At 47.1% G+C, this 72,089-nt stretch overlaps 1 protein-coding gene across 1 annotated transcript; it reads left to right on the forward strand.

Annotated features, from left to right (window-relative positions):
• The first annotated feature begins 22,144 nt into the window (after positions 1 to 22,144).
• On the forward strand, positions 22,145 to 56,194 carry LOC138489426 (zinc finger protein 383-like). The gene is made up of 2 exons (XM_069617143.1): positions 22,145 to 22,304; positions 54,098 to 56,194. Exons 1-2 carry the CDS (start codon positions 22,281 to 22,283, stop codon positions 54,716 to 54,718), a joined length of 645 nt encoding a protein of 214 aa, XP_069473244.1. The 5' UTR covers positions 22,145 to 22,280; the 3' UTR covers positions 54,719 to 56,194.
• The last annotated feature ends 15,895 nt before the right edge of the window (positions 56,195 to 72,089 follow it).

Consider the following 72,089-nt stretch of genomic DNA (forward strand, 5'->3'; position numbering starts at 1 on the left):
GCTTTAAGGGCAGAAATGGCGGTATTACGTCAGGAGAATCTCAATCTCCGCCAGATGGTTATGCAAGGAAACCCTGTGGAGACACCCATGGCTACCACCGCATCCATGAAGTTTGATGGTGATCCTAGGCGTGTGGCGGAATTCTGCAACCATTGCAGGATACATTTTCTGTTCCGGGCATCACATTTCACACAAGAAAAGGCTAAGATTGGCTACATATTGGGAAACCTAACTGGAAGTGCCTTGGCTTGGGCTTCTCCCTTGGTATCAGCTAACAGCCCCATTCTCAACGATTTCGTGGCATTTGAGAAAGCGTTTTTGGAGGTATTCCAATCTCCCAATTTGGCAGTTACGGCACAGAATCAGTTGATGGATTTAAAACAAGGATCCAGTGATATCATCACATATATAAGTCGGTTTCGTCAATTGGCTACGGACTCTCAATGGCCCGAAGTAACGCAGAAGACCCTGTTCAGACGTGGCCTAAGAGAAGAATACAAAGACGAGCTACTTCACATACCCGAACCTGAGACTCTGCCGTTGCTCCAGGAACAGGTCCTGCGTATTGATCATCGCCTGGCCGAACGAAGAGGCGAAAGACGTCGGTTAGAGAGGTTCCTTCCCCGACCTCTTCCTCAGGCTGGAAGTGCACCCGTCAGTTCAGAGATGGGTCTAGAACCCATGCAGCTAGGAGCACTCAGAGGACCATTATCGGAGGCTGAGAAAAGACGCAGGAGAAGTCTCCGTCTTTGTTTGTATTGTGGTACAGCTGGACATTTTCTCAGCGCTTGTCCGTTGCGACCAAACAAGAAGGTGGGAAACTAGGAGGCCTGTCGCGACAGAGGAAGGCAGTGACAGGCCCTTCGATCTCTTCAGTCCTTCCCATTCCTGTGACGACCCATCCACCCATGACTCCGGTGGCTCTTATGGCTCTTCAGATCCGGGTTACCTGGCAGAGTAAATCAGTGATCGTAATGGGTCTTCTGGATTGTGGAGCCTCAGGTAATTATGTGGACTTTGAATTTTCCAAGAAGAACGGGATACCGTTGCTTGACAAGGATTGTGTTACCTTGGTGGAGGTAATTGATGGAACCCCGTTGGCCTCCGGTCCAGTTCGTCAACATACCGGAATTCTACAACTCCAGATAGCCGAACACCACGAACTGATTTCTCTTGACGTGATTAAATCACCCTCATACCCGATAATACTGGGGTTACCGTGGCTATTACATCATAATCCCATTATTGATTGGGTTTCCCGTACCCTGACCTTTGCTTCCAATCGATGTAGTCAGGAGTGTAACACCTTCGGACCTAGCACCGGATCTTCCACGATTGCTACTCAGACAGAAGGATCAGGACCACTTCAAGTATGTACCTTGTCTTCGGTACCTTCCGACTACAACGATTACCATGAGGTATTTTCTGAACCTGGTACCATACCTCTGCCACCACACAGAGACTTTGATTGTGCCATAGATCTACTACCCGATGCAGTAATTCCTCATGGCAAATTGTATTCTCTATCACCCCACGAGAGGGAGGTCCTGCAGGAATACTTGGATGACTGTCTTCGGAAAGGTTATATAACACCTTCTAAGTCACCTGCGGGATTCCCTTTGTTCTTTGTGAAAAAGAAGGAGGGCACTTTACGGCCTTGTGTGGACTATAGGCAATTAAATGACATCACACGAAAGGATCGATATCCATTGCCCCTGATACGCAACATTATGGAGTCTTTACGGGATGCCCGTATATTTTCTAAATTGGATCTCCGAGGGGCATACCATCTAGTACGTATCAAGCCGGGCGATGAGTGGAAAACGGCTTTTAAGACCACAGCAGGGCATTTCGAGTATCGTGTAATGCCGTTTGGTCTGTGCAACGCTCCAGCCGTTTTTCAACGGCTGATGGATGACATTTTCTCGGATTTGATTGGTGTGTCCGTATGGGTCTATCTCGATGATATCTTGATATTCTCCAAAGAGAAAGAGGAACATCTACGTCATGTGAAGGAGGTCCTTGGTCGGTTACATCACAATCATTTATACGCCAAAGCGGAGAAATGTCTCTTTCATCAGAGGACTATCGAATTTCTTGGATATGTTATTAGTGAATCCGGAATACACATGGATCCTGCCAAGGTAAGGGCGATTCAGGAATGGAGACAACCTTACGATCTGAAATCTCTTCAGCGTTTCTTAGGATTCGCCAATTTTTACCGGCGTTTCATACCTGCCTATTCGGAAGTAGCCGCGCCTTTGTCTGATTTGACCAGCAACAAGACTCCGTTCAGATGGACTACAGCAGCAACCAATGCTTTCAAGAGACTGAAGGAGGCATACAGTTCTTCCCCAATTTTACATCATCCGGATGAGAACAGGCCATTCATCGTGGAGGCGGATGCTTCCGATTTTGCGGTTGGGGCTGTTCTTCTTCAAGACGATCCTCAGATAGGATTGGAGGTTCCTGTTGCCTATTATTCCCGGAAGCTAACATCCAGCGAACGGAATTATGCAATCATTGAAAAGGAGTTATTGGCCATAAAGATTGCATTCGAGGAATGGCGTCACCATCTTCTGGGAGGAAGATTCTCTGTGGAAGTACGTACTGATCACCGGAACCTACAGTATCTACGTTCCTTACAGTGTCGTACTTCTCGTTTGGCTCGTTGGGCCTTGTTCTTCTCCCAGTTTGATTTCACGATTTCCTACATCCCTCAGTCACGTAATTTGAAGGCTGACGCTCTCTCCCGCTCCTTGGAAAACAACGTTGAGCCAGATCATCGAACTCAACAATTACTTCCTTCCAAACACTTTTTGTTGGTCATAACTCAATGCTTGGATACCATTCTACGGGACACTCAAAAGGACCCCAAGTATTCCTTATTTCTTCAACACCCTTCTATTAGGGAGAACGGTGGTCTACTTTTCTTTCACACTCGGTTATACCTCCCCACTGAAGTACTTCGGACCGCCGTCCTGCAAGCATTACACGACTCTAAGATCGGGGGACATCGCGGCATTCGATCCACTCAGGAACTGGTTTCTCGTCAATTTTGGTGGCCAGGATGGGCCAGGCAGACAAGAGAATATGTGGAATGTTGCCCAGTGTGTGCCCAGGTCAAGATTCCACGAAAGAAACCCATAGGACTTCTCCAACCCACCGAGAGAGCACCTTATCCTTGGCATACTATTGCCACCGATTTCATCGTGGACCTCCCTCCCTCGGAAGAAAATACATGCATCATGGTAGTCATCGATAGTTTTTCTAAACTAGCCCATTTCATTCCATTCCGGAAGGTACCTTCAGCCGGTAGTATGGCTCAGGCCTTTTTACATTCTGTTTATCGCTTACATGGACTTCCTGAGAAGATTATTTCAGACCGTGGATCACAGTTCATTTCTGCCTTTTGGAAACAACTCTGCCGTCACTTGGGTGTCCAGCGTGCTCTCAGTTCCGGCTATCATCCACAAACCAATGGCCTGACTGAGCGGACAAATCAGACTTTGGAGCAATACTTACGCTGTTTTTCCAATGCTTCTCAATCCAACTGGGCAAAACATCTGGATCTAGCTGAGGTGGCTTATAACAATTCCAAACACTCGGCCACTGGAATGAGTCCTTTCTATTGTTCCTCAGGTCTACATCCCAAATTGATTCCGTTTCATCCTGTTCCTTCCAGTACGGTTCCCTCCGCTGATCAAATGGTTGCTGTCATCCAGAAGATTCAGACACAGGCCACAGGAGCTCTCGCCAAGGCGTGTGCGAGTATGAAGGCACAGGCTGATAGAGGTAGGAGTAGTGAACCAGCTTTTCTGGTTGGGGACATGGTATGGCTCTCCTCTAGAAACTTACCAGTACGCAATCTCCCAACTAAATTAGCACCCCGTTTTCTGGGACCTTTTCGGGTAGTTAGACGGATCTCTTCTGTAGCTTTCAAATTGGATTTGCCGCAGTCTTGGCGGATTCACCCCGTCTTCCATGTGTCTCTCCTCAAGCCGTTTCGGTCTGATCCGTACGGTCGTTCACATTCTCGGCCTGCGGCCATTGATGTGGGGGGCACTCCGGAATTCGAGGTACAAGAGATTTGTGACTCCCGTTTCTTCCGGGGTAGGCTTCAGTTCTTGGTGGACTGGAAGGGTTACCCTGCTTGTGATCGGACTTGGGAACCCTGTGTGAACATTCATGCCCCCCGTCTGCTACGGGAATTTTTTCGTAGGAATCCTTGGAAGCCGGGTGCTCCGGGTCTTTCTGGTGGGGAGCATAGTGTTAGGACACCTACCTGTGCTGGGCGGCGGGGCCCTGGGGGGCGTACTGGTTCCTGGCGTTTGTACCCACGTCTTAGATTGTGGGGAAGACGCGTCGCTCCGGGCACAGTTTCCCGGCGGATTTGCTCTGTCCTGGCCCGTGTGGGGCACGGTTGTCGTTCGCGCATCGGTTCGAACGGGTTTGCGTTCCAAACCTCGTTCGCGCGGCGACGCCTACTCGCGCATGCGCATTGCCACGCGATTCAAGCCTCGTTCTCACACAGGACCGCTATTTAAGCAATCCGAATTGGTATTCCCATCGCGTCTCAACGCGGTTGGTTCCCTTCCGCCACGCTCCCTGGTTCCGTGATCCGTTGGTCCTGATCCAGTGCCTGGGCCTTGTCCTTTCTTGCCCCAACTCCCCTCTCTGGCCTTTCCTTCCCCTTCCTGTCCTCTTGTGTACTCCTGTCTCCTTCCTGGGGGCCTTCCCTGCTTCCATCCTTGCCTGTATTGCCCGCCTCCTGCTGAGTCTCCTGTGGCCCTGGACTGCCTCTCCAGCTCCCCGTCTTGTTACCTTGGACCCCGGCTTACCTGCACCTGTATCTTAGACTCTTTGCTTACCGGCATTGATTCCTTGGACTCTCAGCTTGCCGGTATAAGCTACCTTATACCATCCTGGATAACTGCTTGGGATACTTTGCCGATACCTGCCAACAACATCTACGACCTTCCCAGTCAGTGCTTGCACTGTTCTGACGCCACGTTAATCTTGGGAAGCGTCATCCGTGGCGTCAGGAGCGGGCCCCAGTTCAATCCTGTATTACAGGACGGATCCGGGGTTGGTTCTTTACGTTACTACTCTTCAGTTGCGAAGACTTCATCAGCTACGAGTCTACCTCTACCACGACCTGGCTACCTCAGCACGCAAGACTTCTGGTGATACAGGTACGCCCCGTCCTCGGGATACGCAACTTAACAACTTTAACGATGTAATAGATTTGAACAGTCTCAAGACATTTGCCCTATTCAAGATTAAATCATCTTTTATGCGTAACACTCTCTGCAGCAGGAATCGATACACACTGTTCAAGTTCTCCACTCCAGATTGTTTTGTCTTCACACTGGATTTCCTTCTAATATTATACTGTTCATCTACCAAGTTTATCTCGTTCTTATCTTCTTTCCAATGTTTAATCACCAAGCTCTTTAATCTCACTTCTAAAGTTTTAAAAGGAGGTGCTTTATTCATGGATGCTTTTGGGTTAGATTTACGTCTTACCAGTCGACAGGGGGTTTCTTTTACGCCTCTTTCAACAGCGCTAGATCTTGCTTGTTGGCTTCTAGTGTCAACCATCATTTTTGGTATTTCTTCATTTTCATTCCACGAGTCATATTCATCGTCGCTACCTGAAGTGTATCCTTCTGATGAGCTGTCTTGTTCTACTTCATCTCTTTCTTCACTCCCTGTAGGGAGTTCAAGCGTCGAGTTGGCAAGCAGATTTTCAATGTTTCTCTCTGGATCCTCATCTGAGATTGGATATGTCAACAGATTCATCAAATCCTCACAGTCCGATTCTTCCAGGTCAATTGTCAAGGATCTAGAGGTGTAGCTTCAGTTACTTACAGAATTTGGTGATATAAACTCTGCTTCTGGGATTTTATTTCTGTACTGGGTTTCAACTTGTGAGACTACTTTGCTTCGGCCATAACAAGGCTCTTTAAGTATGTTTTCTTTGTTTCTCTAATCTTGCTTGGGCCAGCAATTGGTCTGGCTGCATTACCAGTGTGAACATTTTAGCCCTCTAGTGGGCCATTCTTCTTTGTCCTCACAAGTTTTAATTGAATCCCCTGATTTTTTGGGGGGATTTGTACACTTTTTTAGAGGTAAGATTGGGGCTGCAGCTACCGTAGCACCTTCTTAAATGCTAAACTGTTCAGCCCTGTTCGCCAAAAGCTCTAGTTGGAGGGTTGACTCAACATCCAGCCCTGGGCCTTCAGTACTTCAATTAGTACTTCTCCATTTGTTAGTCCATGAAAGCCAGTTCTAATAGACTCGGGCATGACCCCTGGAACTTCCCTGGTAACTAGATTATCAACAGAAGTTGTTTCTATATTCTCAATTACCAAGGGTATCCCAGGAGCCGAGCTGATTTCGTTTAAAGTATAGGCGTCTTTATTAAGACCTGGCCTCGTGTTCACCTGGACTTCAAAGTGTCTGGCCTGCAACCGTGATTTCTTACTTTAGGAGGTCCGTCTTCTAATAGAAACGTATCCTGAATGCTGTTTACTCGTTCCAATCTTCGTTTGGAGCATTCTATAACAATAGGATCTATAATTGAGTGCAGCATCTCAGTTATTTGCACAGTATTTTTGTCCAGGTTTGATTGCAAAGCCATTACAAATCCCTCAACAAATAACATTTTTGTGTGCAGCATCGCCAAGACAGTTGTTTGATCTTCCAGTGCTTCCTGCAGGGATTTGTAGAGCTTTATAAATGGGGACATAGTGATTGTTAGTGCCGCCATCTTACTTGCGTCGATGCCAGGCTGAGCCGACGAGCCATTACCTGGGTTGACAACCAGAGTCTCTCTGTTTCTATTGATAGCTGATTTATTTCCAGGTAGTGCCTCGACTTGTGTCGCCACCAAATCCCGGAGTAAGTATTCACCCAATAAAATACTCCCTTTTAGTGATTTATAGGATTTTTCCCAGACTCCCCACGTCAGTTGCAAGCTCTAGACCAGTCCCTTTTACTCTTTACCTTTCGTGTAAGGAGTTCTGGGTTTACTGATCGGGCTCTCTTTCTTGAATCCAGATCTTTTGCCCAGGCTTACAAGGCAGGAGGGGTAGAAGAAGATTTCGCTGGCTCTGTACTGCCAAGAGCCCGTTCTCCCCTAAAAGGATACGTGCCTGCCTTGGGTGCCTCATTCAACCGTTGCTTTGTCAGAGGAGTGCTGCTGCCAGCTATTTCTGGGTGTTCCTGATCCTGATTCAGAGCTGATTCTGAGATAGCTACCCTTTTGAATACAGCCAATTTTTAGGCTGCAGAAGAGGTAATCGAATCAGATTTTATAAATTTTTGTTGCTCCTGCTTCTTGTAGAAGTACCTTTGTTTAGCGAATGGAGCAATAGATAACCCACTCGGCTGCCACGCACTTTTTGGTGATATCTTCCATTAATTATTTGGTAGGTGTGAATTATTAGTTCCTCAATGATCGAATGTAAAAACTTGAGGTTTATGTAAATCTGTTGCCCCATCTACCTGGCCCTGGACCTTCAGAGCATCTAGACTGCAGTTCAACTGGGGCGCAATATCCTGCAGATCTAGTAAGCCATTATCCGGTATCCTAGATGTGCACTCTGATTCAGTGCATTTATTATTAACCATGCTTGTTTCTGACGGCTCTCCTTCAGAGTGGAAAGAGAGGGAAAGGGGAGGAACTCCCTTACCCTCTTTCAGATGTTCAAGAGAAAGCAGATTGTCAGAGGTGGATATGAATGATCCAATCTATAGAGAAACCTCTAAGGGACACATCAACCTTTCCCTTTCAAACTCCCCACCCCCAAAATATATGGAGTTCTGCTTGACTAATCTGCAACCTTTCCACACTCTGAGACGTCACTGAATGTTCCATGGAATCACTCTCTTCGGTCCCTTGTTGCTCCATTATACCTTCTGTACGATAAATGAGGCACATAACTTTAAATAGTAAAAAGAACTGGGCCCAGTCGGGTCAAAGGGTATGTACCCCGCAGGCCCCCAGTGCACCCTGTCCACAAGGAAACAAATGAAATTTCAGTCAAAAAGGCTCACTCCCCGATTTACACATGCATATTCATAAAATATAACACACCCCAATGAGACTAAGTGAACAGGTTGCAAGAGTTTAGTAAATGTATATAGAGTTGGCATCCAGACAACTCTGCTGCCTCGAGAGTGCTCTGGCAAACATTACAATTACATGAACATATGAAGGCAAAAATCGTCATCAGTGACATCATCATATATGGGACTACATGGACACAGGATTGGATCAAATTTAAGCAACATAAGTGTAGGTGCTGCTCCCTCCGGATTGGCTGTTTGGTTGGCGGGAGGGTGAGCGTCACATGGTCCATCTGTCTGTGTCCAGGCGGGTTGAGGGTCAGGTCGCGGTGAGTTCGTGGTGAGGTCGCGGTGGACACTAATTAAGCTGACATTAAAAACTATCACTAGACACACCAAAAACAGTAATCATTCCTATATCTGTGAATACATCATTATAAACCTATACATTGCATGCATATAATTACTACATCACTCATTAGGACTTATATGGAGGACAAGGCTTTGGGGTCTTGATCCGTGTGATAACATCGGTCATAGGGCGGGCCTGTGCACATCAAAGCAAGCGTGGGGCATGCTGACATTTGTTAGTTCTAGGGTGCAATATACTGTGACAGAGGACTGATTTTAGTAGGGGGCACTCTGAGGTGGGCTTCACAACAGGGTCACACGTCTGGTACTTCAAGAGAATACCTTAGGAGGGCACAGGGTTATTGTGGCAGTAATTTTCCAACAGCAGGGGTAAGAGGGCACAGGAGGGTTTGTAGAGATGGACGAGCTACAAGTCATGGTTTGGCCTAGTTCACACACAGTACAGTGATCTCAGAGGAAGAGTGAGATGTTACTGTTGTGAAGTGCTTGATGCAAGTGTGTTTGGTAAGGAGGGAGATGTGTTGTGAAGTGCTTGGTTAGTCTGATGTGGTTTGTCATGTGCAGTAAACATCAGGACCAGGAGAAGAAAAAGACAACACCGCTCCCAAGTAAGCAAACCCATCACCCAGGGCGGATAAGGGAGGAGGAGGTTATATGTGTCCACACCAGAGTAAATAAGCAGCCCATACTTTTGGGAGTGCTGTGCTGTGGAATTGAAGCTGGAAGTGGTCCAATAGTGAAGGGTGCCCCTGGTATCACCTGTAGTATCAACTGCTCTGAAAAATTTGGGAAGGCTGTGTCAGGGGTTTCCATCACTCAAGGTGGATAAGGGAGGAGGTTCAATGTACCACTATTAATAGGATTAGCAGCCCGTTTCTCATTGGGAGTGCTGCATCCCAGGACGTGAGAAGTATGGATGTGAGTCATGAGTTTAAGTGCCCTTAGCGGACATTGACCAGCAGCTCATCGACCTTTGGGAGTGCTGTGTCAGGGCTCATTAGGGTCCCCAAGACTATCCCAAGTGGATTGTGATTTGTTCTTAAGGCGGATGCGTCCGAAATGCAAGGTGGAGTAAGGGAGACCTCGGTGAAATTCAGACGCATCTCATGTTTCCCTCGAGGTCCACATGGGCATTGGAACAATGTTTTGCGTCCGCTTATTATGTTTTCCGAGTATTGTGAAGTGTTTTGGCGTTATTTTGACGGTGCCTTTGGAGAGCGCAATTCACAGGACAGTGCAGGGGCCAAATGGACTGTTGGTCATTTAGCAGTGCAGGAGTTCTGCAGCCTTTGACTGCCAGTTTGAAAATGATGACGTCATCATCAAACAGAGGGAGCTGGCGGTGGAATCGAATGTGTCTTCAACGCGTTCTTCACAAAGAACTGTAGAAGGGACAGGTCCAGTTTCAGAGTAAAGGACCTTACTGTTGGCACACAATGTCACGTTTGAGGGAACCGTAAGACATTGTTTAATGAGGAAGACGACCTATGGACAGCTGGAGGCAGCGAACCCACTGCGTTTACCACATAGAGTCAATAGCGCCGTAATGACCGCGGTGCAGCAGAGCCGTCATGTGTCTAAGTAAGCTGCTCTGGCTTTCTCAGGACTTGAGCGATCAGCCAACGATGGCGGAGCACGTTGGAGGCGACCGTCTGGGCATCATCCGATGAAGTGGATGTGCACAGCATGTGCATGCACGGCCTCATTGGGATAGAGGCTGCATGCAGTAAATGCCGCTACGCCCCAATAGCGAGGCATCATGTAGCGGCCATCGTTCTGGTAAACATAGGTTTGTGATATCACAGGATACTGAAAGTTGAAGAAGTTTTTATCATATTTTGTTAAGAAGTCTTTAAATGATATTTAGTTACTCTTGACAAAAGAAACGTGTGCTCAGTAATGCACTATGTAGTTGTCTATTGGAGGACATTGAAGTTAAGTCCAAACATGCAGTGTGAATCTCTTTTAATTGTCACGTGTGTGAAGATTGGCACTATGCACGCGCGTTCTGGGTGTATGAGAGAGCGTTATTTGTTTTGAACAGAAACTTAATATACTTTGAGCATTTGCAGGTTTATGGACTTTCATGGATATTATTATTATCAGATGCTCATATTTATATGCAAAGTAATAAGATAGGTGGGCAATGCTTTTTCGTATGAAGCTTATGTGGACTGTATGTGGGTGAAGGAGAGTTAGTCTAACACCTTGAGGATTTTTAGGTGTTAAGTCGTTATACAACGACATGGGGCCTCATTACGACCCTGGCGGTAAGGGGTTAGCGCCAGCGTTAGCTGCGCCGACCCCTTACCGCCAATTACGAGTTCCCTTTCCGCCATGGCGGTTTTTACACCTGCTTTTAGCGGGTGTAAAAAACCATGGCGGTAAGGGAACTTGGTGTTAATTACGCCACCGTAATTTACGGTGGCGTAATTAACGCCTTCCCCACTACCATTATGCCCTATGGGGCAAAAATGGGAATGGGGAAGGGTAAATGGGGATTGGGGATTTACCGCCCCGCCAAGGTCGGAATGGGGCGGTAAATCCCCTTACCGCCATGGCGTTAACGTAGTTAGCACCATGGCGGTAAAGTCACGGCCCTGGCGGTAACTTACCGCCAGGGTCGTAATGAGGCCCATGGACTTTTAGGCATTTAGGTTTAGTATAGGCCATGGACAAGGAAATAAACTGTGCTGGAGAGGAATTTCAGTTCAAAGTTTTAAAATTGTAAAAGGAGAAGAAAAGAAATGTCACATGTATATTCTATGAGTCAATAAGTGTGGAAGTCAAGGAGAGAGTGAAGTGTGGTGACTAATGTAAGAAGAGAAATTTTAGTATGTGAGTTAGTAAAAAGGTCACATGTATTTATTTATCTAAAAAGAATGTAATTCGAGAATTGAATGAACGGTGGTGGCATTCGTTTTAAATATGGACTACAGAAATTAGGGAGGTAGCGCCTCTGTTTAAGGTCAGGAATAGCTCTTCCGTGTTTATTGTTAGCTTTGTAAGGCGGTAGTGCCCCATATTAGTGTCTTCCATTGTGTTTAGGTTTTAGTGTGGAATGCACTATTAAGTTATGAAAGTATGTGTATTGGTTGATTAACTATTGTGAGGTAGTGCCTCTTTTAGTTTTATTACAGTACGGTGATCCTGGGGGTGGCATCCCTTGTCAGGAATTTAAGTGAGTGGTAAGTAAGAATTGCACTAAGGTGAATGGGAATTCTTAGTCGAGCAGTTTTGTTATGGCAGTGGTGCACTGTTGGTAGAAGCAGATTCTTATCTTTTAGGACAGTAGTTTAGTTGTATGAAGTGTGTTGCTGGTAGGGGACGCCCTCTAGTAATTACAATGGGGAAAGTTAAAGTAGCTGTTCAAGATGAAGAGTCGCATGGTGTTTTGTTTATCTTTATGTGTTATGTGTTAATCCTGGCTATTGTTATCTGGTCAGGGTTTGATTATGGGACTGGATAGTACTGCCAGTGAGAAGAGTGATAGAGTCAACAATATGTTTATGTAGATGGTCTTGGAGTTGACTGGCCAGCATCTCCGAGTTGTTTTAGGAGCTTTACACCTTGGTATGGTTAGGTTTGTTCCATTGGCTTGGTCCATCTGTATATCTCTGTTTCTGAGGCATGCATGTTGCTGGTTTTGTGTTAGTGAGCTGTGGAGTTTTATTGAATCTCTTATCTGACTATGGTGATTTCGTGTCATCTTGGATGACTAGTATTGTGTCGGGATGACAAGTGGTGCTTCAGGGTGGCAGCCTGAAGGCTCGCCTGTGGCAGGGGCGAGCAGAAGGACACAAGTTTTTTTTGTGTTGGTTATGGTATTGTTGGTTAGGTATAGCCTTGGATCTGGGCTGGTTTGTGTCTAGAGCGGGAGTCTAGAGTCTGCCCGTGGCAGGGGTGGACGGGAGGTGATTAGTGTGGTTATTGATGGTGTTTTAAGAATGATAGGCAGAGTTCTGGAATTGCATAGTTGTGGGTTTTTCATGTGAAATATCCTTTGCTCTCTGGTTTGGATGTGATGTGTGTTGTTTTGTGAAAATGTTTGGTAAGGAGAGAGATGTGTTGTGAAGTGCTTGTTGCAAGTGTGTTTGGTAAGGAGGGAGATGTGTTGTGAAGTGCTTGGTTAGTCTGATGTGGTTTTTCATGTGATTTATGATGTCACTTGAGTGCCTGTGGAATGTTGATATATGATTGGGAGAATGCTGTGGTGAGTGTTCTATGTTGTTTCAGTTGAGCCCTCCCTCCCTGGGTGATGGGTGCCGGTGTCTTTATTGCTTATGTCTTATTCCTGATGTCTTAATCCTGTAATATGTAACTAAAGAAACTGAAGTAAACTCATAAAGAAGTAACCTAAAGCTGCCTGGACTGTGCTTTATAACAGTTACATTAGTTTATTTGTTTCGATTAACCTTGACGCATCCGTGAAAAATGGAGCTGTGAAGCTATCAGACAGAGTGAGAAAAGGTGGGGGCCATGAGCGTGGTGTGCACAGTGCTACAGAGGGGAGAGAAGCCTTTTCATATTATCGCAGTGAGGCCTTGTCCAAAGATGGCGTCGAGGGCTCACAAAATGGAAGCCATGTGTCCCTCACAACAGCCCTGCATCTGCTACTGTTAGCATGCATGCAAGCGATGGAGGCGTCCCCCGCTATTGTACAAGCAAGTGGCTTACATTGTGCTGAATGTATGAGGGGGCCTAAATGACCCCTCACTCCTACACATTCCCCCTTTCGTTACATCTAAAGTAACACACTGATCCTTTTTATTATTCTCCCTCCGATAATACTCTGCTTCTTGTACTGCCTCATCCCATGCCGGTGTACCTTTTATCGGCATCCAAGCCCTACATACACCTCCTAGGCTCTGCCCTCTCCTTGCGTATTCATCAGGGGTGCATGTCATGTATATACCCCCATCCCCATCTAGATCCACCCACACCTCCCTGTACCATTGCAACTCCTGTGGTTCTTTAATTGTGGTGTGGTATAAGTTGTCCTCCCTGTCCCCATGCTGGCGATACACAGCTGTCAAGCAATATTTTGGTGGGTTTGACTCCCCAGTCTGTATTTGTGCGTCTATCATGATTGCTACCACTGTCTGTTTGCCTATTGTTACCATCATCATTGTTGAACTAAGCATAGATTTTGCACAACAACGTATATCTAACTGGCACACCCAGAAAAGTAGCAAAAGAAAAATGACGACTGCAATTTATTTTTCATCAAGACACTGAACCATGCGGGTATCCAGTTAAACATGTTGGGCCTCATTACGACCCTGGCGGAATGGGTTAAACGGCGCCGTAAAAGGCTGCGGCGCCGTTCAACCCGTTCCGCCACATTACGAGGTCCCCTCGCAGGACACGTTAAGCACACCTGGGAAAACCAGGCGTGCATACCGGGTCCCGCGAGGGGAAGAGGGAGCAAACAATGGGCCATCTCGTAATGGCCCGTTGTTTACTCCCTCTCCCATTCCCATTCAGCCCTATGGGGGCTGAATGGGAATGGGGATGAACCGTGTCCGTGAGTGAGGAATTACCGGGCCATCCGAACTCGTAACTTTCCGAGGACACGGACACGGATGCTGTTTTGCCGGCAGCCATGCCGCCAATAGCGGCATGGCTACCGGCATACCTCGTAATGAGGCCTGTTGTCGAACCAGTTTGCTTGGCTCTATTCCTCCTTCCTTTTGAATTCTTTCCCCCAGGCTGTGTACTGCCGAGATGATGTGGGAGAGGGTCCCGTTACCCGCATCTTCAGAAGGTACAAATGTACAGCATGCGCTCCCAATTTTTCAGCAAACATCGCCGTCCATTGCTGTGAGAAGGTCTAGGACGTACCGGTTCTGCATTGTCATTAGGCGCAAGGCGCCGAGTTCAACTTTGATCACATTGAATCCCTCTGCAGTGTCATTAGCCAGTTGGATCAGTTCCCAGCGGACGATTTGCAGCCATTTGGCGTTTGTTCGTGCCTGAAGTCCTGGCGTTAGGAGGGAGGCAAAGAAGGTTTCTGCTGAATTGAACAATTTGTATTTAGCAGGAATCTCAGCGAGAAGATTGGATGATACGCTGGAGATATAGTTTGATGACCTCCTTTTACGGGACACTCTGTCTAGTAGCTCTTTTTCAGACAGAATGTCGTATGTGGAATGCTCTGTTGTTGCTGGTTGGAGCGCTGCCGACGTGCCAGCCAAATCTCCTGCTGCCGATATGCCAGCCGAATTCCTTGCTGCCGATATGCCAGCCAAATCCCTCCCCCCTTGGATATGACTTTCTGGAATTACCATTAGTGCTGAGTGCAGGGTGGCCAGGGTGCAAGTACCCTTCCATGATGCCGATAGATGCAGGTAGGTTTGCTTGCTACACACCCAATACATGTCCATGAGCGCTGCTGTTCCTTTTTTCATATCTGGAATGATGATTGTTTTGTTGCATTGCTTATTGGCACCCATTTGTACCTTTCCTTCTCCATGAAAACAAAGTTTGTACGGAATTTCCTTCTGTGTTTTGATGGGTTTCTCAAGTGCAGTAACACACGTGAGCTTTGCAACGTGCTGGGACCAGACGGGAATACACATTTCTTTGACCCGTTGAAAGTTCTCTTCAGTTAGTCCTCGCAATGCCTCTGCTTTACATGTGATTGTTTCGTCATGCCACTTGTTGTCTGTGAACCTTGTCCCTTTGATAACAAAAAATAGTTCTTTGATGCAAATCACTCCTTGCGGCTTGCTCGTGCAGGTTTTCTCATTCTGCAGCATTTCTATTGTAACTGTGTGTGACTGGAAGCTGCTCCGAATCCTACATGATGCGCGATGAATTAAACATTGGGCATCTGACAAGGGCACTTCTTGAGGTACAAGTAATTTAGGTGTGCCTGAAGCATGCGGTATAAGAGAGCAGACATAGCAGGTCTCATTTGTGGCTTGTTTTGCTTTTGCACTCATGTCTGAGTACCACTTGTTTGACTGATCTGGGAGGCGGGGCTCTTCAGTTTCATCTAAACCCAGGCCATTGTAAACATCATATCTTTTCCCTCCCACCCCCCTTTTCAATCTCCTCCTCCCCCTTCCCTGTTATTTATCATTTTCACTCTCCGGTAATTTATGGGAAAGACATCTGCCCATGTTGCGTCACTGAATTTACTAGCAGCTTGCCAGGACTGTGATGTTGGAGTGTCTTGTATAATTGTAGTATCAGGATTAAAGTGCCTTGTGAGGTAGGTTCTGTGGTTGCATGTACAGTAGTGTTGATTAGCTCAGGCCCACCGAACCAGGAATAATCACTGTCATACTCATTGGTTTCATTATCATTACCCAGACCTATAGCAGCAAGTGAAAAAACAGGGGCTTTGGCAGTTCAGTTTTTATGCAACGTGGTAAGATTGTTATTTACAGAGCCATTATGTCTCCAAATTGTTGTAACTCCGGCCCATATGAGACTTGAGGCTTCCTGTATTAGGTTTACTCCACTCCACCATCTTTCATATCCCCAGTTATGAAAGTGAATGTCCAGTACCAGGCCGCAAAAAATAACATTACAGAAAATAATATTGCTGCAAATTTCAGTCCACATTCAAAGTTATACCAAACATTTATTCTACCATCTACTCTATCACTATCTACATTTGTGTCGTCGTTAGTGAGGGCCCTCCTTTCCAACATATTTCCACCGGAAGGAGTGATATAACATTGTTAAGTACAATGCATACATATTTTTCATCATTTCTTACATAACTTTCTTTTCCATTTATTATCACATTAATTTCTTACTTTTTCTGTTACTTAAATCTATATACTGCTAAATTGTACAACCCTATTCTATTCTATTAACTTTCTCCTCAAAGGAAGAAAAATAAACTCATTTGTGAACCATAAAAAAACATTAGTAGTGACAGCAATTTTTCATACATTAAAGTGAAGTAAGAGATAGTGAGAGAGAGAGAGAGAGCTGTATGCTATTTCTAATATATACAATTGTTTATATTCTTTTTCCTTATCATGCAAATTTACTGGTACATTTTCTTTTCAATTTGCTAGTTTTAATTCGTTGTCATTTGCACACCTTTATTTTAGCCACTTGCAACTTCGTTGCTCTCGTTTTACTCACATTGAGGGGTTGTGCTATTGTGTGCTCTTCTCACATCTGACAGAGGCACCCAATATTTCAACCCCTTCACTTTGACAGCAGTTGGCGTGCAATATACGCCATGAGGCCCATGAAATTTCGGAGAGTTCCACCTCTGCAAAAAACTTTGCACGTACACATTTTCACCTGCCATTAATTGTCCCATTGGGCTATCCTGCACTGGCGTTGTAGTATCTGTCTCAGTGTTTTGTGTAAATGGTTGTGCGATGTGTCTTGCTATGCTACGCACTGCGCTTGTTAGTTGGGTAATGTATTCCTTAAACTCATCCCCTAGCACTGCGGCAGCTCTGTGAGTGTCTGATGTGCTTCTTACCAGGGAGAGTGGCGTATGAATGCGCCGTCCCGTCACTATTTCGTGCAGGCTCAAATGGTGGTCCTTACTTGGTTGCGTTCGCAGTTGGAACAGTTCTAGGGGCAAGCAATAAACCCAGTTTTTCTTGAATGTGTTACACAATTTTGACAATTTGCTCTTGAGCAGGACGTTTATTTTTTCTACCTATCCGTTTGCCTGTGGGTGATAAATCTAACATAATTTCTGCTTCACACCCAGTAATGTGGTCACTTCCTTGAAAAGATCATTTACAAAATGCGTGCCGTTGTCTGATTTTATGACGTCACATATTCCCCACCTTGAGAAAACCTCTCGTACTAAATATTGGGCAGCGCACTTCGCGTCTGGGTGGGGACATTGTCCAGCTTCCACCCACCTTGAGAATGGACAAACTATTACAATCAGATATCTTGCTCCATTGCATCTTTCCCCCATATCTGCATAGTCAATGTGGTGCTCTCTAAACGGGCCCACAGGACGCAGTAGTGTTCCTCGCAGCATTCTAAAAGTCATACCAGAACTGTATGTTTGGCAAGTTGTGCATTCTACTGTGAATTTTGACAAATGTTCCTGCAAATTCAGAACAAACCAGTGTTCCTGTATTTCAGCTGCAATGTGTTGTTTAGTCACGTGTTGGGAAATGCAGTTGTTGAAATGCTATCTTCAACAATTCCATTGGCATTACTACCTTCCCTGTTAGTTCCTGTCGCCATATCAAATCTGTTGGGGACTGTTTACATCCTCTTTTTCTCCACAACTCTTGTTATTCTACAGGTGCATGTTTTTGAAGCTCTATTATTTGGGCAACTGGTGTATGGCTGTATCCCTCCTCTTGTGTATCTGGACTGGGCGTTTTGACAATGCACTCTACTGCTTGCGGGATATTGAAATATGCAGCTTCTTTCGCGGCAGCGTCCGTGTTATTAGAATGTGCTTGCCACTTCAATAATGCTACCACTGATGGTTCTGCTAGTGCTTCTATCAGATAATTTAGTAGTGCTGTATGTTGTACTGGCGAACCATCTGCCCTTCAAAACGCTCTTCGTCGCCATCGTGACAGCCCTGAGTGAACTTTAAACAGATTACCCTGCTGCTATTGATGGGATTCTCATGTGAACGTGCCCTTCCTTCTTCAAGTGTAAGGTTTCGAATTGGAAGGTGAACCCTGTTCACCTTAGTGCTGGGTTATTCAGTAAGTAACTATTGTTGCAATAAAGCAGTCTTGAAAACCATTGTTGGTGGTATATTTATTGTTAGAAGTCAGCCGACACGTTATTCAATTCTCTAGGGTATTTCTCAAGGCGTGTGGATTGAGGACCAGTCATTGCTGAGAGGTTGCGGAAATAAGACCGACATACAATCATAATATCTTGAACCAGTATGGTTGCAAATAAAGGTGGTTAATGATTTGAAGGGGTGGCTTGGTGACCACGTGGGCACCTGGTTTGGCATCCTCAGTAACTATCTGCTAATTAGCATTGTCTCGGAGTGTATGCAGCGGTAGTTGCAGTAATCTGTTGATGCAATCCTGTGCAGCACAAGCTGTAGCCATGGCATAATTTTAGACAGAGGCAAAAAAGAATGTCCCATTCAAACCTGTCCTGATTTTTAAATATTTTACCAAATAGCCCTTCCCTGGTGGCCATGCCCACTTTAATCCCATTGCCAGTCCCTTTGGCCAAGACTCAGACAATCTGCCACTGCCCATGGCCACAGTCCAAGACTGACACAATCTGGCCACTCCCCATGGCCACAGGCTATACCTCAGTCACCAAATGTATATTACATTATTTGTACCTACATTATGACACTTTTCAAAAAATAAAGCACTGACATATTTGCAAAACCATGCCTTCAGGTCCTTGCTAATGCTCACTGCACGACTTTGCTGCAAATCCGTCCATGTTTTATTTTTGAAAAAGTGTCTAAATGTCTGTACATAAAATAGTTATATATCGTAGCTCCCACTTGACAAAATCCATTCAGACTTTGCACAATTCAAGGTTGTGTCTATAATCGTACTAAAATCTTTTGTACACATTCGTCAAACGACAACAAAGCTATACGCAGTCTAAAAATGTTCAAACCCCCTATCATTTTGTCACCTCTTGACAAAATCTTACCAAACTTTGCACAAACATTCCAACTGGGTCTTAAATATTTTTGAAACTTTTTGTGCGATCCATGAAATGGCACCAAATTTATAAGCCTTTCAAATATGTTGGGACCACCCCTCTAATTTTGTTCCTGCTTGGCAAAACACCACCAATTGTTGAGGAAGCATTCATGGTCAGATCTAGAATATCACAAATCTCATGCAGTTTAATTCAGTGGTGCCACAGTTATAAGCCATCCAAAAACTGCTTTTCACTAACCTTGTAATGCAAAAAGATAGAATGATTCTGTATGGGTAGGCATGTAAGTAAAGCAGACTTGCAGGCATACCTGAGGGTAGGTGCAGAAATCCGGTGAATTGTAAATGCTCCCTTACCTGACCTATCATCTTATGTGTTGTTTTTGCTTTGATTACCAAATGACATATCTAACTCTTATTTTAAAAGATTTAAATACAAGAAACTCATAATCGCATGGATGCGTTTGTTTTGCTTTTATGCATAAGCTCCTGTGTAGCTTAGCCATCCGAAGACATGAAGGTGTGGATTCTGACACATGGTGCTACCCGGGGGTGGTGACATATATCAGAGGCCAAAACCGCCACCCCAAGGTCACTCGGCCATGGCACCAATGCACCCAACTTTGTGAAAGGGGTTTCCCGGTTCCAAACATAGTGTCTGTGTTATTGTCCGATTCTGTACCTCACAATGTGTCACTCACATTCTAAGACTCCCCACAAAGGTTCTTCACGGCAGAAACTGGAAATGACACCCTCAACATGTTGCCTTTCTCCAGATCCAATTTCTGGATGCTCTATTCTGCCACCGAATAATGGTAGCAACCCAGACCAGAGGGCCAGAAATTGGGAGCACTATCCCACATGTTATTAGCGGGACAGGTGAGGCCAGAGAGCACGCTCTTTCTGGCTGTCTAGCATCTAGGTCTAGCACTGAGCCGGCACAGGCCGCCCACTCTGTGAGCGGCACCCAACGGCCCTGGGACCAGCATTAGGGGGCCAGGATTTTTTGGGCACTGGCACTTATTCTTTTTTACAAATTAAGCACTGATGGACGCCCCCGAACATCTGAAATGTTTGCGAACATTACAGGGCTGTCCCAAACTTTTTGCTAACTTCGTAGGTGCAAAAACACACATTTTTGGGCTTTTTATGGCCATATCCCATTGCTTCCTCATCACCCCTCACGTCACGTCCCTAGAGATTGTTTAATTAGTTTGACAAGTGCAATGTTGTGTTTTTTTAGGTTTTTACCGCAATGTCAGTCGACCACGGCAGCTGTCCCCGAATCCAACATGGTGACCGTTTCAAAATATCTGACGCATATCATTTTTTTGCCATCCAATCAGCAGGCGTGTCCGATGTCTGCAGACATCACGCCAGGCCCTGATTGGTCCAGGAGGGTGTCCGCGGACCGAATAGGGAAGTGAGACTGCGGACCAAACCCAGATATCACTAATTTCTTTTACCTACTTTTTGGCCGTTCTCTTTTAAAAACCACTGGATGGATTTACACCAAATTTACAAAAACATGCTTTCGGGACCAAGCCGCCACTCCTCCCATGAATTTGATGAAAATCTATCCAGCGGTTTGGGCTGTAGGCGTGAGCAACTTTTTTTCCCATTGCGTCTATGATGAAAAGCACACATTTTGCATACATGCCAACATTAAGATGCACCTGTGAGGGAGATTTCCACAGGGAAATCGGGAAACGCATATTTCCCCATAGGAATGCATTGGGTCTAAAGTTCGGGAGGGTTGGCATGTATGCATTTTGGGACCCCCTTATAACTTTGCCCCCCTACCCACTTGGATAAAACTTCACCAAACTTTGCAAAATCAATCCGAGGTGTCCATATACATTTTCTTTACTAAGTTTGTTGAGGATTCGTCCAGGGAGGGGCAAAGGTATAAGCTACCCAAAATGTGTTCTTCCTATGGTTTGAGCAATTTAACCACATACGTGGCTGCTACCGCATGGTTGTGTAATATATATATATATATATATATATATATATATATATATATATATATATGTATATATATATATGCATACCCCCTAATTTAACCTCTGGTGTGGTGTGGGTAGAGTTTACAGTACTTATAGACGCTGTGAGGCATGCGTGCACCGCAGTGCCGCATAAATCTCAGGGTTTTGATGTCTAAATGTAGACAGGTCTGCCTGACCGATCACTGATCCAATCACCGGTCTGTGACAGGGCCATTTAAAAGATCTTAGACTGATGAGATTAAATTAGTTTTTCTCAGAGCTCCTCCCACTTTTTCAGGCGGCTCATTAGATGTCCCACCAACAAAAGGGCGAGGAGCATGCTATGTGACACTGACACAGCATGCCAGTTTGTTACATAGTAGATCTTACTTGTAAAGATTGTTATAACTTTAAAGACATTAAAAAAGTGAAATAACAACAGCTGCTGAAGCATTATGGGAGATTATAAATTAAGTATTTAATTATTAGTACACACATTTCCAATTGCAAAGCCTTTGCATTTAAACTGGTTTGTATACCCACAATGCATTGATGAACGGGCACTTCATTTAGGGTGACCAGACGTCCTGGTTTTGCTGGGAGTGTCCTGGTATTTGGTGCTTTGTCCCCCCCTCTCTCAAGATTATGTTCCCATTGGAAACTGCAATGCTCCTGTTTTTTTGTAATAGTTCTTCATAGCTGGCAGGCAGGAATGCACAGAAGAAATGCTACATTTTACAACTTAAGGTAGTATTGGTTTGGGATGCATTAATTATATGTCTGTCTTTGAACGGTAACACTTAAACCACCTCCTCCTCCAAATGCTACTGAAATGTAGTGCCTTGACAGCCACTTTCAAGAGTTAGTATTACTTATATGTTATTTACCCTGTCCCGGTTTTTTACTTTTTAAATCTCTTCGCCCTCAAAACTGCAGATGAACTTCCAGCATGGTGGTGCGGTGCTCTGTGCGATTTCGGTGGAATGGCTTAATCTGCGCATGCGCTGGTGAACAGTGACTCCTGTTCTGCGCAGCCGCAGTACCCGCAGATCACGCTCTGGGGAGCTCTTCTGCACTCCCCCATTGTTCTGAATCATCAAGAGCAGTCACCCCAGATCCCTGAGTGAAAGATCCAAGGACCCCCGGCAGACTTCCAGCCGGGATCATTACTGAGAAATCCCCCAACGCCGCTGCAGAGGAGCCCAGACAGGATTACACCCGGGGGCTCTGAATGCCTGGGCAGGGCCCGGATGAGGTGAGCTGCCTCTGCTGAGGGTTTCTAGGGGTCAGGGGTCATCGCTGCCACCTGGACCCATGTCATGCACCCCCTGCAGCCATGCCTGGGCTTTTAAAACAGCACCGCCTTGGATTCTGGGAGTTTTAGATTCACCTCTCTCATTAAATAAGGGTCTATAAGGGCTAAACATCCCAGCCTGCACTGCAGGCTAAATAAACAGTGTTGGCTGGAGGTGACCTTTGTGACATGGGGCCATTTGGCAGCAAATCAGCGCTTATTTTGGTATTTTGCATTTATTGATGGCAATGTTGAACCCTTCTATCAGAAATATTGTGAATACGTTATGAGCGCCTAGAGCAGAGCAATACCTTAACGGTGCGCTTTACAGTGGTAGGTAGTGAATAGTGAGCAAGCAATGGCTCCCACTCGCAACTCCAGATCCTCACAACTACTTCTCATCTCTTCAGACTCTCCTCTATTCCCATCCCCTTTGATATGTTTCCTTTGACGCTGCTGATCACCCACCCAGTCCACCCTCTTACAACCACTCTCACCTTATCTCCCCCAAACTGACATTCGTCCACACTCCCACCCCAGCCTTGTACACACAGGCTCCCCCTCTCTCCCCACCTCCCCCAAACTGTCAATCGCCCACACTCCCACCCAAGCCTTGAACACACACGCTGACCCCTCCCTCCTTCAACCCCCTCTAACATGGGCCTCTGCTGCTCTGCCCTTAACTGGGTCTCCCCTATTACCACCCTCCTTGATCTCTCTGCTGGTTATTTATTTATTTATTTATTTATTTACATTTATAAAGCGCTCACACAGCCCGCAGGCATCGAGGCGCTGTTACAGGAATTGTTTGTTTTTCTTAGTTGCGTAATTGTGTTTTTTTTGTCTTAGTTACGTATTTATAACGCGCTTAAACACCCGGAGGTTTCTAAGCGCGGACCCGGGGATCGAACCTGTTGCTGCTTCGTGTCGTCTTGCTTCCAAGACGCGCACGCTGCCGCTGAGCTATCCTCCCGGGTTATGACACCTTTTCACGTTTTCTCGTGCCACCCTCCCCATGCTGTTAATCTCCCCACCCTCCGACAAGCCTTCTCTCCTCGCCATCCCCATGCTGTGAATAACCCCACTCTCCCACAAGCCTTCTCTCCTCACCCCGATTGCTGTCAGTCGCCCTCCCACAAGCCTTCTCTCCCTCCCCATACTGTCAGTCACTGCACGCCTTCTCCCCCTCCCCATGCGGTCAATCACCCCACCCTCCTACACACCTTCTCTCCTCACCCTCCACTCCCCATGCTGTCACTCACCCCACCTTCCTACATGCCTTCTCTCCCCACCCTCCCACACTCCGTCTCTCTCCACCCACCCAGCACAACCTTCTACATGCTCCCTTACCTCACCCTCTTATAAATCAACTCTCCACATGCCCCATGCTATCAATCACCCCACCCTCTTACCTGCCTTCTCTCCTCTCCCACACCAGCCTCCTACCCACCATCTCTCCCCACCTGCCCCATGTTGTCAATCACCCCACCCTCTTACCTGCCTTCTCTCCCCTCCCACACCAGCCACCTGCCCCATGTTGTCAATCACCCCACCCTCTTACACACGTTCTCACCCCTCCCACACCAGCCACCTACACACCAACTCTCCCCATCACCCACCTTCCCACCCCAGCCTTCTACACACACTCCCAGCTCTCCCTCCTACGCCTCCTCTAGCATGGGCATCCATGACTTTGCCCTTGACTCGGTCTCCTCCTACCTCTCACACTGATGCTTCTGCAGCTCATGGAACACTGCCGCCTCCACCCCTCTCCCAGTGGGGGCTCCCATGTGATCTGTGGTTGGCCCCCATAAGTTGAGCACAGGAGTGCTAATGAAAGTTTGAATGGAGTGCTAGATTAGAGGTGGGGGCAGACTTTGCATCTGTTCAGTGGGCTCATCTTGGCAGCCATGTCAGTAGAAAGGTTCTATGTAGTTTCATAGAAGTACATTTCTGTGTGGTAATTTGCTTTGCTTAAATGACCTTGAGGCCTATTTTTGTTGCTTTTTCTTTTGATGGGATGGGGGGGTCTCCTAAACAACCACACCACTAAACTGCCCACCCACAATACCCATAAACAAAGTCATTTCAGTCAAGTAAATTACTATGATGTAATTTCATTTGATAACAGTGTGCACGGTAGAGGTAGTGACCGGCCGAAGCTATGTTTGCGGTAAAAGAAGATCTCTGGTCTAAGAGCCATGGGGGATGGGTAAAGTAGGACAGGGGAATGGTGTTGGTGAGGGCAGGATGCGTGAGTGGTTAGGAGTGTGGAGATACCTAAAGTCCTAGAGGAGTGGAATGTTAGACACTGAAGTTCTATCCAGTGATGGATGGTAGTTAGAGAGCTTGGGGATGAATAATGGGAACGAGCAAAAGGGCTAGGATGTTTCAGCAAGTAGCGGATAGCAGATTTTTAAAAAGAGGTCTGTTTTCTGAGCAAGAAGGTACGTAGTGAGAGTAGATGTAGGCCAAAAACAAATTCTTGGGGAAGCTCCACTGGGAGAGCGTAGAGGAGCCAGAGTTCCCAGAGCTGGAGAGCATTCTTGGTGAAGCTCCACTGGGAGATGGCGGTGGAGCCAGAGTTCCCAGAGCTTGAGAGCATTCTTGGGGAAGCTCCACTGGGAGATGGTGGTGGAGCCATAGTTCCCAGAGCTGGAGAGCATTCTTGGGGGGAAAGCTCCACTGGTAGAGGGCGGAGGGGCCAACGTTCCTAGAGCCGGAGAGCATTCCTGGGGAAGCTCCACTGGGAGAGGGTAGAGGAGCCAGAGTTCCCAGAGCTTGAGAGCATTCTTGGGGAAGCTCCACTGGGAGAGGGTGGACGAGCCAGAGTTCCCAGAGATGGAGAGCATTCTTGGGGAAGTTCCACTGGCAGAGGGTGGAGGAGCAAGAGTTCCCAGAGCTGGAGAGAGTTCTTGGGGAAGTTCCACTGACAGAGGGTGGAGGAGCCAGAGTTCCCAGAGCTGGAGAGAGTTCTTGGGGAAGCTCCACTAGGAGAAGGTGGAGGAGCCAGAGTTCCCAGAGCTGGAGACCATTCCTGGGGAAGCTGCTTTGGGAGAGGGTGGAAGAGCTAGAGCTGCCAGAGCTAGAGAGCATTCCTGGGAAAGCTTGTCTGGGAGAGGGCGGAGGAGCCAGAGTTCCCAGAGCTTGAGAGCATTCCTGGGGAAGCTGCTTTGGGAGAGGGTGGAAGAGCTAGAGCTGCCAGAGCTAGAGAGCATTCCTGGGAAAGCTTGACTGGGAGAGGGTGGAGGAGCCAGAGTTCCCAGAGCTGGAGAGAGTTCTTGGGGAAGCTCCACTAGGAGAAGGTGGAGGAGCCAGAGTTCCCAGAGCTGGAGACCATTCCTGGGGAAGCTGCTTTGGGAGAGGGTGGAAGAGCTAGAGCTGCCAGAGCTAGAGAGCATTCCTGGGAAAGCTTGTCTGGGAGAGGGTGGAGGAGCCAGAGTTCCCAGAGCTTGAGAGCATTCCTGGGGAAGCTGCTTTGGGAGAGGGTGGAAGAGCTAGAGCTGCCAGAGCTAGAGAGCATTCTTGGGGAAGCTCCACTGGGAGAGGGTGGACGAGCCAGAGTTCCCAGAGATGGAGAGCATTCTTGGGGAAGTTCCACTGGCAGAGGGTGGAGGAGCAAGAGTTCCCAGAGCTGGAGAGAGTTCTTGGGGATGTTCCACTGGCAGAGGGTGGAGGAGCAAGAGTTCCCAGAGCTGGAGAGAGTTCTTGGGGAAGTTCCACTGGCAGAGGGTGGAGGAGCAAGAGTTCCCAGAGCTGGAGAGAGTTCTTGGGGAAGCTCCACTAGGAGAAGGCGGAGGAGCCAGAGATCCCAGAGCTGGAGACCATTCCTGGGGAAGCTGCTTTGGGAGAGGGTGGAAGAGCTAGAGCTGCCAGAGCTAGAGACCATTCCTGGGGAAGCTGCTTTGGGAGAGGGTGGAAGAGCTAGAGCTGCCAGAGCTAGAGAGCATTCCTGGGAAAGCTTGACTGGGAGAGGGTGGAGGAGCCAGAGTTCCGGGAGCTGGAGAGCATTCTTGGGGAAGCTCCACTGGGAGAGGTTAGAAGATCCAGTGTTCCCAGAGCTCGACAGCATTCTTGGGGAAGCTCCGCAGGGAGAGGTTGGAGGAGCTAGAGTTCCCAGAGCTGGAGAGAAGCCAATCTGATAGGTAGGAGGTGATCAAGTCAAGGGCAGGACCACTGAAGCTCGTGATAGAGAATGTGTGCAAGAGGTAGGGGTGATTGACAGCAGCGTAAGCGCCAGAGAGGTCAAGAAGGATAAGAATCGGCGAGAGTTTGGAGTCGTAGGTAGTTGTGAGCAATTTATACTGTATGCAGCAAATACCCAGAATGGGGAGGAGGTGGGGCACAGAGTCTGATGGCTCCCATGTAGGTGGCATTGTGGTTAACCTCTATGCATTCTAGAATTTTAGATTAGCATGAGAGAAGGTGGATGAGCAGATAGTTGATAGGGTTATTGGGATCAGCCGGGAGTTTCTCACGATGGGAAGTACATTATGTTATTTCAAAGCTTATTTGTAAAGTACATGCCCGCCAAGACGGCTTCATGGTGCTGTGGGTGCAAGTGAACACACACAGCAGCAGTTAATAGCAGGCCGGGAAGATTCTGGAGGTGAGAGAGCAGATTAAGATGGGGGAGGCTATGAGACCCGGGGGGCAGTAAAGGGAGCATGAAGCCTTTCCGTGTAAGAGGCAAGGAGGGCAGGAGAGCGGGACGTAAGCCAGTGCTGAAGATGGTCCTGTGGTCACCCTCAGCAAGTGGTTTAGAGGGGTAACCGGAGATTCGGGGTAAAAGAGAGTGGGTAAGTGAGCAGGATATCGGGCTCAAAGGGGAGGTGAGTGCAGAGTTAGAATCCTTGAAGGTCTGCTGAATCGAGCGGACGGCTGGAGGGGAGATGTCCAGGAGGGACGGCTGGAGGGGAGATGTCCAGGAGGGACGTCTGGAGGGGAGTTGTCCAGGAGGGACGTCTGGAGGGGAGATGTCCAGGAGGGATGGCTGAAGGGGAGATGTCCAGGAGGGACGGCTGGAGGGGAGATGTCCAGGAGGGAAGACATGACTTCAGCTAGATAGGGAGCCACAGGGTTAGGTTTGCATTTGTGCTGAGTAATGGGGGAAAGGGGAATTGGGGAGGGGGAGTTCAGTAGGGATAGAAACAGTGAGGTGCTGGAGGGGGTTGACAGAGGTAATGGAGCGAGCAGTAGAGGAGGGGGAGGCAAGGCCAAGAGAGTTGCCAATGCTGTGCATCGGCAGGCTGGGAAGTACGGCCAGGCAGTGGTACCAAACAATGAAATCAAGATGAAGATATTGGAGATGTTTGGAAGGTTGAAATTACACAAGGAAGCATTATGGGCCTCAGTGGGTTTGGACTCTCGAGTGGGGTCAAGGTCAGGAAACAATGACTTGCGGGACTGGTTGTCCGATCGATTAGGTGGATAGCATGCAGGGTAGGAACGAGGAGGTGAACAATAATGTGAACAAAGGATGAGGGGAGGAAATCAGAGCGGGTAAGCGGTATGGATGGGCAAGCCTTGTTGGTCAGTGTGGGGAGCTGCTAGTGTGGCAGGGCCTGTGTGTAGAGCGGCTAATAGCTGATTCTTGCCTCAGTGATTGCCATCATGGAAACTCGAAGGAGTCGACGTAGACAGTGGAAAAAGAGGATGGATTCTTTTTGTGGGAATTCCATAAAAAGGGTACGATTAATAGACGAGTATTGGAGGAGGTGGAGGGAGGAGAGGAAGGTCCCAGGGGAGAAGAGGGGGTAGATTTAGTGGTGGTGGAAATGGGTCAGAGCCTTTTGTGAGTAGCTTTAAGGATTGGCATGGGAGTGAGCGTCAACATGGGGAGCGTGCAGTGGGGGCTTGTGAGGGGGGGTGAAGGACAGCTCAGTCTCTGTCGCAGGTTTGGACCAACAGGGCAAGGCTGTGGACCGGGATCAGCATTAACAATTCAATGGCGGGGCAGAGGCAGGCAAAGAGTTAGATAAGAAGACATTGGGTACCAGCAATGCAAAACTGCCGGCCAGTTGCCACTAAGCAAATTAAATAACAAGTCAACATCTGATTCAGTTTCCACCATCGCCTCCCACCAGGAGCTCCGCGTCCTTAACCTGCTGCGCGTGCACTCATTCTGGAGCTGGGATTCCCCGCTCTGCGTTTGCAGAGCAGCTCTGGATACATCTGGCTTCTTGCCAGACCTAGGCCTTATGTTCTGTATGTTCGTTTTATGGATCTTTACACTACCTGGCTGCCTAAATAGTATCACAAAGTGAACTAGACGGTCAGAAAAAACTGAGGCGGGTGGAAGGTTATGGGGGAGCACTCGTACCCTTGCACTTGCGCGATCTGAATGACACCTGGCCTAGTAGGATCGTTGGCTGTCTCCCCTTGTCCCCCTCCCCTGCCTCGTCGCGCCTTGAAACATTTGTGTATAGGCGCTTTACAAATGCCATATCATATAATTGTGGGGGCAGTGTGTGCACCAGTGTGACAGAGTTTCAGTAAATCAGGAAAGTGGTGCAGCTATCTGGGAAATGCCTTGATGTTAAAAAGAAAACATGTGCAGTAGATGCTAACAACACCTCACAGGTGCAATATTGTAACTTTTTTTTACATGCTAAACCAGGACTTTGCAAGGAGAATCTCCATGCAAGGTCCGCCCCCTCCATTACTGACGGTTGCTAGGGCTGTTTTCAGGCTGCAAATCAATTACATGCAAAGTCGAGACCTTGATGCTACCCGCCATATTTATTATTTAACGGAATATGGTGCTTTTAAGAAAAGTGTTACTTCATGGAAAAGCACTTTTAAGTTTTTGCATGCACCTCCGAATTAAAGCCTTATGAGTTTAGTTAGCGGCGAGTGACTTGTTGAATTCCTGTTTCACAAGTTACTTCTGAATGCAATCACATTTTAAAACGTTAAAAAAGCTCTTAGCTTGGAGCAAAGTGTATGCCTGTCTCCAGTTTTGTCCATAGTCTATATTTTGAAGCAATCATCAAAGGTAATCTAATCCGTGTCATCATTTTTCATAAAGCAGTCACTCCTCTTGTCTAGTAAAGCAGCCGATTAAATGAATGATTAGCTCATTTTCTATGTAGTTTTAAAGAGTATTGATATCCAAGTTACAATGACAATCAATGTAATAATTAAATAATCTAACATGTTACATACAATCATGTCTAGCTGTGAAACACTTTTACATAGTATTCCAAACTCCTTAATAGAAGGCAAACAGTAAAACTTTAGTTTCGGAAAATCATGATGATTAAGACTAGTTGATGAACAGAATAAAGTCATTATTTGTCACAAGGATAAATAAAATGTCTTTTAGAACTAGATACAAACAATGATTTTTTTAAATGTATTTAAGTGCATATGGTTCAACACTTGAACCTTTTACACTTGCATTAAAATGTAATTATGTTAAAATACCAAATGCAAATCACCATTATCAATTTGCGGTGCCGTAATTGGCGCCTTCCCCATTCCCATAGAGCCCTATGGGGCAAAAATGGGAATGGGGAAGGGCAATGGTGGAAGGGGGAATTACTGCCCCGCCAACCTTGGAATGGGGCGGCAATTCCCCTTTCCTCCAAGGCGGTACCGGTAAATTACCGGCATGAACCATGGCACTAATAGCGCCATGGCTTACCGCCTACCGTGTAATGAGGCCCAATGTCTACAGAGAATCGAACCTCTCGGCAGAGAGCCCTGAATTTCCAGAATTTCTCCAGTTAGTAGTACATTGAATTGAAATCTCATATACAAGTTTCTCCACTTCCTATTTGGGAAGCGTGTTGAGTATGTCTCTGAGATGCCCAAACATTTATAATTAGAAACCAGATGTTGTTAGAGAGAGGATTTAGAGCCCTCCTGCATGGTATCTGCCCAGTCCGCATATTGCAGTAATCGTTTCACTCAAAGTGAATTGGATCCGAGAGTTTCCTAATCACAAGAGACTTTTTCCAGTAGGCATTGGGAAAACCATGATAGCTTTGAGATGAAAATAGACTCATGAGAGAGCCTTGCCTCAGAAGAGATCCCAATTCATAATATAAATTATTTTCCTTGTTCATAATTAGTTTACTATAAAGGGAGAAGGATCTCCATTCTACGAAACTTAAGAGATTGCAGGCCCAGTTCATACCTTAGAGCAGCTAATGGAATGCATTTTGGTAGATAAAACATCAACACTCTCCAAATTCTGAACTCTACTTAGCACAAACTATACTACCAGTTAAACAGGATATTTCTAAGCCATAACATAGTTTTGGAATCACTTTAAGTTTGTAAAAAGGCAACAGAGGCAACCAGGAGTATGCACAAAATGTATGTTCTACAACCCTCATTTGGACTATCAATAATGTAGACTTTTGTAGAAGATAATTTCACACATGACATTTCTTGGGGCTCTCAAACAAAGGGAATCCCAAATACATAATTGAGGCTCTTACTTCCAACTTTACTTTGTTCAGAAACCAGCTATATGTGGTGGGCTTTTTGAGGGTGTTAAAGTGCATGATGACCGATTTGTGAACTTTTATTACTAGGCCATTAGAGGTAATATAATTTGAAAAGGCTGTGATCAGATGTTGTAGACCCAAAGGTGTTTTAGCCACTAATAAGAAATCGTCAGCATATGCGCATCAGCACTCTCTCCTCCCCTCAATCTTTGGGGAGATGTGTCACACATATATAGGTTATACAGTGCAGGTGCAAAGATACAACCCTGCTGCAAGCCATTAGAAGTTTTTCTCGGGAATGAGAGGAGGCCATCACTGTTCAGGCGGACCTGCCCCTTGGAGCCTTCATGTACAAAATCTACACAGGTAACCCCAAAAGATAGTAATTTAGACCATAATATTGATCTGTCCACAAGATCAAATGTGAGTGACAGGTCCATTGCCGCAATATATATATATATATAGGTGTGGCGGATTTTACTTAGGCCAGTTTTTGAAGTAAAGTTAGTATAATACCTCCCACCTCCATCCCAACACCTTTCCTCATATCAAATTGCATGTTGGATAATTTAGAGTTTGAGGTTGACCATTCCTCCACTTGGTGCAGTATCAAGCCGGAAAAGATTTTTGAATCGGCATCGAGCAGTGCAATAGGGCGATAGTTTAGCAGAATGTCTCTGTCTCCTTTTTTATAAATCGGAACAATGTATGATAGTTGCCAGAACGTAGGAATACGCTTGGTATTATTGAAAATGTCCGAAAATAGCAAAGAGAGAGCCTTGGCCCTTATTTCCAGTTTAGCCTTCAATACGATATTTGCCAAACCGTTCGGCCCTGCGGTTCTAGATGAACTTGACTTTTGGATTTGTGACATAACGTCGGGGACAGAAAAGTTACATTTCCAGTGTGTATTTCGAATAGAATCACTGAGTTCAAAGGAGGACAGTCTAGTGGCATAGAGAGAGCCAAAGTGTCCTGCCCAGACCCCTTCAGAGATAATGTTTAGTTGTGCAGAGGCTTGGGGCAACTCATTGGTAGTTCTTATCCACCAACACTGGCACGAGGATCCGTCCCTCAGTGCATTCAGCATTGATTCGTTGTCTGCTTGCACCGTAAGAGAATTATGACCCTTAAACCAATTTGTTTAGTTTTTGCCTCAATTCTTTTGCGCTTAATTTTTGAAGTTCCCATGAGAGACCGCTATTATGGTGTCTTCTGAGGTCTTTATTCAAAGCATTTTTAGATAACCTTACCAGGCCATCATAGACATGTGAATGTGTAGCTGTATGTATAGACTTCTCCCTGATTTTGATTGATTTGGTGAGAATCCAAATAAAGGGAAAAATGTAAGTGTGTAAATAGAGAACGTCTATATTCTATGGAATGAGTATGGAGCTCTGATATGAAGACTCTATTGAATTTCGGTATGTTTCCATTATGCCAAGTAACTCCATTGTTTGCAGAGTTTAGCGGCAGAATTTGCATCATTCGCTTTAGAGGTGACCTATGCCGAGTGAGACGGACTGCAACAGGGGCGTTACAGTGATGTTAAATGAATGGACCAGGTCGAATAAAAACTTGTACATAAAGATGTAATCTTTTGTAGAAGTCCTACATCCGTCCGACCACGTGTGGGGATCACAGGCTAAACTGAGGGTAGAATTTATGGAGCATAAACCCCAATTTCTAAAATGGTTATACCATAGCTGGCCCTCTAGGATCTTCCTAAAGGTGCCCGGACAAACCTCCTCTTTTGGCTACTCCTTCTCCCTCTTCTCTCACGGATAGGAGTCTGGAGTTCTGTTTGTAGAGCAGATTTGATTGATTAACAGAGGGAATTTCTGCATTTAGATCACCCATAGCAATGATCTGTAGCCCCTTAAATGTAATCATTAAATCCTTAATCAAACTGTCTATCTTCCCAATGGTTTCAGACTTATTGCATCCCAGAGACCAGTATATGTTTAACATATGTATAAAATGGGAGAAGTGCATCCTCTAACTTCTACAACCACTGCCAACACACTAGGAGAGAGACAAAACGGTATTGAGAATAGATATCCCTTCCCCCAACTTGATAGCAGTTAAGATCCGCCCGATGGGCGACCTCTGGATCCCTTAATGGCCAGCTCATAACTGATGTCAAATCCATCTAAATACCATGAAGTTAAAATCCAAGTCTCTTGAATACAGATTATATTAAATTTCAATAAACTGGCACGTAGTTTGGGAGAAGAAGACATGCGAGTGTGACCCAGAGAATTCCAGGATAGTAATACGAGGCCACTATTCCAGTTAAAGGTTTTCCTTCAATGATTGCAACTGCGAAATAGAATCTTGTGGAGATAAAGCAAGCCATCTCCAACTGGCCTCATCCTCAACTTTCAAATCGGACTCAATATTACTAGATAGACCTCTGTGCGCATGTGAGCTGCTAATTGAGGGGCCCGTTTCTTGGCTATTGGGAGGAGGGAGAAGGCCAGAACTGTTTATCAAAATATAGCCCAAAAGATTAAATTGGTGGGTTTCCACTGTAACCGCATCAAAGACCAAGCGGGAAAGACAAGGGGCGCGGATAATATGTCATCATACATCTGCACCCCATGTTGCTTTAGGCTTCATGTACAGGGGCTCATATTCATAGATCTTGAAGGAACCATTCCAATACTAGCTCTTCGTAACGTCATACTGTATCAGAGGCAAACAATCACAGCGTATAAGCAACCCAACAAACACAAGTATGGTAGTGGTTACGAGAATTAACTCAATGGCCAGCCAGCCTGCCCATGCCTAAAATGAGTAACAGGGCACTACCGCAAGGGTGCGCGCACAAGGATTTTTATGAGATGACGGAAGATGGGGGCGTGGCCTCTAATAAAAATAGAAATAGAGCGTTTCAGTACGCTAAATGCATGTTAAATACATAAGAAATGTCCAATGTGAGTGAAAACACACTGTAGCAGCATAGTTGCCCAGCCTAGAATGATGCAGGTATCCAGTGCCCCCAAATAGACAAGAGTGGTGCAGGAGTAACAGGGCACTTCACAAGGGCACTTCCGCAAGGGCAAGGGCCAAGAACTAAGAGTCCCATATCCTTTAATATATGTTTCCTACTGATCGGGGCACTTTGATCTTCACACAGTTTAGACAGTCTGGCTTTGGGGGGGATATTCTGCCATGCCCCTATGCAGTCTAATACAGTAATATATTCAGTCTAAGATACAATATGAATTGACGCAGATCCGTATGACAAAGCATGATCAGGTATTCACACAACTTGCCAGGTGTGAATCCCTGGCTAGAGTACTGTACAAGTCTTTTTCAATGCCAATATCATTATATTTTGCAAACAATCCTATCGAAAGTTTTGTATTTTAACTTAGAATAATATTCAAAACTAAATTTCTCACGTGGTAGATCAACATGAATAGAAGTCATTTGCTTGAGGGCTTCAGATTCTAAGTCTCTAAGAGCCTGACTGTTGCATTTAATGTGATTATTGTTAGCTATTATTCCCAATAAGGAGGCCTCTAGCAAATAACTTGCATCTCAATATTCTCCAAAGGCAGAGCCATGATACGAATCCTAACCCACATCTTAACACCACTACAGGGATTCCTTTCGGCAATTCCAGCATAGAGCGAAGGAGCTTTCCCTCGACCACTTCAAGCCATGAGACAAAACTCTCTGGCAAAATTTCAAGGCCCTAAAATATTCCTGGGGTCACACAGTGCTTACAAAAAAAATTTCAAATTACGTGCCATGTCTTAATGGTCTTTTGAGGGAGTAAATTGCCATGATAAGATAATGCAAGATGATATTTAATAAGGATTTCCAGATAAACATAGGCGTCAACCACTTCCAATGTTTCCCCTCCTAAATTCAGGCATATTGCTTTTTATTGCCAGATTCTTTCTGATGATCGTAATTTTGGTTTTCAAATTTATTTTCAACCGGTTCTCAATAGCGTAAGCCTAGAGCACTTTCATGGACCATTGGAGACCTATGGGTGTACGGTCTAACAATACTGGGTCGTCTGCGTAAGACATCCATTCAATGGAGGTAGCACCAATTTTAGGAGGAAAGGTTCGACATCTCCACAATACTTCATCCATTTTGGCCACATAGAAATTGAAGGGCAGGAGTGCAAGTACACACCCCTGTTTTAAGCCATTATTAGTTTTAAATCGTCTATGTGTTAACCCTTCTTGTGACAACCTGACAACGACTGAAGTATCAGAATACATTTGTTTTAAGAAACGTAACAATTTAGTGTCAACATTCCAGTGCAATAATTTCTCCCACAATCTGTTACACCCACCGCAGTCAAATGCTGCCACATATTCAATGTATCATGAGTATAGCTTACCATCGGTATTGCAGTAAGCTTCGGCAATCACATATTGCAGTGTCCAAAGATTGTGAATGGTAGTAGGGCCTTGCTTAAATCCAGTTTGGTGCACTTGTTAGGCAGAAAACTGTGCAGTTCCCTCTGGGACCACTGCAAAAGATTTAGGACTACAGGTGTTTGGCAGTAAACCCACTTGGTAGCAGTCTGTACCACACAGATTCACTTGGTAGCTGTGGCTGAGCAGTCAGACTTCCCTCAAGAAGAGTTAGGCAGTATAGAGAGTATTCACAATAGGTCAAGAGCACACAATAGAACAAGTAAACACTGACCAGGGCTTGGTGTAAAAAAGATATAATTATTTATTTAATACCACATCTAGAAAAACACACAGGCACTAATAATAAGCAATTCAAAAACACGGTCACTAAAAAATATACACTCCCTTAAAAGAATATTAGACAAGTCTTAAGTAAAGCCCCACTTATTTTCAGACAGCGGTGAGCGCTTGACGTAGATGGCACTCTAATAATTCGTTTTTAAAAAGGGAGAGAAAAGCAGACAATAACTTGAAACAGATCCCAACACTTTTACAAGAACAGAACAAGAGGGGAAGTCTAAGTAAAACCGTGAATTCCGAGTCAGTAGGCCGGATCCGCTTTAAGAGGATCGAAACAAAATGTGTCCAAGGTCACACGGTTGCAGTGCACAAAAGTCTTGTAATGGTTCAAAAAAGGAGTTGGATCAGAGGAAGGGACCGGTTAGAGGGTCAAAGCGGCCAGCCCAGTCCAGAAGGTTAAGGAGTTATTATTACCTTGTTGCAATCTTTAGAAAGGGAGGCCTGGTGGACACGGTACCTTAAAGTGGTGAGAACGCTCCAGCGGGGGCAGTTGTTCCTGGCAGCGGATGCAAGTCTGCGCTTCGTCCAGGGGAAGAGAGGATCTCGTTGTGGAGGAAAACAGGAGTCCGTTGCACTGCCAGGGAAGAAACCAGCCGCAGAGTTTCTCAGGTACAAGGAGCGGTCCGGTGATTCGCGGTTCAGTGGTGAGTGGCTATCCGGCTGCCGGGGTGCTTGGCATGGGCAGTTCGACCACAAACCGGGCTGGGGTGCGAAGAAAGAAAGGTAAACTGGTTGTGCCCACCAGTCAGGGGAAGAAGCCTCTCCAGCCGGGGGATCTTCTCTGTCGTCGGGAAGTGGTGAGTCGGTTCCGCAGGGCTCCACCGGTGGTGTCGTCGCGGTAGGTCGGCTCAGCTTCTCCCTCGTCGGATTCTCAGGTCCTGTGGCGACTTCTGAATTTCCAGTCCCCAAAGCCCTGCTTTTATGCAGAAAACCCCCAATCACTCAGCCTAGCTGTCACTCAAACATGCTAAGTGGTGAGCCGGCCGGCTCACCACTTGGGCCAATCACACAAGAGTGCGACTTGAGTTACCAAGGTAACTCAGTCCAGGGTGCCTAAACCCCCTCCCACACCCCCTGTGGTACCCAGACAGAATGGCACCACTTTTGGAGGCTTCTGTGGAGAAGCCCGCCAAAAAGTGGAACAAAGGGCTCGACTTGGGTTGGAGTCACAGAAGAGAACACAAACGCCATTTTAGAATCGAATCTTGGCAAAAAATACCAACCGGAGAATTAATATTAATTAAATAAGCCGGCGGTATGTTCGAGGCTATGAGAATTAAATAATTAAAGTTGGTAGCCTCGAACAATGGGAAAATCCCGTAGGGAAATATTTGCGGTCGAATATAAAAAGTAGTTTCCACTGCCAGCCGCCAAAACTTGATCAGGGGGGACGGAGACGTGCCCCCTCGACTAACAGACCCCGGGGCAATCGAATTGCCCCGACCAGTACGTCCACAATATGATGGTTTGTACGGGTTTCTGTTAATAATTTGGGACTAGTAAAGCCAATGGTGACTTTACATGCCCTGGGAGACAGTAGTCAGTCCCAGGGTATGGAGTCTATGGTGGGGTGTCACTATGACACCCCTGTGTTACTGGGCGGAGGGTGCTGTGTAACACACATAGGAAAAACACATGAGACCCTATGGAGTAAAGGACCCCATAGCCCATAAAACACATTACCAGTCAAAGGAATACCATAAATCATGTCCAAGAGTGGGAGAAAAAGAGTCTCACTCTTGGCAGGAGAAAAAAACAAGCTCCAGAAATCCAGCAAAGCTGCTGGGGGACTCACTAGGTTAGCAAATTCAGCCTAAAGAGAGAGCTTTTACCCACCTATATAATAGGCACAACCGTAAGAAGGAGAAGAATTTGCAACTAGCGCCAACCATGGCAAGGAGACGATAGTTACAGGGGTCTGTGTGAAGACCCTTCTTAAAAACTGGAATTTGGTTAGATTCTCGCCATTTGGAATATTACCACTTTTAAGTATGAAAAGATAAAGCCTATGCAATAACAAGGCCCAGAAGGGTGGATTTCTTTTGATCAAGATGTTTGCGACACCATCTGGTCCAGGAGCCCTGGACGCCTTTAATTTCCAGTATTGTTCAAGACATCCTCAACCTCACAATCAAAATTACCACCATTCAGATGATAACTAACATCAAGGATTGGGGTGTCAGGTTGCTCATAATAGAAATTCTGAATGGGTTTTCCCCAACTCTCCTCCTCCTCGGTCACCATGTCGGCTAGGAAGGAGTGATACGTGTACCAGAACGTACTGATACGTGTACCAGAACGTACTATCTCCGGTGATAAGGATACTAATTATTTTCTATTTGGCACTATCTAGGTTCTGCATATACCGACGAAGCTAATTATTATATCGGGTGCGATGATATGTTTATTCTTTTCTTCTGAGAAAGCACCTTAGACATAGAAATCTGGCGTGTCACCATGCGTAGCTGCTTCTTCTCTAGATGTATAGCAAAGTCAAAGGGTCCGGCAACGGCTCTATGTTTGTGTATTACTGTCTTGTTGCGCATATGTCTCGACGACACGTTGTTCATGATCTGTATGTCACAATGATTTTCGGGACATCAGTTCAACAACCGTTTTCCCACACTGATTCAAAACATTGTTAACCAAAAGTCATATTTTGATATTTTTGGGGTGAATGGCGATATACAATTTATATCCCTATATTGTTTGAGGGTTAAAAGCTCAGGCGTAAGCTGCCAACTACAAGTGAGATTTTATTTTGATTTGTTGTGCATTTGTAAGGTGCTTATACAGCAACTAAATTGTGTTTTAAAGTGCCCACAGGGCAACAGGGAGGGAACATGGGAATGAAAAAAACAGGTATAACAATGAAAGATGGAGGTGGACCTACTATGCCTTGTATGCCACCAGAACATGCAAGTGCAGAGAGAGAGAGACACGATGAGGGGTTGGGGGTATAAGTGCAAGGTGTACCAGGAGGGAAGTGCTAGGGAGTGAGCAGCTGTAAGTGCCTAGCTGGCTAGACAGCTGCCTATAAATAAATAAGTGCAAGCCTAAGGTGGCATAGGGCAGTGGGCGCCAAGGCAAGTGCTGGGAGGGGCAGAGGCTGAAGGCGATTGGGTGTACGAGGCCAGGGCCCAACCAGATATAAAGGCCCTTGGTCACCAATCTCAGCCACTGTTGGGTTTAGCAGAGGAGGGATAAAGGAAGGAAGAGGTGAAAAGGAAGGTCTTGAGGAGCTTCCAGAATTTGAGGAGATCCGTCTCACGATGCAGAGGGAGGGGGCGGCTGTTTCATAGGAGGGAGCCTGCAGAGGAAAGCAATTGGTCACCAGCTCACTGTTTACTGAAGCAATTGACACACAGAGAGTTGGTGCCAGAGGAACGTAAAGATCTGGAGGGAGCGTATTTAGTGAAAGCAAGTTGTAGATAGCATGGCCCGCGGCCCCAGACAGCCTTATGGACAAGAGCAACCGCCCTGGAAGAGGAAGATCACGCAAGGAGGAGGATCCAGATGGAAACCGGGGACAGACTACTACGGTAAACAATAAGGGTGATTGTGATGTCATGGCAGGGGATGGGAAAGATCAAATGGAAGTGACACGAAATTGAAGGGAACAGACCATGTGGGGATATAAGGGGAAGGCGGTTTGGAGGTGGGTGTGGTTGGATCTGGGTGGTGGGCTAGTGGGGTGCAGTCAGCTTATTCAGTTTGCAAACTAATAAAATAAATATCTTGTTTTGTCCATTCCTTATAAGTCAATTGAGTCTTTATTTGATTTAAAGTTGATAAAACTAACATGTACACAAAAACGAGCATTTACCCGTGGGGCACCCAGGACATGGAATACCCTACCTCTTCACACCTGCACTGCACTTGCCATCAGCCCTTTCAGAAAGAGACCCAAAACGCACCTGTTTGTGCACTCATAACCCCACCCTCCTCCACTGCTACCACTTGTCTGCCCTAATCTTCCTATCCTGGCCTGAAAACATTTTGTAACTTATTTTTCAACTCAAACTTTGAGCCATGTAAAATGCTCAGAGACACTCTGGGTAGGGCCAACCCTAAACAAAAATTTAAATAAAATAAAAAATACGTGGAGACAGACTGCAACTTTCCGGCTTTTTTGCTGTGTATTGGTCTCCTGTATCATGCAGCTTTTTAGTGCATATTTCTTGTGAAATGCACAATCTGTCTGATAGCAGTCTGGTATGGACTGACTCTGCCCCAGTGACGTTGGCTCCTCCAAGGCCCCAGCATTTTAGGTATGCGCTTATTAATACTATAGACCAGCTGAATTCCTGAGTTTGAGACCACAGATTCCTTCCAAAATCTGGGTATTTCTTACCTAGGGTGTGAAGAGGTCAGAGGCTGTCTTTCTTTCTCTGGGCGCTCCAACATGCCCTGGTGAGCCTGAGGCTATGGTATGTGTGTGCGACAGCACACAGCAGTGCTTCCCGGTGACGTCATATCTATTTCAAGCCATAACAACCTAACTACAAGGGACAGCTGTATATTTGATCTTTTGAACAGTGTACCTTTGATTAACCACAGGAAATACACAGACACATTGAAAAACAATGAAAAAATCCCAAAGAGGAAAGTGAAACACGATTGGTAGGCTGGATGGGAACGTTGGATGGAAGCTGGATTGGTACGTTGGATGGAGGCTGGATTGGAATGTAGCCAGAATCACTTCTTCCTCAATACATGCCTCGCACTGGACAGTGTCCGCCCTCTCCAGCACTTTGGGTTGCCGCGGTTGGCCACCAATGGCAGGAAACTTAGCCAGCACTACTGCGTCTAGTGCAGGCTTCTTGAAAAGGGAGTCACTACTGATTGCTTTACCAATGATGGCCCTTCCCCTTTCAAAAGGGAAAGGTTTACTAGATGGGTAATTGTGAGGATGTGAGCAGGGTGGCCGACGGGATGCGGGACGCCCGGGCAGAGGAGCCCGCTGTACCGCGGGCATGTGCAGCGCAAACGCTGCCAGGAGTCGCGCTGACGGGGGGTGCCGGGGAGGCGTCCCTGTTAACGGGAACGCCTTGTCAGCGTTCCGCGGCAGTGCCGGCTTTGCAGCCGCGGAGCCAAATCCTCTCAGCGAGGCCGGCTTTGCAGCCGCAGTGCCGGGTACTCCCACGAGGACCCGGGCCACTGGCGTTGCGGCTGAGCAGCCCGGGGACATGGCGTGCATCGGCGGCCTCCGGCGGCGAGCGGCAGCGGGGCTTGGGAAGTCGAGAGCCCGGCTCGTGCCGACCGCTCGGCGTCAGAGGAACGCCGTACACGTGGTCAGGAACCAGACAGTGGGGGAAAACCAGAACCCCCCTCCTTACCTCGTGGAGACTCCTAGGAGCAACATAGGGCCTCGAGCAGGACGGGCCTCCGGGGAGCATGCCTCAAGGGAGACACCATTTTTGGGGGGCGGGGCCTGTGGAGAGGGCGTGTGTCAGACACGACCCAGGTGGGATAGCGACCAGGGAGTGGCTGACAACAGGGAGGGGGAGCCGGGACCAGGCAGCCCAGGGAAAGAAGGAGGAGGGGAGAGGGCAGACCTACTCATAGAGGGTGGGTGCCTAGGGTCCCCACCAATCGGAAAGGGGGGGAGGGAAGTTGTCCCTGATTGGCCCTCTTTCCCTCCAAGCACCGGGTATAAAGGGGACTGGCCTAATGGCAGTTTTGTTGCTTTTTGCAGGGAGAAGGAGAGGAGAGTGAGAGCAACTGGTGGGTCTATCTGGGTCCATGAGAACAGGAGACACTTCAAGGGGAGAGGAACTCCTGGTGCCTTTTACTCACAGTGAAGTAACTGTAGGACAACCTGGAGTCCAATCACCGTGGTTAAGACATTACATTTAACCAGTGTGTAATAAAGGTCTGCAAAACTCCACATCGGCTCCTGTCCTGATTTCCACAAGTGGCGTAGTCGGCAGGATTAACGAGAACGCGATGGAGAAAATGATACAGACACTGTCAGAGGGGCAACAACAGCTACAACAGCTCCTCCAACTTCAGGCTCAGCAGGCGGCCGCTGATCGCCAAGCCTTTCAGCAGGCAATACAAATGCAGGGTACCCTGCAGTCCACGTCTCAGGACAAACATCAAGAGACGATAGGACACCTGACGGATGCAGTGACCGCCACCCGAAACCAGCCCATGGTCCCTTCCGCAGTGTTGCAGAAATTCAAGGAAGGCGAAGACCCGTCTTTCTTTTTTACCACTTTCGAGAGGATCACCCGAAATGCACAGTGGCCGGTGGACCGCTGGGGCCAGTATGTCGCTCCCCTTTTGTCTGGCATCATGCAAGGTGCCTACCAGGCCGTTAACCCAAACGGAACCACGCCTTACGCTGAAATCAAGAAGGCAGTGTTGGACCGGTTGGGACTTGACGAAGAAGCCTACAGAATGAGGCTACGCGACACTAGACTCAAACCGGGGGAGAACCCCTGACAGCTCTTCTACCGCGTTAAGGACCTCACCGAGAAATGGCTGCAAGCACCGGGAACAGGCCTACAGGATGTGTTAGATAAGGTCACCCTGGAGCAGCTCGTCGAGGCCCTGCCCCCTCCTATGCAAAGGTGGGTCTGACAACATCACAGACCCACCTTATCTGAGGCTGTGGACATAGCATCAGCCTACCAAAAGGCCGGGGGGGGCGGGTAAACCCTTTGGAGTCGGTTCTTCCAATCGCAGCCCGATGCCACCGTTGGAACCCCTCACAACCAAGAGCCTGAGAGTAGTGCCTCCCAAATGGAGATCAATGGAAGAACGCCCTTCTAGACCCGAGGAGAAGAGAAACGGTCCCGATGCGCGGCCCACCCCATTGTCCACGGGATACCGGCAACCACAATGTTATGACTGTGGCGAGTGGGGCCATATAGCCCGGTTTTGTCCCCGGAAGAGAGGCGCCGAGCCGATGGAGATAGGATTCATGAGGACGGAGTAAGGACCGCGATGCCAAGGTCTCTACGAGATGGACGTCCGGGTAGACGGGAACCCAACCACGGCCCTACTCGACAGTGGAAGTCGGCAGACAGCGGTGCTACCAACCGTGAGTGATTCTCCTTACCTCACCAATGTTAGTATCCCGATTCGATGTATACACGGGGATGTGAGGACCTACCCCATGAAAACCATAACAGTAGAGGTGGGCCCTAACGTTGCAGAGATGAGAGCTGCTGTCCTCCCCTCCTTACCCGCCCCGGTGGTGATTGGAACCGATCTGCCCCACTTCCACCAGACTCTCAAAGCCCTAGACCAGTGATGGTGGGAAGAAGCACCCTTTGCCAGGGAGCCCATCCCCCCGAACACCCAGGGACGGGAGAGACCTGCTAGGAAAAGAAGGGAAGCCCGCCTTGCTAAATGCGCATCCATGTATGCCACCCAACGGATAGCCTGGAACCCCAAGGACCATGAGGATTCCATCCGGGGAGAAACCCTGACGGACCCTACCTTAAAACTTGCCCGCGAAAGAGCCATCACAGATGGGGACCCGGACCTGACCAAGGGAGCCGGTTTTTCATCTAGACAGGGCCTGCTCTATCGGGTCTACCAAGAGGAGGGAGGAGCACGAAGGGAACAACTACTCCTGCCCAAAACACACAGGGGTATTGTTCTCCAGTTGGCACATAATCACCCGTGTGGGGGCCACATGGCCTCCCTAAAGACACAGCAAAATATTCTAAAACGTTTCTACTGGCCAGGGATCTATGGGGAGGTGGCGAAATTCTGTAAGGGGTGCAAAACCTGCCAGCTGACGAGTGGGGGAAAAGCCAGCCAAGGCACCTCTACAGCGGATGCCCTTGATCACCATACCCTTTCAAAGGATAGGTATGGATCTGGTAGGCCCGCTCGAGCCAGTCAGTCGTGTATACCGATACCTGCTGGTCATTGTGGATTATGCCACCCGGTACCCCGAGGCCTTCCCCTAAAGGGGACGTTGGCTAACCAGGTATGCGACCAACTCATCCCATATTTCGCACGGGTAGGCCTACCCACCGAAATCCTCACCAATCAGGGTACAAACTTCATGTCGTCTGTCATGCAACAAGTCTGTGAAAGACTACAGATCAGACGGCTGCGCACCTCGGTCTACCACCCCCAAACGGATGGGTTGGTGGAGAGGTATAACCAAACGATAAAGAAAATGATGAAAAGGGTAACAGGCCCGGAGGGGAAGGACTGGGATAGGGTCATACCCCTGATCCTAATGGTATTGAGGGACACTCCCCAATCCTCAACAGGATTCTCCCCGTTCGAGCTGCTATTTGGGAGACAGCTCAGAACCATCCTAGATCTGGTCAAGGAGGACTGGGAAAACGCTAAGGAAACGTCCCTCACCGAGTACGCTGAGGACCTTAGGGAACATCTGTCTACCTTGAGGGGACTAGCAGAAACCCATCTAGGTATAGCCCAAGACCGGCAGGAGAGGGCATACAACAAGGGCTGTCGCCTAAGAAAGCTAGAACAAGGGGATAAGGTACTAGTGTTGCTACCCACCAGTACGAACAAAATGTTGGCTCGGTGGAGAGGCCCTTATGTGGTGAAGGACGTGGTGGGACCGGTGAATTACCGAATACACCAACCTGACCGGACCCCATTGCATAAAGTCTACCATATAAACCTACTGAAGAAATGGACCGAGCCTGCCCCGGTCGATGTTCTGGCCACCCAAGGTACGGGGGTGATCTACGCAACTGGCCAATTGGATGCGGTGCAGTGGGGGGATGACTAACGGAACACATGAAGAACGAGATCCAGGAGACGCTCAACCCCCACCGCAATGCCTTCTCCCATTTACCTGGAAGGACCAGCCTAATAGAGCATCGTATTGAAACCCTAACCAGACACATAGTCCGGCTGAGGCCTTACAGGATCCCAGAGGCCCGAAGGTTGATCATTAAGAAGGAGATCGAAGAAATGATTAGGCTGGACATCATTGAACCGTTAACCAGTGCATGGTGTTCTCCAATCGTACCCGTACCCAAGCCAGACGGGGCTGTACGATTTTGTATGGACTTTAGGCAGCTCAACATGATATCACACTACGAGGCCTATCCCATGGCCAGGATGGACGAACTGCTGGAAAGGCTAGGTGCTGCCCATTACCTCAGTACCTTGGACCTCACCAAGGGATACTGGCAGATCCCACTACGGGAATCTGACAAGGAAAAGACAGCCTTTGCTACGCCCCAGGGGCTCTTTCAGTATAAAGTACTACCATTAGGGTTGCATGGGGCTCCGGCCACCTTCCAGAGGCTGATGGACGTCCTTCTGCAGCCCCACGACCGGTACGCCGCAGCCTACCTGGACGACATTGTGATATACAGCGCATCATGGAGTGACCACCTGACCCATCTACGCGAGGTGGTCTGCACCCTGACCCAGACCGGACTCCATATCAACCCAGGGAAATCGGTCCTAGGGACCCGGGAAACCAAGTACCTCGGACATATAGTCGGTGGCGGTGTGATTCGACCACAGGTGTCCAAAATCGAGGCTATTCAGGGGATCCCAGTACCAACCAACAGGAAACAAATAAGGGCCTTCTTGGGGTTTATAGGGTACTATAAATGCTTTATTCCCGGTTTTTCTTCCCTGGCTGCACCGCTGACCGAGGCGTTAAAGATCGGGGGTTCCCCAGACCTGTCGACCAATCACGCAGCCATACTGGCCGTCGAGGAGCTGAAGTGCAGTATATCATCCCACCCGGTGTTGGTATGCCCTGACTTCCGGAAGCATTTCTTCCTGCAGTCGGACGCCTCTGGCATGGGGTTGGGGGCAGTCTTGAGGCAGGAGGTGGACGGGTTCCTGCGGACGATCTGTTTTGTGAGCCGGAAGCTCCTTCCTCATGAGTTAGCGTATTCCACGATAGAAAAGGAATGTCTCTCCATCAAGTGGGCGGTGGACACCTTACGATATTATCTGCTGGGGAGGAAGTTTATGTTGTATACCGACCATGCACCGCTGCAGTGGTTGGCGAGACACAAGGACACCAACCAACGGGTGCTGCGGTGGTTCCTGTCTCTCCAACCCTTCGACTTCGTCACCTTACATAAACCTGCCAGCTTCCAGCTGGTGGCGGATTACTTGTCCAGGTGTTCGATCCAGCTCGACCGGCCTGGATCTGTGGTGGGGGTATGTGAGGATGTGAGCAGGGTGGCCGACGGGATGCGGGACGCCCGGGCAGAGGAGCCCGCTGTACCGCGGGCGTTCGCAGCGCAAACGCTGCCAGGAGTCGCGCTGACTGGGGGCGCCGGGGAGGCGTCCCTGTTAACGGGAACGCCTTGTCGGCGTTCCGAGGCGGTGCCGGCTTTGCAGCCGCGGCGCCGGATCCTCTCAGCGAGGCCGGCTTTGCAGCCGCAGCGCCGGGTACTCCCACGAGGACCCGGGCCACTGGCGCTGTGGCTGAGCAAACCCGGGGACACGGCATGCATCGGCGGCCTCCGGCGGCGAGCGGCGGCGGGGCTTGGGTCCTCGAGAGCCCGGATTGTGCCGACCGCTCGACGTCGGAGGAGCGCTGTACACATGGTCAGGAACCAGACAGTGGGGGCAAACCAGAACCCCCTCCTTACCTCGAGCAGGGCAGACCCCTAGCAGCAACATAGGGCCTCAAGCAGGACGGGCCTCCGGGGAGCATGCCTCAAGGGAGACACCATGTTGGGGGGGCGGGGCCTGTGGAGAGGGCGTGTGTCAGACACGACCCAGGTGGGATAGTGACCAGGGAGTGGCTGACAACAGGGAGGGGGAGCCGGGACCAGGCAGCCAAGGGAAAGGAGGAGGAGGGGAGAGGGCAGCTCTACTCATAGAGGGTGGGTGCCTAGGGTCACCACCAATCTGAAAGGGGGGGAGGGAAGTTGTCCCTGATTGGCCCTCTTTCCCTCCAAGCACCGGGTATAAAGGGGACTGGCCTAATGGCAGTTTTGTTGCTTTTTGCAGGGAGAAGGAGAGGAGAGTGAGAGCATCTGGTGGGCCTATCTGGGTCCGTGAGAACAGGAGACACTTCAAGGGGAGAGGAACTCCTGGTGCATTTTACTCACAGTGAAGTAACTGTGGGACAACCTGGAGTCCAATCACTGTGGTTAAGACATTACATTTAACCAGTGTGTAATAAAGGTCTGCAAAACTCCACATCGGCTACTGTCCTGATTTCCACAGTAATACAAGGAATAGTCTTCCCAGCATTCTCCTCAGTTACTGGCGCAACCGGGCATCTTCTTATGCCAGGATGGGCTAAGAAAAGGAAGGGAGGGCATCGGCTTCTTCAACTTCATGAAATACAACCATCCTCAAAGGTAAAGGGGGCGGTGGGGGCAAATAAAGAACATAAGACCGAGATTTGGCAGTGTTTATTGCTGATGAAATAGCCTTAATTTTATCAATACATTGATTAAATTCCTCAGTGTGCCTGAGATTGTTCCACTGGCAGTTGGTGGGGGAGAGGAAGGATTGTACCATTACAAAGTTCTCTTGGTCTATTTAAAACAGATTGAGGCTGGTGTGGGAGACCTGCAGATCTTTAGAAATGCCCCATGAGTCAAAGGCTAAGCGAGGATATAGAAAAACGATCGACTCAAGGGGCAGACCCCTGGAAACGCCTGATGAGGCCCATTGAGAGGAGTTGGAACGCTTGAAACAAGGGGTAGACCTATAGAAGAGCCTCATGAGCTAGAGACCCATTGAGAGGAGTGGAAAACTCTCGACTGAAGGGGTAGACCTATAGAAGAACATCATGAGCCAGAGCCCCATTGAGGGGAGTGGAACATGCTTGACTCAAGGGGCAGATCTATAGAAGAGCCTCATGAGCTAGAGACCCATTGAGAGCAGTGGAAAATGCTTGACTCAAGGGGCAGAACTATAGAAGAGCCTCATGAGCTAGAGACCCATTGAGAGGAGTGGAAAAGGCTCGACTGAAGGGGTAGACCTATAAAAGAACATCATAAGCCAGAGCCCCATTGATGGGAGTGGAACATGCTTGACTCAAGGGGTAGATCTTTCGAAGAGCCTCATGAGCTAGAGACCCATTGAGAGGAGTGGAACACGCTTGACTCAAGGGGTAGACCTATAGAAGAGCCTCATGAGCTAGAGACCCATTGAGAGGAGTGGAAAACGCTCGACTGAAGGGGTAGACCTATAGAAGAACATCATGAGCCAGAGCCCCATTGAGGGGAGTGGAACATGCTTGACTCAAGGGGTAGACCTATAGAAGAGCCTCATGAGCTAGAGACCCATTGAGAGGAGTGGAAAACGCTCGACTGAAGGGGTAGACCTATAGAACAACATCATGAGCCAGAGACCCATTGAGAGGAGTGGAAAATGCTTGACTCAAGAGGTAGACCTATAGAAGAGCCTCATGAGCCAGACACCCATTAAGGGGAGTGGAAAATGCTTGACTCAAGGGGTAGACCTATAGAAGAGCCTCATGAGCTAGAGACCCATTGAGAGGAGTGGAAAACGCTCAGCTCAAGGGGTAGACCCATTGAAGAACAATATGAGCCAGAGCCCCATTGAGGGGAGTGGAACAAGCTTTACTCAAGGGGTAGACCTATAGAAGAGCCTCATGAGCTAGAGACCCATTGAGATGAGTGGAAAACACTCGACTGAAGGGGTAGACCTATAGAAGAGCCTCATGAGCTAGAGACCCATTGAGGGGAGGGGAAAATGCTCATCTCAAGGGGTAGACCTATAGAAGAGCCTCATGAGCCAGACACCCATTAAGGGGAGTGGAAAATGCTTGACTCAAGGGGTAGGCCTATAGAGAGCCTCATGAGCTAGAGACCCATTGAGAGGAGTGGAAAACGCTCAGCTCAAGGGGTAGACCCATTGAAGAACAATATGAGCCAGAGCCCCATTGAGGGGAGTGGAACATGCTTGACTCAAGGGGTAGACCTATAGAAGAGCCTCATGAGTTCGAGACCCATTGAGATGAGTGGAAAACGCTCGACTGAAGGGGTAGGCCTATAGAAGAACATCATGAGCCAGAGCCCCATTGAGAGGAGTGGAAAACGCTCAGCTCAAGGGGTAGACCTATAGAAGAGCCTTGTGCATCACAGACAGGTTGAGGGGTCCTCCTCACAGATTCATCTTCCTGGAATGTAATCTGCTGAAATTGCTGCAAGGTGTGATTCTTCCTGTATTTCAATTTGGGTACCCAAGAAGTGTAGGGATTTTGAGCGGGTAACTCCCAACTTGTTCATATACGATTTGGCTGTAACATTGTAGGTGAATCCAGCTTGCAGGTCACACAAGCAGTGGTGAAATCATTTATTCTCAGCTTTTAATGGTTGCTAGTGCGGAAGCACCTTGCTTGTATTGTCACAAGTAGGAAGGAAGTACGAGGGTACCACATTGTGAAAAAAGTCGATTAAAGAAAAAAGAAAAAAAAAACTAATTTTTTTTGGTTTTAAAAAACCGTTACAATACAAGCTTTTTATACATACATATTCAATTACTTATTTGAAATATACATTTAAAATCCGAATACACAAACGGATTAAAACAGCTCAGAATGAGTTTTCTATTGCTAAAACATCACAATCATTGTGCTAATACAAACAACTATTTCAGAAAGAATAGTCCCAATTGTACCGATATTGCCTCATGTATTACCATAATATAAAAGTCGATTACAGTGAATATGTGCCAATCAATGGCACAGAGGGGACCCCACACTCCTCAAAGTCCTTCTGGCTCTGGCTGTCCATCTCAGTTGGTTGTGGTGTGACATTCTCAATTGGTCCTTCAGGGGTCTGGTGGTTATTGAACATCTGGAAATTAATCAACATGTGGCAATCCTGAGAAATGCTTGTAGTTCCTTCTTGTTTCGGGGTAGTGGTATTGTCTGCACTGCTTATAATTTCCCTTCTTTGGGTTGCACAATATATTTTCCAGTGTTGTGGGGAGCAGTCCCTACCCTACAGGGTCTACCCCCTACCCTCTCTAATGTTACCTTGTCACAGTCCCCAAATGATCACCTTCTTATTATCCCAAGTCCTCCAAATAAAGCTTTAGTATTTTCTGTTCTCTTTGGTGGGTCCAATACCACTTCTAACACAATATACAACATTTTCCAAGTAATGATGTTGAAGTGAACAAATTGTAAGAACGTTATTGCATTTACAGAAAGGGCTTTGAGAGCAGGTACGTGAAAGTACTAGAAGTATCAAAACATATTGCTTTATTAATTTATTCATTCATCAGATCAGTACCCTTCCGGTTGCAAGATGACAGGGGAGACACCCACCGGCCAATCCTGGGGCATACAAAGCTCCTCAGATCCACTACTCTTCAGGTTACACGATGACAGGGGAGACAGCCACCGGCCCATCCTCAGGCACGCACCGCTCCTCAAATCCATTCACTCTTCAGGTTACTCGATGACAGGGGAGACACCCATTAGTCCATCCTCTGGCATAAACGGCTCATCAGATCCACTCACTCTTCAGGTTAATCGATGACAGGGGAGACACCCACCGGCCCATCCTCAACCGTACAAGGCTCATCAGATCCACTCACTCTTCAGGTTGGAAGATGACAGGGGAAACACCCACTGGCCCATCCTCAGGCATACATTGCTCCTCAGATCCACTCTATCTTTAGGTTACAATATGACAGGGGAGCCACGCAACGGTCCATGCTCAGGCCTACACAGCTCAACTCCTGAATCATAACATGCATGAAACCCAGCCAACTTTCTCTGAGCTACCATTCATCGCCATTCACCAGCATTCTAATGACATAATGGACGAGCAGTGAGACAGCACATACACCATACCAGAGACTCTTAACACTCAAGACCAGACACCACACACTTTTATTATTTTTCTTACAAGATTTAGTAGCGTGGGTGGAATTCCATCTTTCTCTTCTGTCTTTTTCAGAAATGATACAATTCTATGTGAGAGGCTATCGACTATCGGGGTACATTCTGTATCGGGGTATTGTGATGAATCCTGTAGAGTCCTCACAAAGACCCTACGTAAAGTCTCCCCTCAGGTGGCCAGGGAAAAGCAGACTCTTTCTGATCCTGCCCTTGGGGGCAGTGTTCTGCGGGTGGATCACCTGGGAGGAGAAAGGGCCCAGGGGTATATAAGAGGACTCTGTTGAGCATCTTAATCTGGGTGAAAACATTAATAGATCCTTTGGCCTTTCAAGAAATGAAAACCCTTTTAATAACAGGGAGAGTCTTAAAATGGAATGCTCCCCTACAACCCAAAAGAATAGTAAAGAAAACAATACCAATTTAGAGTGTAAAAATCTGTATTACTCTGTATAAACAAGTCTGTCTAATTATCCTTGTGATATTCCCTCAAGGAGTATAAGTAGGAAAAGAAATTACCATAAAAGTAACATTACCATTATAAAAACTGATTTTTGCACTATGGACTTCAAGTCCCATAATCCCCAAGGCACTGGAACGAAGAAGAGGACTGCAGAGGAACACAACTGCAAAGTGCAGCTTGTTAATGGGAATGACCCATATCTGAGGGAGACTGGGGAGGCTTAAAAGGCTCCCTCAGGCGCAGTCCATGAAGAAGGAGAAAGAGCGGAGGCTTGGCTGCGGGACGCAAAGGTTTTCAAAGCTTCCCCCCCTCAATAAGGCAGTCTCCAGTGGCTGGCTAGCACCGGAGAGCTTTTGGAGCAGTGGAAGCTTTGTGTGCAGGTGGCGTGTGCAGCGGCAGCCTGAAAGCAGCAGATTGCCTGACCACAAGGAGCAGCTGAGGCAGAAGACCTGGGAGCAGCCAGGGAGAGGGATGCGCACGCCATACCCGGTGAGTTCACCAGGCCGTTGTGACACCGAATACCGAACTGACAGAAAGCATAGAAAACATTATTTTGTACAATCGATTGACTGTTACTTTAAGCATGCAAGTTTATTTAAAACCCAGCAACACGATGGGGCAATATTTCAAACCAAAAGAAAGCAAAGCAATTTAAGACCAACAAACTGGTCAGAAAGGATCAAATGAAGGTCCCAGGGACTGTAATGCTTATTGCCCGTATTTGAAGAAGCATATAATGGAAGCTGGTATAAACCAACATTACCAAGTCAGAAGGAGGCAAATGAAAGTCTCAGTTTGTAAAGCTTCTTGCCCCCGTTTGAAGAAGTGCATAACTGAAGCTGTTATAAACACACATTGCCAAAGCAAAGAAAGAATCGGAATAAGACCATATCATTGCCAGTGGGGAAACCACAGTGGCAAGAAGGCTGCCCTTCTGGTAAAGGCTACCCAGAAGGAGAGGAGAATAACTTGCAGAGGTTGCAGAAGTCACAGAAAAACGTAATAAAGAACACCAATGTGAATCTGGTATTCCTTGAAGAATTGCTTAAACCTTGGTGTTGTGAAGTTAAAACCTGCAATGTTGTTGCAAGCTGATCTTAACCACAGAGGCACTAGTTAGTAATTTACTGATCTGGCAGGGGAGTATACCAGGTCAGAGGTTGAAGTTGAACCCTGCATGCTGCTCAGGCAGGGGAGTATACCCGTACGGAGAACTTTGAAGTAATAGGCCCAGCATGGGAGTAAACCAGGTATAATTGAAAAGTAAGACTGGCATGGTAGTAAACCAGATGGAAGTTGAAGTGGTATGAAGTGGTGTTAACAAATCATCCTGACAAACTTTAATTGTTGAAGAAAGTGTTATATAAACTGTTGCAGAAATATATATGTGTTTCTAACAAAACAACCCTGATGAAGGCAATTCATGTTGATGCTGATGGACTGAGGAAGTGTTCTTGGCTATGCGAAGAAGGCTGTTTAAGTTCTCACTATTACAAGTGGAAGAGAAAGAACCTTTGGTGAACAATTTGATATCAAATTGGAACTTAAAAGAACTGTGTTGGAACTTTGTTATAAGACAGGATTTCCTTATTCTTTTGGAACTGTTGAACACAATCCTGCATGAATCTGGGGAAGGGGAATTCACCCAGATTATAAGGAGAGACAGTTATCGTGTGGTGAACTTAACTGTTATATTTGTTGCGTTTGAACTGACATACATTACCTTGTTGATTTATTGTATGTACAAGTGTGAGGGACAGAAACCTTTTGTTAGAGTGTTTCCTTTAGTTTATTTTAGGCAGAAAAATCCTCGTCAGGGTAGGGATAGTGAGATGTTTATCGAACCTTTGAGTTAATAAAATTGAATATTTGGAAAAACCTTCACAAAGTTGTCCGCCTCACATTTCTGACCCCTCACAGTACACTCCACCTCCGTGTATGTTTCACCTCAGAATTCTCTACCTGCTCAGCTGAGCACATATAACTCTGAAGCCTCTGGCACTTGTTACAAGTCACTTTCGTCAAGTTGTAAGATCCTAGTGTCAGTTACAGGTTCAGGGTAAGGAAGGTCACCCAGAGATCACACCGTCACGTCCAGCTCCGAGGCACCTGCTTATTCTCCCGTAACATTCACTCGGGGCACTCTCAGAATTCCATGCCTCTATCTCACTCGCTCGCAACACCACTCATTCACAGGATGCATCAAATGGTTCCCGAACCTTTAGCTGGAATATATATGCCTGTAGTTGATAACTTGCCACCCATAATTCTCTATTGATACCCAGGTCTCACCCATTCATGTCTGCGGCGAGGGTGGGGGGAACATTCTGCTAGATTTTCTGACAATATTGTACATGTAAATCAGTGTAGTATTCTCCCAGCAAGTATATTTTGTCATTTTCTTTTCATTGTTATATTTATTGAGGATTGGACTGTGCTGAGGTTTCAAGATCCTGCTTTCTAACTTTGAAAATGTATCTGCAGCCAGACACGAATGCCTTAACCCAGGATCACTGAGTGAGTTTGTGAGTGGGGAGTAAAATGAGAATGAAGAGCTCAGCACTAGGTCTATTGATGTTTAGGCTGCACAATGACGTAAATGTAATGCCCCTAACCTGTGGGATCAACCGTCTTCTAAGGTGAAGGGATCCTTGGACCTGGCAGGCAAGCGACGGAGGCAGCTTGCCTCAAACCTTCTTGTGTACGCCAGTACCTGAGTGCCAAATAATAATTTGGGTTTGAACCAGATCTCAATTTTATTTAACCCTCATATGCACAGTCACTTCATTTAGATCTAAGAGCTGGTACACTGATAATTGCTGCCCACACAAAGAATTGGTCCCTGCATAATACCATAGAGTACTTCATCTGCGGTACACTCATCGAAACATTTACCCACTTTATGCTGCTGTGTTATCGGTACGATGTATTAAGAGCCAAATACATATTGCCCATGTTAAGATAAAATGGAATCTGAGAATTTCGGCTGCACTAAACCTTTGTATAACCAAGGGCGAGCCACTTGTGGCCCCTCCAGTGGCTAAGTATCTACATAGGGCATGGCTAAGGAGATCGAGAGTTTTTAAAGTGATGAATAAAGCAACTACTGGTGATCCTTAGACTTTTTTAATGTATATTTTTGTTATAATTATGTAATGTTCTTTTTCATATGTGTGATGTGTGCCTTGATGGTACAAATACTGAATAAAGCTTGCATGATGACGATGACATAAAATAATACATTGCATCTCTGCTTCTTTCAACAGGGAATGAGTAGCCATCGCAGGATCCATGCTGGTGAGAAGTCCTACGAGTGCACAGAATGTGACAAGCACTTTAATTGGGTGTCACACCTGAGAGTACATCAACGATCCCACACAGGGGAAAGACCGTTCAAGTGCACAGAGTGTCAGAAAAGCTTCACTCGAACGTCAAATCTACATGAACATCTGAAAAGCCATACAGGGGAGCGGCCATACCATTGCACGGAGTGTGAGAAAAGCTTTGCTAGTAGCTCGAGTCTCTCCAAGCATCAAATGATCCATAATGGGGAGCGACCACACCAGTGTTCAGAGTGTGAGAAAAGCTTCATTGGGAGCTCAAATCTTTACCAGCATCAAAGGATCCATACGGGGGTGAAGCCCTATGGATGTACAGAGTGTAGGAAAAGGTTTAATCAAGCCTCCGCTCTGAGGACCCATCATAGGGTCCATACAGGGGAGAAGCCCTATCAATGCACAGAGTGCAGGAAAAGCTTCAGTCAATCATCAGCTCTGAGGACCCATCAAAGGATCCATACTGGGGAGAAGCCCTATGAGTGCACAAAATGTGGTAAGCACTTTAATCAGGCACCACACCTGATGAAACATCAGAGATCCCACACTTGAGAGGAACCCTACCAGTGTACGGATGATGAGGAAAGATTCAGTGAGCGCACATCACTAAGCAGCCATTGACAGACCAATTCTGCGGAGATGTCCTTTGGGTGCATGTTAATTGGACTCCAAAACTGACTGCACACAATCAATCACACGTAGGGTGAAAACCATACAAAATGACAGAGATTGAGGAAAGCATAATTTACTGCTCAAATCTTTACATACATGGCAGGACATGTGTTTTGCTTTTTCGTACACGTGTAATTACCTCAGAACTACTCCCCCTATTACTCGGACCAAACGTAAGCAATAATACACACCTAGACCAATGATTGTAATCTGATTGGCTCTTTACAGGCCCTTTATTCACACAAATAATAAATACACAGATAACTATTGGAATAAATGCAATTGGTTACACCTAGACACACAAATTAAGGTAGTGACAAAGGGTCTACGTCACTGTTAATGCAGTTGTAGGGGGAAAATATCTTGGCCACGGCTACACTACCCAATCCCAAGGCAGGTAGGCAGAGAGATCACACGTACTAACAGGGTCTGGAGTGGAGCGTCCTCCTTCTCAGCAAGACTTCATCACCCGGGGGTTCCAATTCTCTGTCTACAATCAGGATACCTCTCTTCTTAATGTGACAAATCCCTGCCCACCCTAGGTTGCAAACTGTCCCTGGCCAAAGGACAGACAGCAAGCATGGGAGGAAAAGAAATCCAGACAGTAGTGGGAAAACCCAGCTTGTCTCCCACATGCTCAATCCCAGCAGCCCTTATCAATGCACCTGCACATCTCCGACTCACTTCTCGGCTCATCCTTCAGCGAACAATACAACTACTATCCTTCATAGTGAGCTCCTCTGTTTTATAATTTAATATTACAACCGTTGCAGAATTCATGTCTGCCTTTTAACTGAGCTCACAGAAACATAGACTTTCATTGTGGTTTGGAAGTGAATGTCCAAAATGGCCACGTATCAGCGCCAGGTTTTAGCTCATTTTCACACACGCATTGCAACATGCAAGGAAGACGCTGTGCAGGGGCACAGAGTACTGAAAGCAGTTCATTCTAGTATCAATCCTAAAGCGAGGTTGGAGATCACAACAAGGTTTTTGAATCAAAGTGTTTGCGAGAGAGCGGACCCTTCATAGATAAGAATGGGCCTGATTTTGTGTTCTCCTCTCTGAACAGTGGGTCATGACTAAGCCTCCCAGTTTTATGGTATTGATGTTTTTGACTTTTCCGTCTGTATTTATCCATACTTATTTTTTGGTCTTTCATCTGTATTTATCTGCATTTATTATTTTTCTTTACTGAAATTAAGTTTTGCAAGTATTTTTCCACATATATTAAATCAAATGTTGACATGAACGCTTTAACTTTGAAGTTGCATTTTCAAATGTAATAATCACAGGAGAATGTAAAGTAAACTGCTGAATCCCATTAAGGTGGTAATGCTGAGAAACGACAATGTACTCACTGGTTTTCCTTTGCGATTCACCCGTAATGTTTTCTTGGGATGAGGTACAGATTAAGTAGCTGAAGTGCATGAATGGTTGTCGTTCAGTTGCTAATTTAGTGCTAGAAGTTCTCAGAGCAAAAACCTTTAACTTCTTTCAGATGGACAGTGGGCACTTTAACCATCCATTCTTCAAATGGACAGTGAGCACTTTAACCATCCATTCTTCAGATGGACAGTGAGCACTTTAACCATCCATTCTTCAGATGGACAGTGGGCACTTTAACCATCTATTCTTCAGATGGACAGTGGGCACTTTACCCTTCCATTCTTTAGATGGACAGTGGGCACTTTAACCATCCATTCTTCAAATGGACAGTGAGCACTTTAACCATCCATTCTTCAAATGTACAGTGAGCACTTTAACCATCCATTCTTCAGATGGACAGTGGGCACTTTAACCATCCATTCTTCAGATGGACAGTGAGCACTTTAACCATCCATTCTTCAGATGGACAGTGGGCACTTTAACCATCCATTCTTCAGATGGACAGTGGGCACTTTAACCATCCATTCTTCAGATGGACAATGAGCACTTTAACCATCCATTCTTCAAATGGACAGTGAGCACTTTAACCATCCATTCTTCAGATGGACAGTGGGCACTTTAACCATCCATTCTTCAAATGGACAGTGAGCACTTTAACCATCCATTCTTCAGATGGACAGTGGGCACTTTAACCATCCTTTCTTCAAATGGACAGTGAGCACTTTAACCATCCATTCTTCAGATGGACAGTGGGCACTTTACCCTTCCATTCTTCAGATGGACAGTGGGCACTTTAACCATCATTCAATCACTGCTAATCTGCAGATGAAAGGGCTGCAAACCAGTGCAGAAAACAAAGAGTTAATTAAGAGGATTTGCGAAGCTATCAAAGGCCTTGCACAGAAAACAGCCCTGCCTACAAAAGAAAGTCTTTTTCTTTGATTACATTTTCCAAGTTGCCAGTCTGTGTGGCCTGACTGACAGCATGAGAAGAAATGCTTTTCCATGTTTGAAGATAAGTACAGAAAGGAAACATTTATTTCCCTCTGTATTTCGGTATTAAAAATCCATAAAACTGCAAACTGGGAGCCCTATTCATGACCCACAGCAGCAGCTGGCAAACAATAACCTTCCACACAGGCTGCAGGGCTGGACACTGCACAGAGCATCAGATGAAACGATACATATTTGCTAATACTTCTGGTGCACAAAATGAACCTGTCACACAAGCTGCAGGGCTGGACACTGAAAAGATACAGATCTGCTAATACTTCTGGTGCACAGCTTTCACCTGGCACACCCAGATTTTAGCCTTTTATGTTATGTTACTTTGTTATGTTACTTTGCATTTATATAGCGCCTTATGTATCATTGGTATGATCTCAAAGCGCTGGTAGGTTGAACGCCCTCGGGAACCGTAGTTCATGTCAGTAGAAAGAGAGTCAGTCATAAGGTGCGTGTGTGTACTGGATATTTGTGCAGCTGGTGTGGCACTTGCATGATAGCTGCTTCTTAGCGGTAGGTGTGGTGGTTGGGAGGTCAGGAATATGTGTTCATTCTGGAGGGTTGACACCCAGACTGATTTCTGGCTGCGTTAGGCCTGAGGAGACGCTTAGGCTAGCGGTGTGTGCTCAGCTAGCTGTGTTTAACTAGAATGATGAGGAGTAAGTGGCGGGTGTTAGTATGAGAACAGCTATACCGAATGTGTCATAGTATCGCTGTGTTCTAGTTGAGTGGTGGTGTGTAGGAGAGAGTAAGCATGGTAGTGTGATATGGCGGTTTTCAGTAAGTCTGTTCCATCCACCCCGTTCCATGTACGCCATCCGTTCCATGTACGCCATCCATTCCATGTACGCCATCCGTTCTATGTACTCCATCCGTTCCATCCACTCTTTCCGTTCCATCCACTCTATCCATTCCATCCACTTCATCCACTCGATCTGATCCACTCACTCCATTCGATCCATCTACTCCATTCGATTGATCGTCTCCATCTGATCCATCCACTCCATCTGATCCATCCACTCCACTCCATCCGATCCATCTGCTCTATTCATTCCATCTGCTCCATCTACCCCTTCTGCTCTATCCATTTTATCTGTTCTATCCGCTCGATCTGTTCCATCCGCTCTATCCGTTCCATCCACTCCATCTTTTTTTAAAAAAATTATCCACTTCACCTGATCCATCTGCTCCATCTACTACATCTGTTCCATCCACTAAAATCTGCTCCATTCGTTCCATCTGCTCTATCCGTTCTATCCATTCCAATTTTTTGTTTAACTCAGTTCCGTCTACTCCATCTGTTCCATCCACTCCTTCTGGTCCATCCGCTCCTTCTGGTCCATCCGCTCCTTCTGGTCCATCCGCTCCTTCTGGTCCATCCGCTGCTTCTGGTCCATCCGCTCCTTCTGGTCCATCCGCTCCTTCTGATCCATCCGCTCCTTCTGTTTCATCCACTCTACCTGTTTCATCCACTCTACCTGTTTCATCCACTCTACCTGTTCCCACCACTTCATCTGTTCTATCTACTACATTAGATCGATCCATTGCATTTGTTCCCTCCGTCCCATTTGTTTAATCAAATCCATCAGGACTGTCTACTGCATTCGTTTCATCCGCTCCATCCATTTCTTTCGTTCCATCCGTTCCATCCACTTAGTTTGTTCCCTGCGCGCTATATCCACTTTCTCCGTTGCATCCACTTCCTCCGTTGCATCCACTTCCTCCGTTGCATCCACTTCCTCCGTTGCATCCACTTCATCCGTTCTTTCCTCTTCATCCGTTCCTTCCTCTTCATCCCTTTCATCCGTTTACACTTACTGCATCTGATTCATTTGCTTCATCCGTTTCATCCACTGCATTCGTTTCACCCATTGTATCCATTTTATTCGTTTCATCCACTTCATTCTTTTCATCCACTTCATTCGTCCCGTTCAGTTTATTCATTTTAATTTACACTGGCAGTTTTAGTTTACCATTTTTCTCGATCGGGTCTCGATGCTGGATTGTTATTTTGATTCAGCAATCTTGGGTTATTGTTTATTGCCGCTGTTTATACTGTTTGTGGTAAGAGTCGATTTTTAGGGGAAGAGCCATGTTTTCAGTAATTTGCGGAAAGACATGAGGTCTTCAGTGAGTAGTATGTGGGGTGAAAGTGAGTTCCACAGAGTGGGGGCCAGGGCTGAGAAAGATGATCTGCCTAACCTAACTGAGTTGGTTTTTGGTATCACTAGGAGATGGGCAGAGCTTGATCTTAAGAGTGTGTGGTGGATGGTAGGGTCTTAGTTTGTCCTGAAGATATTGTGGTCTGGTTTTGTGCATTGCTCGGTGCAAGATGCATAAGGTTTTGAAAGTCACCCTTCGGCCTACCGGGAGCCAGTGCAGGGTTTTGCAAACTGCAGAGGTGTGATCTCTTGGGCCAAGTGCTAGTAGCAGAATGTTGGCTCTTTGTAGTTTAGTCAGGTGGTACGCACGGACTCCGAGGTAGAGGGAGTTAGCATAGTCTAGTCTTGACATTATAGTTGATTGGACTGCGGTGAGCCTGTTGGGAAAGGAGAGGTATGGAAAAATGCACCTCAGAATTTTCAGGTGGTAGTGCCAGGACTTAGAGACGTTGTTGACTTGGAGCGAAAGGGTTAGGTCAGAGTCGAGGGTGCATCCAATGTTTTTTTTACTGCGGTTGAGGTTGTCGGGGAATTGCTCATGGCAGATAGCCAGGGTAGAGGATGTGGAAGAAGTTCTGTGTTGCCACATACCATGATTTCAGTTTTGGAGGCGTTTAAAAGGAGGTGGTTTTTGGTCATCCAGTGATCAATGTCAAGGAGGCAGGCAGCGAGGTTGGGTTAGCAGCTGGGTTTTGAGTTAAGGAGTTTTAGGATTAGTTTGGTGTCGTCGGCATAGTTGTAGCACGGGATATTGTGCGAGCAGATTATTTGTGGGAGGGTGGACATATAGAGGTTGAACAGGAGGGCTGATAGGCACGCTCCTTGTGGAACTCCGGTATTGACGGGTCGGGAGGCGGGAGTGAAGGAGGAGAGTAGGGTTATTTGGTCCCCATTGTTGAGGAAGGATGCTATCCACTTGAGAGCATTTCCACGGATTCCTAGGAAGTGGAGGCGGTCGAGGAGGATTGAGTGGTTGATTATGTCATAGGCAGTGGATGGGTCAAGAAGTATTAGTGCAGTGCATCCCGCATAGTCTGCAGTGTTTTTAAGGTCATCCCAGAATGAGGTTAGGGTGGTTTTGGTTCTGTGTCGGGGTCTGAAACCTGATTGGGCTGGGTCTAGGAGATTGTTGGCTTCGACAAAGGCATTTAGTTGGGAGTAAGCGGTTCGGTCGATGAGTTTAGCAAGGAACCTGGTGTTTGAGATGGGGCGGTAGTTTTTTGGGTCGTGAGGGTCAAAGGAAGGTTTTTTTTTTAGAAGAGGCTTGACATGAGCAGTTTTGAACGCATTGGGAAAAATTCCTGAGGATAGGGAGTTGTTTATGTTGGTTCTTGCATGTTCTCCCACGCAGGTAGATGCAAATATTTCTTTGAGGGTTGAGGCTGGGCAGGGGTCTAGCGGGTAGCCGGATTGTTTGCGGGCTGAGAGAAGTTTGAGAAATTGGTCAGTTGATATTGGTGTGAAGGAGTCGAAAATCGGGTGGGTTGTAGTTGCAGGTGAGGTGGGTGCAAGAGGGCCAGTTTGTTGATCAGGGAATTTGTTCTTTCGAGAGCAGTGGTGTAGAAGTGGAGAGATTGAGTTGCACAGTGTTTGAGAGGGGCTTGATTAGGTGGTGGTACATGATGGTTTGGCGAATTCAGAGGTGATTTTGTGGAGTTCTTTGCTGTGGTTTTCACAGTTCAGGATTCGGGAGTTGTAATGTGCTTTTTTTGCTTTCCAGATTTCGGCTTTGTAGTGGTGAGGGTGATGGGCAAAGGTGGATCTGCTCAGGGCGGTTTTCTCTTTCCGCCATTTGCGTTCAAGGAGTTTATATAGTTGTTTTGCGGTCTTGAGTTCTGGTGTAAACCATCTTGGAAAGGGGCCATGGTGAGCAGAAGATTTGCAAGTGGGGGTGAGCCGGATTAATGAGGTATTGATCCATGAGTCAAAGGCTTCTGAGGTTAAGTGTTCATTGCGTGGGCAGGTAGGGGGTGGGCAGGTAGGGGGAGGAGACTGAAGGAGCGAATCAGCTAGGTCGGGAAGGATTTTTAATTTTTTCCAGCATCTGGTAGATTTGGAGGTTCTGGTTGGGGTATGGGGAGGAGGGGTCGGGGCGGGTGAGCGAATGGTGAAAGAGAGCATGTAGTGATCGGACCAGATGATAGGGTGGGGGGGAGGGGTTTAGATGTATCTGGTCGTGGAAGCTGAAGATGGCATTAAGGGTGTGTCCTTTATAGTGAGTTGTTCTGTTTTATGTGGGTATGGAGGTTAATCGCGTCTAGGCAGTCGATCAGAGAGTGGGTCATAGGGTTGGTGGGGATGTCAAGCCAGACATTGAAATCTCCTAGAACGGTGAGGGTCGCATGTGTTTATTGGATGGTGGCTATCGAGTCGCAGAGGTTGTTTGAGAATTGTCTGTCGTAGCCAGGAGGTCTGTAGATGATTAGGAAGCTGTGGGAGAAAGAAGGGGTGAGGGATAGTTTTACAAGAAGTGATTTGCAGGAAGGGATGGTTGGCTGGGTGTCGTAGATTGAGGCAGGAGAAGTGTGACTTGAAGGCGATTGCTACTCCTCCTCTAGAGGGTCAGTTTACTGGGATGTGGGAGTAGTCAGGGGGGAAGGCTTCATTGGCGATAGGGGCAAAGTTGTTGGAGAACCAGGTTCCGTGATAAAGACCAGGTCGGGTTTGTCAGAGGCAAGGAGGTCATAGATGCTGTGTCTGTTTTTTGCTACAGATCGGGTAAATATATGGCCACCATGGACAGTCAGGGTTGGGATGAACTGGACTGCTCTCCAGTCAGAGGGTACATGATATACATCAGAGAGGCGGTGGGGTGAGGGGTTACAATCATAGTATCACATTGCCGGTAGAACCAAGGCTTTACATTTCTGCCTGGCTAGAGGGGGAGAGGGGTGGGGGCTACCATGCGGCGCTGCTGGAGAGGGGGCGAGAGGCTCTGTATCTCGCTGGCCATGCCTTGTTTAGGTATGCAAGGCACACACGGGGCATATGAATGAGGTGGGAATAGGGTAGTATGTGTGTAAATATAATGCCATGGTGTACTATACGCCACTTATAATACAGATTACACAATTCAGTTCTCAGGAATTATATGATTGAAAATACTGCTCTATATACACTTTGCCACATACCAATGCATATGGCGATGCTGAGTGGTCATGCAGAGAATCGTGCATCTTTAGAAAATCATTGGGTGCATATTGGTATTGTACATTGCCTCATGCAGTCTGCGGTAACCAGTGCTCCTTGAACGGGGGCGAGGAGTTTAAACATTTGATTCATGGCTTCTCTTGTGCACAGTCGGGGACAGGTGAGGGTCACATTATTTCATTACACTATATATATATATATTTCTGAGGCTTGTGGAATCTGCTTAGATCACATGCTGTGCATAGGCCGACATCTAGTGGAAGCTGCGGAGTATTACAGTTTGTTTTTCGAAACTCAAAAATGGGCGTCGACACAGGGCGTGCCAGTAATAATATCCCTAGTGTGACGTCCACTGTACCCAAGTTCCCTCACGCGTCTAGGATCCTCAGATAGTTTTTTTCCGCCATACTGGTCGGAAGCATTTTGCGGAGTCCCCTGGCCTTAGCCATACTTTTGCTAAAATATTTATTAATTTACATCCTTTCCCCATCCCAACGTCGAACTTTGACACTCTACGCCGGCTTGGAGAAGAAATCGACCGTCAGCTGCTGCACGACAGATTTGGGCCTCGGAAGGCCTCTGGCCTCGGCCCGGGCCTGGGAAGGCCTCTGGCCTTGGCCCTACAAGTAGGGAGAGTGGGGGGTTGGAGATACTTTACACTCTTAGGTACACCCTATACATTTCCTACACTTACCAGCCCGCTGCCTCAAGGTGCGTATGGAGGGTACCCCTTTTCAATTCTGCCCCAAGTGCAATCGCAAATACCCTTGGGTCGACAGGCACGCCATGTGCAATCTCTGCTTGCCGAGGGACCACCCCGAAGCGAACTGCAGAGCGTGTAGTAGGTTTAAACCTAAGACACTTAAGGACCGTTCGACGAAGCGTTGGGCCCACCACGACAGGCAGGCGGCCATGGCAGCGGAGGGCGCCTTCAGCGCCGGCAGCGACGCCGTACTTTCGGACGGCGAGGGCATTACGGCGTCGAAAGACAGCCGAGCACAGGTCCCCGACCTCGGAAGGTCGTCCGGCAGGGCGGCTATGGGGAAGACCCCCGGCGACACAAGCGCTTCACACACCACACACACTAAACACACAAAGTCCACCCGAGACTCGATCACGTCGAGTTCTCGGAAAGAGGCACAAACAGAACAGTCCGATTCGGTATCCTCTGCGTGCTCTCGATCGAGATCGCTGCATGACTCCAGGCAATCATCCACTCTTGCCAAGAGTGCCTCGCTCCCTATGCTAACGGAAGTTCGATCGTCGGAGGACGAAGACGACTTCCACCCCCAGGCCGCGCTCCAGGAGTCAGAGCCCGCAGACAAGATCAGCGCAGCCCCACGCTCGAAGGACAGGGACTCTACTCCCGATCCTCGACGCCAGGCGTCGAAAACCTCTGGAGCCACAAAGGGACAGGGAAATCTTTTTTCCACTCACGGGGAGGGGGGAAAACAGCAGAAGAAGCAGCCCCTGCACTCTTCCACACCTGTGAAACACTCCACTCCCCCTAAACAGACAGACAAGACCAGGTCTGCTGATATTTCTAAAACCAGCAAATCTACTCAAGATAAATCTACAAGACTTTCTGAGAGAGTCATTCCCAGTTCCAAAAAATGGTCGAGTGATGACATAGATAGGGTCATGTCAAGGATGTCTTCTTTGGCTGACTTTTACGATAAAAATCCAGACCATTTCCTTTCATATGATCCACAAGGGGCTACACCCTCAGGCTCTAATGATCCTATTCCCCCCGAGTAAGAAGCCCCGGTTTGAGACACTGATGAGGTCTACAGACCCCTTCGAGGTACAACCATACTCACGACCATGCTCACTGTTTCAAGGAGAGGCTTCCTTTGGTGAGGACCAAGATTTTGGCATGGTAGAAGAACAAACCGGGACGGGCTACTATGGGGATGATGAGGACCAAGAAGAGGAAGAGGAAGACCCTGAGACCTACAGAGTAGATTCCCCGGTAGAGAAGGAAGCCCTGGTTACCGACTCCCCTGTGGATAACCAACCCCTCCTGAACGAGGTTCTCGCACGTGCAGCAGAACATTTCCATATTGACACCCACAGTGTCCAGGAGGAGAGGGACTTCGCCGAGGAGTTAGTGGGAGAAAGGAGGCCGGTTGCCCAGACCATGCCTATCCTTAAGTCTATTCAGCGAAGAATAGACCCGTCCCTGGTGAACCCGAACCTCACCAGAGCAGTCAATCCCAGAGTTGAAAAACTTTTCAGGGCAGCCCAGTCTGACCCTCTCTATATAAGAGGACATCTGAAGCCGGACTCCCTAGTTGTCACTAACACTCGTAAGAGGGCTGGAACACCCTTGTCATCGTCCGAAGCTCCTCCAGACAAGGAGAGCAAAAAACTATATGGTTTTGGCAGGAAAGTAGCCTCAACGTCCGCCTATCAGGCAAGGATTGCAAACTCCACCACCCTGTTGGCCAGCTACAACTGCCATCAGTGGGAAGAAGTCGCGGCACTCATAGCCTCTGCACCAGAACCCTTAAAGGGCCAGTTAGCACGAATTTCCGCAGAGGGTAGAGACGTGTCTGGTTGCATTTTAAAAGCAACTTTTGACGCCGCGGACAACGCAGGCAGATTGATAGCAGAAGGTACTGTTATCAAGAGACATACGTGGTTACGGCAGTCTGGTTTTAAGGCAGAAACCCAGGCATCATTGTTGGACAAACCGGTGGAAGCCGATCTGTTATTTGGTAAGGCGGTCGAGGACGCGCTGAAGAATGCCAAGGACGAATACGAGACACTCAAGTCCCTTGGCCAGTTAACCAATAAATCCCCTAACCAGAGAGGGAATAGTATTTTTCGTCGCCCACGCGGCCAAAATTCCCAGAGAGGATCTAACTATTCCCAGGGGCAGGGTACACAGTGGAACACCAACAGCCAACAGTCTACCCAGGGTTACGGCAGGGGTAATAGGAGAGGACGTGGTAAAGGCAGAGGCAGCCCCAGTAAAGGAGGCGGCACGCCTCCACCAAAGCAGTGATGCTCAGTTCAGGGTCCCTTCTCACGCAACCCCAGTAGGGGGACGCATTTCCAACTTCACCCAGGTTTGGGAAGGGATCACATCAGACAGATGGGTGCTGTCAACAGTATCCGCAGGGTACTGTATAGAACTGCTGCAGCGTCCCCGGAACCATCCTCCACGACAAAGAGTACACTCTTTAGAACATCAGAAGATTCTCCTCGAGGAGATCGCCAATCTGCTAGCAAAGGACGCGATAGAACTCGTCCCGGGACACCAGGTAAACAAGGGTATTTATTCAACTTACTTCCTTGTGCCAAAAAAAGATTTGACAATGCACCCAGTATTGGACTTACGGCCTGCCAACAAGCATGTCAAGCCCCAAAAGTTTCGCATGACTACGCTACAAGAGGTAATCCCCCTCCTAAAAAAGGGGGATTACATGGCAACCTTGGATATGAAAGATGCCTATTTTCATATTTCCATGTTCCCAGCGCACAGAAGATACTTGCGCTTCAAGGTGGACAGCCGGCACTACCAGTTCAAGGTACTGCCCTTCGGGATAGCTTCGGCACCAAGGGTATTCACCAAGGTACTGGCGGTGGCGGCAGCACACCTACGCAGGGAGGCAATCACGGTGTACCCTTATCTGGACGACTGGCTCATAACGGGGGAAACCCCAGTAATTTGCAGGACAAACATCCAAAGAACTATCAACCTTCTCCACGAATTAGGCTTCTCAATCAACGAGAAAAAGTCAAGCCTGGTGCCAAGCACCTCCAAACAGTTCCTAGGAGCGATCCTAGATACTCAAGAGGGGTTGACATTTCCTTCAGAGGAAAGAATTCGGAATATACTACTGCAAATTCCTCAATATCAGTCCGGTCGCCAAATAATGGTACGCAAAGCAATGCGTTTGCTGGGCATGATGGCGTCATATATTTACCTGGTCCCCCACGCGCGCCTGCGCATGCGTCCCATGCAAGAATGGTTGGCGAAACAGTGGTCTCAGGCAAGTGGTCAGTGGGACGATCTAGTGGTCGTTTTGCCAACACTAGTACAAAGCCTTCACTGGTGGACAAGAGAGAATCTTGCACAGGGAAAACCCTTTTACGATCCTGAAGTACAGGCAGTAGTCACTACCGATGCATGTCGGACGGGGTGGGGAGCTCACCATCTCTACCACACAGCTCAGGGTCTCTGGTCTCCCTCAGTCGCCAAGAACCACATCAACCTGCTAGAGCTTCTGGCAGTATTCAGAGCGCTTCAAGCGTTCGAGCCCCACCTACTAAACCTGTCAGTGCAAATCCGGATGGAGAGCACAACAGCCATGTTCTACCTGAAAAAGCAAGGAGGGACTCGTTCGCCAAATCTGTCCAAGCTTGCCCAGAAAATCTGGATATGGGCACTCAGACGGAACATCTTCCTGTCATCACAACATGTTCCAGGGGAGCTCAATTCCCTAGCGGATGCTCTGAGCAGAGACTTCCTCCCAGAGGAACACAAATGGGTTCTACACAGAGAGGTTGTAGAAGATATCTTCTCTCAGTGGGGTTTCCCCACTATAGACTTATTCGCCACAAGCGAAAACAGACAATGCCGTTATCTGGTGTCAGAGTAGACAAATCAACCCAGTTGATTGCACTCCTTCCACTATTGTTACATACATGCTCTACCTGCTAGATGCAGGATTGGTTTTTAACTCACTGAAAGTACACCTGGGAAAGTACACGTGGCAGCCCTGTCGGCATACACCACTTCCCATAACAAGGTCTCGTGGTGGAAAGTACCAGTAGTTAAAGCCTTCATGGAAGGAGTAAAGAGACTTCACCCTCCTATTTCAAACCCACCACCAGGGTGGGACCTTAATGTGGTGCTATCTAAGCTCATGGGCCCCCCTTCGAGCCCATGCATAAAAGTAGTCTCAAACACCTGACTTATAAAACGGCCTTCTTAGTAGTAGCTATTACTTCTATAAGAAGGGTCAGTGAAATTCAGGCTCTGTCAGTGCAGGATCCCTTCTTCACCGTCCATAAAGACAAACTGATATTACGCACACACCCTAGGTTCTCATCTAAGTTTATATCTAAATTCCACGTACACCAGTCCATCGAGCTTCCGGCTTTCTTCCAGGACCCTCAAAGCTCGGCTGAGGTGAAACTACACACCCTAGATGTGCGTAGGGCGGTACTCTACTATGTAAATAAAACCAGACCGCTAAGGAAAACAGATCAACTGTTTGTCTCCGTAGCTACAGGCAGAGAGGGCGATCGCGTCTCTAAAGGTACCATCTCGAAGTGGATTATTAGCTGTATCCAGCTGTGTTACTCACTCTCTGAAAGAACTCTGCCTTTCACGCCAAGAGCCCACTCTACTAGAGGCATTGGGGCCACTCTGGCTTTCATTGCAAATGTACCCCTTGACACCATTTGCAAAGCATCTACTTAGAGCTCTATTCACACTTTTACTCAGCATTACTGCATTGACACCCATTCCAAGGCAGATACACAAGTGGGACAAGCGGTTCTAAGACATTTATTTTCTCATGACCCTTCTCACATCCCACCTCCTTCTTCAGGTACGGCTCGCTAATCTATGCACAGCATGTGATCTAAGCAGATTCCACAAGCCTCAGAAGGGATACATTACTCACCGTAATCGTATTTCTGATGCTTGTATCTGCTTAGATTCACATGCGACCCACCCTTCCTCCCCTCTGAGAGAAGGCGCATGGTTGCTTGTAGTCTTACCTTTCTATCTATCTGCTTGGATTATCTGTACTCACGCTACTCCTCATGCTACCTCATGTCAGAAAAAATACAATCTGAGGATCCGAGACGCGTGAGGGACCTTGGGTACAGTGGACGTCACACTAGGGATAGTATTACTGGCACGCCCTGTGTCGACGCCCATTTTCGAGTTTCGAAAAACAAACTGTAATACTCCGCAGCTTCCACTAGATGTCAGCCTATGCACAGCATGTGAATCTAAGCAGATACAAGCATCAGAAATACGATTACGGTGAGTAATGTATCATATATATATATATATATATATATATATATATATATATATATATATACATAAATAATCTCTTAGCATATAACAAAAGAAGTAAAATTATCGTCCTTTGAAGGGGATTAGCTGCATGGATGATACAGGGTAGCATACGGGCTTGGCATACGTGTCTTGTACTTCAAACGGGGAGCAGGGTTGGGGGGGTTATCCACAGTATGTGTCAAATGTGGGGTCTCCTAGGGGACAGGACAAGTTTTATGGCAATAGCTTGTTTTTCTCAAACCCCAGCTTCGGTCCGGTCATCTGGAGGTCAATGATGTACTGCAGAAGGTAGAAGATACAGTGTTTGTCATGTAGCTTGTTCGTGCCTATTCTCCCGTGGGAACAGGCCTGCAGCAGGGCTGCTGAGGGAGGAGGGCGAGGGAAGTAACTTGCTCGCTGTGTGCGATCAGGAGGGGAGAGTTTCAGCCCTGCAGGCTGCTTGTGCCAGTGGGGCTTAAGTTGTTATGTTTTAAAATGGAGTCTGGTAGTGTCACAAAATGGAGTCTGGTACCCTACCACTAGATGTGCATTACAGTTACATGTGTCGTCCCACAGTCATCCCGTGTCCCTGGCCACAAGCGCACGGGTGGCTGCTGGACGAGTCATAATATGAATGCTGGTGAGAATGGAGGGAAGGGGGGTCTTGAAGACCTTTGCTTCCAGACAGTACTTAGAACAGAGGTAGTGGCGATAGCGCTGACTTGCTTGTTCATGGACAAGGTGGCATCGATGTGGACCCCTAAAGTACCTCCCAGAACAACACCTTCTCCACAACTCTCTGCAGATACGAACCAAGACTCCCCTGAACCAATGCAGATAGGATCTGCCCAGGGTCCTTTAACATCTGAAGAAAGAAACAGACGTAGGGCTCAAGGACGTTGCATGTACTGTGATTATTCCGGCCATCTTCTCCGGAACTGCCACTTGGTCCCTCTTAGAAGGAAGGAAAACCTCACCTCCCGGACCTAGATGGGACTCTGATCCAGGAGCAATCAACAAGTCCCAATGTATTCAAATGTGTGTCAGTCCACACTACTTACATGGAAAACGGGCAGCTATTAGTCTCCTTGGTCTCACTTCAACTACCTGCAGATCACACAATCAAAGTTCCTGCCTTAGTGGATTCAAGGTTGGCAGGCCTCTTTATGGACGTCACCTGGGCCACTCAAAACCATATTCTTCTCGTTACCAAAGTCATCCCAATACATGTAGAAGGAGTGGGTGGATGGTAGGGAACTGGTTAGCGGTCCAATTATCCACAATACCTCTCCCATTCATATGTGATAAATCATCACTCAGAAATAATCGTCTTTGATATGATACAGACAGCTCATTTTGCCTTGATTTTGGATATTCCTTGGCTCATGCTCCATAATCCTTACATTGACTGGAGGGCTCGCACTGTTTTTCTGCGATCTGAATACTGTATGAAACATTTTGTACAGGAGGCCCGTCCGGTTTCTGTGGTGGCAGTAGCCACAGCACACTTTGACGCAGAGGTACCTGTTTTGTGTTCTACCATACCTGTGTTCTATCAGGAATTTCATAAATCCTCCATTCAGTACTTACCCCTCACAGACTGAAAGACTGTGCCATAAATTTGCTTCCAAACAAATCAGTGCCATTTAATGGGATGTTCCGTCTAACCGTCTAACTCCTCTGAAGATCTATCTACAACAAAATCTGGCAAATGGTCTAATCGGGGGAATCTGTATCTCCAGCAGGTGCCTCCATGTTTATATATCCACGAGAGACACCTCGGAGTTAAGACCCTGTTTGGATTAAAGGGCCTAAATGCTGTCATGGTAAAAGATAAATATCCACTTCCACTTAACCCTAACATCATCGATGCAGTACAATCAGCCAAAACCTTTACCAAACTGGACCTGAGGGTGGGCTACCATTTGTTTCACATAAAACCCGATGATGAGTGGAACACCCCCTTCCGAACACCCTTTGGTCACTTTGAGTATGCAGAAATGCCATTTGGTCTCGCAAATGCACCGGCTGTCTTTCTGCGATATATGGACCACTTATTCTGGGAACATTTGTTCCACAATGTCATTGTGTACTTGGATGACATCATCCTCTATTCCAACTCCTCTAAACAACATGTTTCTCACTTCAAGGCTGTCCACCGAAGATTGCAAGAAAACCATCTACAGGTGAAACCCAAGAAATGTTATTTCGACACCTCCACAGTACCATATTTGGGTTATGTTTTGTCCTCGGAGGGTGTTGAAATGGATCCTCACAAAGACTCAGCTATTCTTCACTGGAACTGCCCACGGAATGTCAAAGAAGTCCAAAGGTTCCTAGGACTGGCAAACCTTTATAGGAAATTCATGCCTTCCTTCTGCCAGTATGTTCCTCCCATCACCTGACTCTTAAAAAAGAATGTTCCATTTCTCTGGCACCCTAAAGCGGAGAACATGTTTGTTTCACTAACAAAGAAGTTCACTTCGGCCCCTATCCTGCTTCCACCGGATCCCGATAGGATGTTTATAGTCGAGGCGGATGCTTCAGACAGAGCTATCGGAGCAGTCCTTAAAAAAACAACAATCGGACCAAGAAGACCACTGGTCTACTACTCCAAGACTCTTTCACCATCCGAAAGGAACTGTTCAGTTCTAGAGAATGAACTCCTGGCTCTGAAATTGGCCTGCAAAGAATGGAGACACCATTTACAGCAAAACAAGAAACAGAACTGAGAACTGATCACCGCAATCTCACCCTTTTACAATCATTTGAGTGTAGGAACAGCCGCCAAGCTCAATGGCATATTTCTTTTCTCAGTTTCAGTTCCACCTTACTTTCATTCTAGGGCCAGAAAACACCATAGCTGTTGCATTGTCACGTAAGGATTCCTTGTCTCTGAAAAAGCTAGAAACCCTGAAATGATGTTTCCTCAAAAAACCTACGTTGACATTGTTCAGACGTTCTTGCAGGAAATTCAATAAGCATACCTTCGAGCAGACATGAATTTGGGTAACTTAACAAATGACAAAGGGCTGTTGTTCCATGATTCCGCCTTGTACATACCTACAGAGGCCTTACTGCGCAAAGTAATTGAAATGTGTCACGGCTCTAAACTTGCAGGCCATAGAGGTATTAAATCTACATTACACCTGATTACACATCACTTCTGGTGGCCTAACTTATGTCTTCAAGTGGTTCAATACTGTAAATCCTGTGTGATCTCTGCTCAAGTCAACCCTCCCTGAAAAGTACCTGATGGTAAGCTACTAAAACCTTCGTTACCATCCGGCTCTTGGAAAGTAATATCTTAAAACTTCATTGTTGACCTACTACCTTCTAAGGACTACACCACCATCATGGTGACAGTAAACACTTATTCAAAGATGGCCCACTTCACTCCTTGCCTGAAAACACTGTCAGGATTCGAAATGAGTAAAAACGTCTCGGCAGAAATCTTCAAGATCCATGGATTGCTAAGATCCATTATATTGGACAGAGGGTCTCAATACACCTCTGC

Source organism: Ambystoma mexicanum, chromosome 9 (assembly GCF_040938575.1).
Source record: "Ambystoma mexicanum isolate Mex_15411 chromosome 9, UKY_AmexF1_1, whole genome shotgun sequence".
NCBI lineage: Eukaryota > Metazoa > Chordata > Amphibia > Caudata > Ambystomatidae > Ambystoma > Ambystoma mexicanum.

Excerpts from the sequence above, each read along its gene's own strand:
- LOC138489426 (XM_069617143.1), top strand. The coding sequence starts at position 22,281 with ATGCCTGGGCAGGGCCCGGATGAG. Across the intron at positions 22,305-54,097 it reads CTGGGCAGGGCCCGGATGAG|GGAATGAGTAGCCATCGCAG; the intron begins GTGAGCTGCCTC and ends TTCTTTCAACAG.